This window comes from Thunnus maccoyii, chromosome 2 (assembly GCF_910596095.1).
Source record: "Thunnus maccoyii chromosome 2, fThuMac1.1, whole genome shotgun sequence".
NCBI lineage: Eukaryota > Metazoa > Chordata > Actinopteri > Scombriformes > Scombridae > Thunnus > Thunnus maccoyii.
In genome coordinates this window covers 8,406,735-8,477,788 of record NC_056534.1, presented here as the reverse complement: position 1 = coordinate 8,477,788, position 71,054 = coordinate 8,406,735, and the positions used below count along the sequence as shown (strand labels likewise).

At 38.0% G+C, this 71,054-nt stretch overlaps 2 protein-coding genes across 6 annotated transcripts; one reads left to right on the top strand and one right to left on the bottom strand.

Annotated features, from left to right (window-relative positions):
- Positions 1–7,067: 7,067 nt before the first annotated feature.
- On the bottom strand, positions 7,068–22,574 carry LOC121905557 (platelet-derived growth factor subunit A-like). 3 transcript variants are annotated; one of them, XM_042423886.1, is made up of 7 exons: positions 21,928–22,574; positions 21,565–21,757; positions 21,184–21,280; positions 16,247–16,354; positions 15,856–16,049; positions 11,134–11,260; positions 7,068–9,261 (listed from the first exon to the last, which is right to left on the bottom strand). In XM_042423886.1, the coding sequence occupies exons 2-7, from the start codon at positions 21,640–21,642 to the stop codon at positions 9,251–9,253; spliced, it is 615 nt and encodes a 204-aa protein (XP_042279820.1). In that variant the 5' UTR covers positions 21,643–21,757; positions 21,928–22,574; the 3' UTR covers positions 7,068–9,250. The 3 variants fall into 3 exon arrangements, with proteins under 3 accessions (XP_042279820.1, XP_042279812.1, XP_042279828.1); XM_042423878.1 differs by having other exon boundaries at positions 21,565–22,574; XM_042423894.1 differs by having other exon boundaries at positions 21,580–22,562.
- Positions 22,575–43,160: 20,586 nt separating this feature from the next.
- On the top strand, positions 43,161–62,452 carry LOC121910145 (carcinoembryonic antigen-related cell adhesion molecule 5-like). Of its 3 annotated transcripts, XM_042431200.1 has the most exons (10): positions 43,161–43,234; positions 43,314–43,390; positions 43,597–43,899; positions 43,979–44,212; positions 44,377–44,481; positions 45,040–45,252; positions 46,627–46,947; positions 48,191–48,530; positions 48,627–48,672; positions 50,429–51,393. In XM_042431200.1, the coding sequence occupies exons 2-10, from the start codon at positions 43,336–43,338 to the stop codon at positions 50,621–50,623; spliced, it is 1,812 nt and encodes a 603-aa protein (XP_042287134.1). In that variant the 5' UTR covers positions 43,161–43,234; positions 43,314–43,335; the 3' UTR covers positions 50,624–51,393. The 3 variants fall into 3 exon arrangements, with proteins under 3 accessions (XP_042287134.1, XP_042287141.1, XP_042287150.1); XM_042431207.1 differs by lacking the exons at positions 46,627–46,947; positions 48,191–48,530; positions 48,627–48,672; positions 50,429–51,393 and adding exons at positions 58,103–58,441; positions 59,452–59,785; positions 59,882–59,927; positions 61,670–62,452 and having other exon boundaries at positions 43,209–43,390; XM_042431216.1 differs by lacking the exons at positions 46,627–46,947; positions 48,191–48,530; positions 48,627–48,672; positions 50,429–51,393 and adding exons at positions 58,103–58,441; positions 59,452–59,837 and having other exon boundaries at positions 43,209–43,390.
- The last annotated feature ends 8,602 nt before the right edge of the window (positions 62,453–71,054 follow it).

Below are 71,054 nucleotides of genomic sequence, written 5' to 3'. Positions count from 1 at the left end.
AGGGACAGTGGAGACCTGGATTTTCCAAAACCTGACATACTGGACAGGTGCACAGTCGGTGCTAGTGCTGGAGTCAGCGTTGAACCAAATCCTGAATATTTCCACTAAAAAATAAATGAAGAAAATATGAGGGACCAGAGAGTAAAAGCATCTCAACTATGGAATGATATACCCGATGAACTTTGCAAAATCCTCTTTTAGATCACATTGGAAAAAGGCTTTTTTTTATACCTTGACTTAATCTGGGTGATATGTCAAGTATGTATGCATTTATGTGTGTATATGTGTATGTTGGTGTGTATAACATACAGTATATATTGTGAGTTTATGACCTGATTTATTTATTTTCTTTTACTTTTTGCAAAACACTTTGTAATATTTGGTTTCAATATGTGCTATATGAATAAACTTTATCATTATCATCATAAAAAGTAATGGTTAAAGATGAAAAGATGCACAAAGCAGGTTCTCCAGAACAACAGAGCACCACAGGTGATGTTGAACAGTTTCATTATTGTCAATCAATTTTTTTACTAACTTGTTGAGACTTGAAACAGATTTGGCTGCTTGGGTGCTGCATTATCAAGCTGTGGACACAACACTTTTAAGTTGATATGGTGAACTTGTTAGAAAACAGTTGCTTATTTTCAAATCCAGCAGACACAGAACAACGTTAACATTCATTTGTGTTTCTGGCCACCTGTAAGCCCGATATTCACTCTCCTTTTAGCTCTGTTTTGGTCTCCACTAACTTCTGGGAGAAATATAGCTACTCAGGGGTTAAATTTGTGTTGCAATGCAATGTTCATTAGCTAATGGCTAACTTTGTCTGTCTGTTGCCAAGGCTGATAATATACAGCTTTTGGAGCTTTTTGATGAAAACAGCTGCCTTCTGCAGCTGGTAACAGTGCTATAAGAGTGGTGAGACTGAACTAAAACAGTGAGCTGAAAGACAATGTAAAACTCCATAGAGCTGATGGGAGCTGCAGAGTCTGGTGATAATGGTGAGTTCATCACTACAAGTGAACCCTTTCACCTACAAATAGTAGGAGTGTGATTCATTGTTAACATAAAAATATTGATTATAGCCACTTGATTGATGGATCCACCACAGTGGTTGTTAAACATTTATTGCTTTGGAACTCATATTGTTATGTAATTGTTCAGCTCTTAGCTGACAGCCTTCGTCTGTGTCTCCACTTCATAAGCTGAGCTCAGAAACCATCTGTCTACATAATATTCTACCACATGTGAGCATGAAGGTGCATCAAATACAATTCACTTGTCATCACTGTCAGTCTTGCAGCATACAGTAACACTTGCCTGAAAATAATATAATCATGTTAAGGTATGCTAACCATTGTTGAAGTTAGGCTGACAACTACCTAGTAAATAATCATTTTTAAATGAAATTGTTGTATTTTTTTACTCAAATGCCTTTCTTTCTCCATCTCTTCATCAGTCTCTCTTTCCACGCCGGGCATTTTTAGAAGTTTGCCATTATGTGTACAAAGGAAAAAGAGCGTAAGCATCAAATTATTACTCTCTCGTAAACTTGAAGGTTTGTCATGCAGGTTTTGTATCCTGTGATTAATGATTTCCTCATCTCAATATTTGTGTTTATACATATCTGCATATCTGCCATCTTATAATTTCCTATTGATGCACAATATTGTGCAATAAGTGTACCGGTGGCCATTTTGTAAATTATTGCTCCGATGATACGATTTGAAGACTTATAGTAGCTTTGATGTCTGCTCTGTGGGTGTTGACTGACAGCTATGGTTGACAGTCTGCTCAACAGCTGCACTCACATTGAGTCAAACTGTTGTTGCAATATTTGGGTAAGTTTAATGTTACTTGATTACAATACCTGCACTCTTAGCACAATTTAGCTAAGGTAGCTAAAGTTTGCCGCTTAGTGTTCCCAGTAAGCTAGCCTTTGCCTCAGTTCAAGGTAGCGGGGCGCGAAAAGCAACACCCCCCCACTCCTTGTTTGGAAGGTCCCGTCTCCGAACAGAAAAGATTCACCAACCATAAGCACCAACTATGGGCTTTAAAATGGGTCCAATGCAAACCAATGGGTGACGTCACACCTCGCTGTGTCCATCTTTACCATATATGGTGTGCACTCATGTGTTTCTCTGTGCAAGTTTGTGTTTGTCATATGTTGTGGGTGTGTGTTTGTTTCTGAGAAGAGCCTGGCACTGATGGTAGCTTTACCTGAAGGCCCTGGGGGAGGAAAACAAGGACGAGGAAATAGACAAACAGAGGAAATGGTTTTGACCAACATGCAGGAATGGATTTGTTACACTGTGTTACAACAAGAGCATACTGCCATGTCTTGCCACATAAAATGACATAGAAAACAAGGACTTTGAACCTGGAGGGTAACTGAAAGCTGCTCTTCATTATAAACATGTGGGCAACAGCTATAGGGATATTTGAAATGTAGTATTATGGTATAGCAGGTAATAGCATGGAAGAGTTCAGGAATTGCTTTTTCAGCCCGTTACCTCCTGTTGCCTCTCTTGCTCCATCTAAAGTTTTTAATTTTGGGCAAGAAATGCATCACTATTCACTGGAAATAAATCTAACATCAACACAGGATCCAGCACCAAAATATCAGCCTCAACGGCACAGCAGCAAATCTTCATCCAACGATGCCAAACCTCACTGTTCCCCATCCCTGAATCTAGTGGTGGGAACAAGCTTGATGGTGGGAGGTAGACATGTTTATCTAGTCAGACGAGTCTTCATAAAGCGGCTTTGTGAGACAGTTGGAAAGAAAAGGAGATCAGGGAGGAGAGGAGATAGAAAAAGATCATTAACTTTCAGTCAAATGGGAGGACAAGAGGTATTGAGGGTGCTTTTCAATGAGGGAGTTGTTTTGTATATATATTGAGACGTCTGGAAGGGATCTTTAAAAGTAAAATATCAGTCAGTGAAAGTGTTGTCCATTACCAATTTGAAAATGGTTCATCTCTGGCTACAGCTACAGTAAGACCTCACAATGGTGAAACAATAACTCCACAGTTGAATAGGACACTATTGGTGGTTTGCACACATCACCAGAAGCTGACAATAACACAATGAGTCTATCAGCTCCTGATAGATTTTATAGTGTTGACTACTAGAAGCTGATATTGGTAATAACCTCCAAAAACCCACATTGCTTGAATCGTCTATATGTGTGTATATCTGTTTATAAGAGTTATTAAAAACAATATTGACTAAAGGTACAGGTATGGTAGACATCTTCGATGTGGAAACAGTATTCCTACATTTATCATATCTGAGTTTCAGATAATTTCGCAGTTTTTCAAATCTTTCTTAAAAGACTTGCATGCCCGTTGAATCTGCAGTCAATGTTCTGTGTAAAAAATAAAGTTAAAATGAGGCTTCAGCAGTCTGAGTTGGTCAAATCAAGTGGGTATTATTCAGAGGTACAGTCTATTTAATATGAACTTGTGTGCTAAAAAGACTTTGGAAGAAACCCACTTGTCTGACTCAGACTGCTGAACTGCAGCTTTGGCTGATGTTTAGAAACCATTTTTTGTATAGAACGAGCTGAGGACTGTGATTTTTTTTTCCCCATCAGTGGACATGGGAATCACAATTAGGATCTAAACAGGGAGAGCAGGGACAGTCAAATGTTACCAAAACAGTTTGGGCATGTGAGTATTGCTTTAAGACAGTCTTGAAATTTTTGAACTTGTCCTTTAAGCAGCTGTAATAAAGGTTATGGTTCAGCTTGTTGGCAAGGTTAAAAAAGAGCAAAGCGTTCAGAGCAAGTTGAAGCCTGGACTTTTGGCTTGCAGGGAGCATTTCTGCATACGTTAACCTAAGGTTTTGGAACTTTGACCACGTTTAACATAGATATCTGACATCATAACAGCATATAAATAACAGTAAATCACAAAGAGTTTAATATGTCCTCTTTAAGGTTTTTGCTGTTTTTTTTTTATAAGAAACTGGTGACAAATCAAAGAAAAAAACTGAATAAATGAGTGGATTAACATATCAAATACAGCTGCTATGATGCTATGGAAGGATCACTGAATGGTTTGATGAGTAGATCATATGTTATGACCTTCAGAGTCACCAGATCTCAATCCAATTGAACACTTATGGGAGAATACCGATGTATTAGACAGTGCTCTCCATCACCATTATCAAAATATCAAATTAAATGAATGATGTTAAATTTAACATGCAGCATTAGCGGAACTGAGAAAGTGAAAGGTGACTGGAGAATCTTCAGACAAGTAAGACTCCGTACTTTGAGCAAAAATAACAATATTGCATTGCATGTTTGTCATCATTATTTCCACATTCAGTCAACAGGGTTTGAAATAGAAATAGATTTCTGTCAGGAATGTTTTGTGTCCAGAGGAGGTGTTTCCAGAAATGTAGATAGATTCAGGTTGAAGAGTAAGATGGAAATTGTGGTTAATGATTTTTAAAAGAAAAGAAAAGACAATGTTTTGTGTCCAGAGGAGGTGTTTCCAAAAATGTAGATAGATTCAGGTTGAAGAGTAAGATGGAAATTGTGGTTAATGATTTTTATTCAAAATCTTTCAAGCTATTTGTTGTTTGGCAATAAATAGCTTAAAGAAAGTGTTCTAAATTAAAAGATGAGAAGAGTCTCACAGTGATGTGATCTAGAGGTGTTTATGCAGAAAAACCCGCTGACCCAGAATCAGATGTACTTTCAGCTTCTTAATGGCTGAGGTTACAAATACTGAGGTTAGGTAATCTGATCTGAGATATGTAGCCGAAGGGGGTGAGTTCAACTTCCATCTGCTTATATCAGGTTGTACTTGACCTGCAGAGCATTCAGCATTTTAGCTAGCATGTTGTTAATCTGCTTAACTGAGCTTTACAGAGATGGAGTTTCTCTCTCTATTTCAAACACACAAGCCCACTTTCATCCCATGTCACACACAAAGACACACTTTCACAGTCTCTCTGTTTCACATGCACACACACACACACTCACACACGTACAATGTCTGTTTTCCTCCCTCTCACCTTTCAGACTCTGTTAAACAGTCTTATCCCCATCTGTCTCTTCTCTCTCTTTGCCCCCTCTCTTACAAACAACTGGTTATATCCACATGATCCTTTTTCTTTTGTATGTTTACATGTTGGGTATTTAGCTGCATCCTGAGAACACAACGGATCAAAGTGCAACATGAGAGAGACTCGCTGCTGAACCAAAAGCTTTTTTTTTTTTTTTTTTAATTAAATCTTTAAACACAGTGTCGTCTTTGTGCAGCTCACATAGAACCACTCAATTATGAAATGTATGTATTTACACTAACTACCCACTTTGGTCACAGCATTGGCCAATGTCTACACATGGTTTACACCAGCTCCTCCAAGAACAATATGCCAGCAAAGTGAGTTACGCAAATCAACCTCAAACTTGCAAAGTCTTCCCTGTCTGCTCTTTCACCACTGCAACCAATAAACATTTGTTTTGTCCTCTGTTTGTTATAAATGCAGTCAGCTGTTTAAGCATGCCCTAATAAGTGTGAGACATCTGAAACATAAAGAGCTATTTGAGGCGTCTGCAAGCTGCAGGAACCGCAGTGTAATAGTCCAAACAGCAGGTCTGTGGGATGCCAGTGAGGGTTGGAATGGCCTCATGGGTACGATGTTCAGCTCCGTGGCTTTGGGTTTGGATGAGGAAAGGAAAAACATCACGTCTTCACCACCAAAAAAACAAACTCTACAGTGTACTCTCTATTTTTCTGTTTACTAATTGGCTGTTTCTCCCAAACCAGAGTAGTTGTTGCATAAAAAATGTTTTACTATTACAGAGTGAAACAAAGCAGTTATTGTTCTGGTGTAAACATTTTGGAACAGTGTTATTTATGTTGGAGTGTACTATATATTTGCATCTGAATGGTGATGACACCTGAGCAAGTTCAATTTGCTGAAGAGGGCTGTGGTGATATGGCCGTAAGCTTCTGAAAAAAGCATGGAAGTGAACCGTTTAAAACATTTCATCACAGGCATGTGTTTCATTGTCCTTCACAAGGAAATAGATAAAAGTTTCATGCATGCTCGCTTTGAGGATGTTTTTTTTTTCTTTCAGAACCTTCACTAAACTGCCAGGTTTGCAAACCAAATTTTAATGTGCATTTAAACAAGTCTAACTGGGAATTCACATCAAAAGTAAGATGTGAGAGGCACATAAGCACTATGGAAGCGTTCTGTCCAATCAACACCGACTCTGACCTCCATTCAGCGTCACTCTCCACAGAACCAACTTACTGTTGGCAGCAGCTTCTAGCGAGCTGGGAAGACAGCAGCCCAATAAACTGTCTGCACCAGGCTGACTGACAGCAGAAATTTCCAGAACAAAAACAGTTTTCATGTAGGCTCCATGGGATGTATTTATTGATTCACTGATATTATTTTCCCGCCCATCGTAGGGAGCGAAAGGAATCTGCCTGTAATGAACCCGGCAAACTCATAGCCATGCCGGGGGCTGTGATCAATATACTATTAATAAGAACAGAACATATAAAAACAGGAGATTCATGTGACTTTAATATAGACTGAACAGAAAGATGGACGTAGAGAGGTGTAATTAATATCACCCATTAGTTTCCATTGGAGCTGATTTGAGTTGCTGTTTACAGTCGGCACCATCTTTTCCATTTGGAGCCAGGACCTGCTACCTTGGACCCAAGCTAATGCTAACTTACCGGTAACACTGCACAGTGGAGACCTGTGCTAACAAACTAACATGGCAGGTATCGTTATCAAGTAATGTTAAACTTACCAAAATACTGTGACAATAATACGACTCAGTGAGTCCCAGAGCTGGGGGGAGCAGCAGGTAAGCCAACGCTGGTCATAACTGTCAATCAATGCCACACGGCACACATCAAGTCTACTATTCATCTTTATATCTTATTAAAGGAACAATAATTTCCAAAATGACCACCAGCACACTTATAAGAGGCCCAAATTTAGTGATTGAGACCATTATGACTTGTTGAAAAAACGTATTGACTCAGTATTTCATGACAGAAGTTGATACTTTTTGAATGGGAGTCTATTGGAGCCAGAGACTTTCTGGAGCCAGCACCAAGTGGCCGTCAGTGGTACTGCACTAAAAGATACTTCAAGCGGTGGTTTTTGCCGCTTGGATTTAAACAGCTGCTGTTGAGATTATGCTTCACTCAGAGCGTAAAAAAATGTCCCAGGTTGGTCAGTGTGTATCGATACATTTAATAGGAAAAAAAAAGTTTACAGCTATGCTAGTGGCTCAGTGAGGCTACTTGTTGGCACAGCAGTGGTTTGAGCTAAATGCTAATGTCAGCATGCTAATATGCTCACAATGACAATACTACCATGCTGATGTTAAGCAGGTATGGCGTTTACCAGGTTCACCATCTTGGTTTAGTGTGTTAACATGCATTTGCTAGGCCTATGTCATTAGTTTTGCAGGTATTTGTTTCATTCTTTCATAAACGAAAGAATTGGACATACAAAATTTGACCTGATGATGGCATTAGATGAAAAGTCAGGGAATCACCAAAGTTATTACAATTCATCCTGAGGAGGACATGAATCTATGTACCAAATTTCACAACAATCCATTCGATAGTTGTTGAGATTCACTCAGAACTACAAATACCAATCAGAGGGTGGCACTACAGGAAAAGTCAGAGTATCACTGCATCAACCAAAACTGACATTGCCATCCCCAGAGCAACACTGCTAGTGTGGCTAAAAAGTGTATTTAATTGTTGCTTTACATGTAATATTTGTCGTTCTTTAATCTTTGATTTCTTACGTCAATGATCTATGTGGGATTACAACTAACTTTTAGGGTTTTTTGTTCATTTCTACTTGCTTATCACTACAATTTGTTGTCACGATCACGTCAATCTGAGCCCCCCTCCTCCTATGAGAATATGACAGGAATTACAGCAATACTACTACAAGCCTATTGTGCATCATTGTGATTTTGTCAATTGTGGAGTCCATGTATGTTTTTGTTTTTTTTTTGTGAAAAAGTGAGGGAAAAACAGCAAGAGAGAAAGAGCCCCTCATAACTCTCACACACACACACTAATGAGAGCAGACACTGAACAAGCAGCTGAAGGATGTGTCGTGTTTTGATATGAGGTCAGCTTCTCCTCCACGTCGTCCAGCGTTTGCAAGTCATGGGATGAGGTCACTTCTGAAAATATTTACCTTCCTCTTTAGTCAGACAATTGTCATTTTCTCAATCTCAGTTTGGAATAACACTAGCAACTCTGTCACAACACTGAAAAAAAAATCCCCTGTTAGCTGTTAGTTATTCCACTGTGTTAACAGTGTAGTCATTTCTACCATTCTTCTCTTTGTTGGCAGGGTTTTATGTGTGTGTTATTCTCAGTTACAAATTCACAGGGGTTTTAGCTTCAGTATTATGATCCTCCAGATAATCTCTCTCTCACACACACCAGCCTTTCCGGCTCCTCTTTCTGTTTTAAATGAATTCAGTCGCTTTTTGTGACAAATCTGTTTTGATATAAATCTGTTTGCCATCACCACACTCACTTTGTTTACATATAAATAGTTTATTAGTATCGGTAACATGTCAGGGGGTTCTTTTCCCCTCCATTCTTTATGTGGATAACATACCAGAAATACAAACAGACAGCGATAGAAAATGAAAGGTTATAAAAATAAGAGGATATATGTGCATGTGTGCTTGTGTGTATGAGTGTGTTTTGCTGAGGAAGACTAAATCTTGGAATACAAAAACCTAATCCCAGTCACTGTTTCTAGAAAGGATTCCACCCAGTTTATAATCCGAGTCACTGAGCGGTTTATATTCTGGAGAGGAACAAGATTCAGACAATAAGTCCTCCAGCATCCCAGAATCCACCTCACTCCTGCCAGTGTTTTGTTTTTCTTCCTCTTATCGCTTCTTTTCTCCATCGAGGAATCAAGGCGAGCAAACTGTCAGCCTGTTTGTGGTTTGTTTCTGTGTCTGGAAGTTTGATGCACTTAGTTTTTGGCAGTTGAGATCCACATGAGTCAAGTATCCATTAAACCTCCCAAAAAGTAAAAGAAAGCAGACCATTTTATGCAACATAGCTCCATCAAACCTTCCATAGTAACTTGCTGGCAGGTGGTATGGTGAGGATGTTAGAGGCTAAAGGTGCTTGTCCTTGTTTTACTTCAGGCCGTCCTCTTCTTCCTCTCCTCCACTCCTCTGTCTGTCCACCACTCTTCACCTGATTCCTGATGGGAGGAATGTTGAGTGAATATGAGTCAAGAGAAACTCAGAACACTTTCACCACATGAGCAACTCTCAAGTGCTTTGTTGGAAGCAAGTTGAGTTTTATGCAAGTCATGCAATGATTGACATCTCAAAGTCATGTATTCTTCTCTTCTGTTTTTATATGCTAAGCCAAAAAATACAACTCATTGATGTATTTAACAGGTGAAATCAATTAGAAAGCTTGTAGATGGGCCATGTCAGTCTATTTGATGAGAAACTTCAAAACCTCAGGAAGAACTTTAAGGTTGAAAGGTGTCACATTTTATGAGCCCTTGCATGTGTTTTTGATGATACAGTAGGTTTACTGTCCTGTCACATCATGCCACGTCATGTATATGCAGGTTAGAGTAAAACCTTATTTCTGGACATCAAGAACACTTCATATCATTTATGGGCTGTTCACACATACGGACTCAAACACTGGGACAGCGACGGCTGCTATTCATTGTGAATGCGACCTGACTCTGCAGCCCAGTTCCCCCCCGCTGAGCTAGAGAGATTCAGAAAGTGCTGAGCGACACTACAGTGGAAAGTTGAGAAAATCTCAACTTTATGCAAATGTCCTCTGACGCAGAGCAAGCAACAACCAGTGAGAGTCAATCATACTCCTGTGGAAATTGAAGTACAGAGTTGTTTACTACTCCATTCCACTATGTGAAAAGCTGATCGTTGCGGTCTCGGGTTTTTCTGCAACGTGTATTTAACGAGTTACCGGGACTGTTAAAAGAAGGACGACATGGGGTGCCCTGGTAGTCGAATGGTTACAGTGCATGCCACATAACCGCACCGTCCCTAGTTCGACCCTTGTTGCATGTCATACCCCTCTCTCTCCCCTTGTTTCCTGTCTGCTTCTCCACTATCAGAAAATACAAATCGCCGACATTGCTGGTTCGTGGTGAGGCGGCTACATCAGAAAACAACTGTCCAGTCAGAGCTGTGTGTGTAAATTACATGCTAAACGCAGCACACACACAGAACTCCAGATTCATGAGAGGCCAGATACTATTTTGCATGCGTATACATTGGGGACCAATAACCATATTTACAAGTCACTAAGTCCAAAAGCCTTAAGTCAATCCTAAAATTACAGTGAGTAAAGTCAAGTTTGGAGATCCCAAACTCTAACTTCAACTCTTTTAAATGGTTATTATGCAAATGTACGAGTAAAAGAGAACCTACATATTTTATAAGAAACGGCATTTTAACACTCAGTCAGCAGGTGGCAGGAAGATTGACCCTATGACCTTCTGATTACAGGATGGTTTAACTGCAAACCCTCCAGTGCAAAATGAACTGGCTTACTCCCATTTATTATGTAATTTACAGTCAAATTTAGTGTAAAAATGATTATTATTACCATTAATTGATTTTACAGTTTTTTGCATTTTATTCACAGTGACTTCCAGTGAGTGGACAAGTTTGTTAGTTAATGCCACATACGTACGTCAAGTGGCAGACACATCTCTGGGTATAAAAAGATCATTAAGTTACTGGCCATGCTACACAGACTTTAACACACACACAACCAAACACACACGATACAATTACAAATCCATCTCCATTAGTTCAGGAGAGAGATTTGGAGAACGGGAAGTGGAGTCCTTGAAGAAAAGGAGAGTATGTGTTTGGGAGGGTGTGTATATATATTCTCTATATATATGAGTGTGTGTGTGAGCGAGTGCTGCCCTGAGGGGGGACTAATTCAAGCAGAGAGGAAGAGCACTGTAAATACCTTAGATCTGTTATCAGCTCTTTTTTGGTGCCAAGAGACACATTCAGACAACACATGCATACATGTGTACATATATAACCGCACACAGCAGTGAACTCACCGTTGTCTGTGTCTGAGCTTGGGCTGATGTGGCGTCTGCTGGTGCACATGCACTCCAGGTGATCCTCCAGCCTCACCTGCACCTCCCTCAGCTTGGGCCGCCTTCTCACGTACTCTACTTTCGCCACCTGGAGAGAGAAGTAGAAAGATGAGATGAGATAAAGGAGATAGAAGAAGAAGGAATTTCCTGTGTGGGGAAAGTGCTTGCTCAAATTTCATCTGTGGAGATTTGTCAGATTGTATTATTATCATTATCATCATCATTATTATCATTATCATTATTATTATTATTATTATTATTATCATTTAGTCAAAATACTTGCTCAGATTTTGTTTAAACTTTAAACTGCAAAGTAGGTGATACTGATTTAAAGGATGATATTTTAGATTTTTATTGTCAACAAATTCCATGAAAAGCCAAAACCAGCAATGAATTGATCCTGCTGTGTATCCAAAGCCTGATATATCTATCACATACACTGCAATGTTTTGCTGCCGTAGTAAGTACTTGAGCACAAAATGTGTATTAATCCGCAACTCAAATAGTCCCCAACAAATTCACTATTCACTCCTGTTTGACTAGTGTTTACTTAAAGCAACAGTGCCCAGTTTTTTTGGAAAACACCTACTATTTTCAAAAAACTGAAACAATATATTTGTGACCTGTTTTCGAAGAATTACCTCTTCAGTAGGCACAAATAGGTTTGGGGTTGAGTGCCTAAGACATGCTGAGACTAACATTGGTTTTCATCTTTTCATAGGATGTGTTGGCGATAACAAAAATATAGAATATTGCCATGCTTTAAAGATAGTGATAACTGGTATATCAGCACCTTTAAATTAACCTCTCTGTACACCGAAATTACGTATGTTCTGGGTCTGTATGTAAGACTTTTCAAAATTAAACCTGACACGTTTTGTGACCTTAAAGATCCCCTCCAGACATGTTTTAAGACATAATAACTTGTGTCTAATATGTACTGTATTTTTCCACAAAAAAGCTCAGCTACCTCGTTAAAATCTTTTAAATTGCTTCTACTCTTTCTTCCTCATTGAAAAATCCAGATGTCTCCTACTTCACTGAAAAGTCAATTCTCAGTGTATGTGCACTGGAGGCTTCAAGTTTCCACATCACACTTGTATAAGTTGAATATTGGACCACAATTGGCTCCAAACTAGTTGTGAAGTCACAAATCATGCTCGTAGATAAGCATCTTAAACTCAGATCTTAGAACTTTCCACTTTCATCAGATGGAGGGGGGGGGACTTTAAAACCTTTACTAGAGTTAAAAATTAATAAACAAAACTTTGTTGCACAACATGAGTGAGTTAAACCAAATTTATTGGTCCCTAAAAACTGCAATAAACTTCTAACGGAGCACCTAATTCAGAAGAGCATTTCAAGTAGAATGCTACTGTAAATTTGTAATACAAGTGCTACAGATAAAATGCCTTTCTTTAGCTAGTTATTTGCAAATGACAGCCATGTTTCTACCGTACCTGTGTAAACACACAGGTGTGTCTGCTCTTGTTTGGACAAATGAAAAGAGTATTAACTCTGCCAGGAATTCACTGACGCTAAGTGATGCATGTTCTGCTTTGTGTCAACACACGTCACTTGCTGCTACTGTAACGCTGAATGTCTGAGTCTGGTTACTGAAATGTCTTACTCTTAGTTTTACTCATACACACAGCCCACAGATATATATAAACACCCATAAGCATATGCACCTATATACATGGCAAACTATAAACATATAGAAAGAATTACACACACACATAGACATACTACATGTTCATGTTCACGTCCCGGACACGCAGCTGAGGCTGAGCAGCTCCAGGTCTGATTGCACAAGCATCTCTGCTTCAAGTCTGAACAGACTAAGACATCGCTGAGGTGAAACTTTAAACAACAGCAAACCCGGGAGGTTCAGCTGAGGTTAGGAGCAACGCTGCTCGAGCACCCATCAGGATTCTGCTGAAGGGGTGAGCTCCCTGACTCCCTAAGAAGAGCTGCTCATCTGAGATCTCATTCTCTCAAAACCTAAAATTCAACCCAGTCCAAACCCATGTTAATACACTGCTTTGCAAAGAGGACCCAACGTGTGCTGCCTGGATTATGTTCTCTAGCAGCATTTCTCCAACTCAGTAACTGTAACATCATTATGCTACTAAGAAGTCGTTGGGAGGAGGTTATGGTGGATGGTTATTCGTACAAAGTGCAGGACTTTGACACACGACCTTGTCCCACATCTGATTGGGTTTAGGCCACTAAAGCACTTAATAATGGGAAGATAGTGGTTTTGGTTAAATACTTGAAAAAGTCAGTGTATCCCATCTCATGCTTCAAGTCAGCATTGATTTTGTCAAGATTTAACCGAGACCGCAATGTTCCCTTCACTTTGCCAAAGTGATTCAAGTTGGCTAAACATAACAATAAAGTTGTCATGTTACATAATAACAATAAGTTAGCAGATACATTCAACAGACTAAATGTTATAAAAAAACAAAATTTTTTTGTATTGTATTGTTTTTTGTATTGTTGTATTTTTCAGGTGGATGAAAACTTGAAGGATCACCAAAGTGATCACAATTCATCTTGAAGGGGACATGAATGTCTGCACTAAATTTTGAGGGAATCCATCCAATAACTGTAAAAACATTTCACTCAGAATCACAACAGTAAACCTCATGGTGGTGCTAGAGGAAAAGCCAGAGGATCTGGACAATATGAATATCTGTGCAAAATTTTTGTGGCAATCCATTCAATAGCTATTGAGATATTACAGTCTGGGCCAATATGGTGGACCGCCCGACCCACACTGCCATCCCTCAAGCAACACCGCTAGCATGTCTGAAAATCATGACCATATGTGAGGATCGGAATGTACATCGACTGGTCGATCACGCTCACTTTTCACCACAATGATCAAGTACAACACCTGCATCACTGCCAGCACCCTCACACACCAACCTACCATCACCAGCTGGAGGTCGTGGTCTCTGTTTGTCTCACACATGGACACACCACCTAAACCTCAGCCCTGCCACATCCCCTCTGGCTGTGTGTGTGTGTGTGTGCATCTTGCACTCGTGACCGTTTACCCTCTGAACGCTGGATCTCAGCACATGTGAGTGACTTTATTTTTGATTTCCTCTGTAGGCAGACAAAGAGCGAGTCCTTTCATCTCATATTGAGTATCAGCAGGCCAAAGCACTCAGAATCAAACTCACCCTCTCCTCCTCCTCTTTCTCCTACTCCACCTCCTGATACACACACTTGTACCCGTCCTCATCTTTTCTCCATGTTTCACTCGTCTTATTTCCCAGTCACTCACTCTCAGTGCCTACTTTTTAAATCCTATTTGTTTTTTACATTTTCGTCTTTGCATGTAGGTCCAGTTTTTGTCTAATTTAACATCCGTAACACACATCAAAACTGCTTTTGGATTAGCAATAATTGGAAATATTGTAATTATTAATTATGAGTCCATACATCAACTTATACATTTAACATGCAACAAATGTTCATATTCACACCCTGAATATCAATATCAAGTATCAAGTCAATATTCTTATTCTTGCTATTTTTAAAGTGCATTTTTGATCCCTTTCCCATGCACACACACACACACACACACACACACACACACACACACACACACACACACACACACACACACACACACAAACACACATACACACACACATACACACACACACACACACACACACACATTCTTTGAGCTCCCAGTTGGTGTGACAGTGAACCTGTTGGGCTTTACTGAGTCTTATTTCCAGCTCTGGCAGAGATCAAAAGGAAGCTATTATGTTCATGAACAAACTCACTGCCAGACTCTCAATCACCGACACACACACACACACACACAAACACACACACACACACACAAACACACAAACACACACACTCACTCTCACTATGGGGAGCTGGAGAGAGTAATTGTTTTGGCAGGTGTATAGTGTATACCTCAAGTAAGTAAAGTGGTGGAGCATGTGTGTGTGTGTGTGTGTGTGTGTGTGTGTGTGTGTGTGTGAGTGTGTGTGTGTGTGTGTGTGTGTGTTTACATGCTTGGTGCCATCATTAATTTTGTGTGGTGCCACCAAAAGACAAAGACAGAAGCCTTTTACAAAATGTTTGTAGAGTGATTACTGGTGTTTACAGACTAGCCAACATGTTGGTATGATGAGAATGAAAGTTTGCTCGATGCAATCATTCTTCCTGTTGGGCCCCTGAATATCATTTTAGGACAGACTTGAAAAATTGTGAACCTATTCTTTAAGAAAGTGATTGTTTTGCCCTTTCTGCTGCCTTTTTGTGTATTTTTGTTTACTGCTTTTCTCATACTTTCACACAGTTTTATCATATTCTTCTCCTCCTTTTACCTAAAAGGCTTCTTTTAGACAGAATGATTATTATAAGCATGCATGATTTATGTAATGTAATATAGAGGCTTCAGTATTATGTTGATGATATGATGCAAAATGTTGTCTTTTTTTGTCTTTCCTTTTCCTCTGCTCTATGCTGTTGCTATTTGTAGTGACTCTCCTTCTCCACAAATATATTTAAGACTTCATCTAATCAAACCTTAAAGAGAAAATGTATTAAAAGGCTCTTTAAAGCACAGGAAAACTACTATTTTCCATATCTAAAGGCACATTTTCAGGTATCATATTCAGCACAATAGTGTTTTTTCTTGTGTACCTTGACGGTGCGGTGGTGCTTGCGGGCCGGCTGGCACATCATGTTGCTGGTGTTGCAGCAGCCGGTGCAGCGCTTCACCTCAACGCAGGGCGGCCAGATGATGAAGTTGGCTGAGGTGGGATCCACTTGGCTCCTGGGGATCTCATAGATCACTGTCCGCACCTTACACACTGCTGGCAAGGCCTCCTCCACCACTGTAGGGGGACAAAGAGGTCAAAGGTTACAGAAAACCTGCAGCAATAAGCACTTTTTTAGATATACAATTCTTGCATATTAACATTTTATAATATAGAAATAGTGCCGTGGTAAAATAAACAGTTTTATGCATATCCATATATCTAGCCTGAATACACACAGTGTGAGTGTATGTGTGTGTGTGTGTGTGTCTTACCAGTGCTCCTCCTGTGTCTGGTGTGTGTGTGTGCTTTCTTCAAGTCGGGGAAGCTGTGAGAGAAGTCCTTGTAGTAACTGTGTTTTGTCTCCTCGATCACCTCGTTCTCTGGACAGAGACAAAACAACACATGCACATTCAGATGTCACACACTCTCACTGTTACTCTTACTAATCATAAATATTCCCAGATTCTTGCATCAAACACAAACATACACACTATTTGAAGGATAAAACAGTCATGAAACAGAGTTTCATTTTCTGGGAAGCAGGAATGTTTGTAATACATGTCATGGCTTTTTACTCATTAGTAAGGTGGACAATAAAGTTGTTTTGATTTAATTTGATTTTTGATTAACTGGCTTTTCCTTGTGTGCAATATTAAAATTTGATCTGATGAAAAGTAATGGGGTCATGAGAAACATTCATATCCATGTGAAATTCATTCATTCTAAAGATTCATGAGAGGAAATCTCTATGTATCATCAACCAGGGACCATAAATCTAGTTCTCAAGATATCTTGATGATTGACCAACTGACCGAAAACAAACAAAAAAACGTGAAAGCAGTCAGATGTTTACATGCTGCAGTAAATTGTTTATTAAGGATATCATTACCGAGCCTGCCCTGATCAGAGCATGAGCTTAACGAGGTTATTCTAACTCAATTATGATGTTAATTTGTATCAACCGGTTATTGAGTTCTTCGCATGTAAATATGCCCTGAGAGAAACACTGCCGGTACATCAGATACATTCTTAATCCAATTCTCATACTGCACATACACGCACTGCATCATTCATTTTGAGGTCACTTGACTCAGCTCGACTGAGAAAATGCTGTTTTGTTGAAACCATAAAACAACATGCGAGGACGCTGATCTGAGGGCCATCAGATCACAAGCAAACTTTTGATTGCTGATAGAGAATTCGACTGAATTTTATGTGAGTTTGATGCATCTTCTTGCTTATCCACATGGTTGGATGTCGTCTGTCCATCTTTTTATGTCTAAATAACTTGACTGTATATCCATATTTTGATTATATATCAGATTACTATACAGCTACACCAGATAAATGTTGATCTGAGGCCATTTCACCTCTGAAGTGAGCTGGTCAGCAGACCTGAAACTGTTTTAATGAGTGAAGGATTGTGAGGCTGCTACTTACAACTTACAACTTACTTACACTTGTTCACAGTATGTGAGGGCAGACCGACAGAAAAGGGATAAAGTTTTTCTTCCTTGTAAGAATGAAATTCTAAGGGTAAAACTGCAGTCTTTAAATTTTGAATTTTGGCACAAAATATACTGGTGAATTTGGCCAACTGGAAGCCGTATCGGCATCAAAACTGATGCAGACCATTAAAGACTTTTTTTTTATAATCTAAGTATGTCAACTTCTGAATACCGAGGATAAAACTCCACTTATAAAACTATGTTAAAACATGTTCAGATAAAACACTCAGTTTGTGTCATTGTGTGGTACATTGTGTGGTACAAGGTTATTTTACTCACTGAGTTAAAAATTGACCCAGTGTGGGTCAATATAGCACTGATTTAACACTGGATTAACTTAACCCAGTACTCATGAGTAGCAAAACACCTAAGACGAGGGTTGTTTTGATCCAGTAACCCAGCAGTAACATAGAAAATAACACTAACACTGGCTCAAAACAACCCATTGGTACTGGCTGAAGTTAAGTCAGTATTGTGTGTAAGTGTATGTGTGATGACTTTTCAAATTCTGTACAAAGAAAACAGTTGTCACACAGTCACATTATGGGGACTCATCACTCGTATGGAGACAAAAACCTGATCCCCGAGGTTAACCATTTCATTCAAAGACGTAGTTTTAGGGTGATGGGTGGAATTACCCTCAGGTTAAATTTAGGGTCCTGTTTTGATGTTAGATGTGACAGATGTGTGAATGTACATTTCCAGGGAATGAAGACAATGTCTTCACAAGTGACGAGTAAGATGTGTGAGCAATCGTGCATAAATTTGATATAAGTCAACATCAAAACAACATCATAGCATCCTACAGTAATGACCCTCTTTGGACGGGTCTGCTTGGCCTCTGCCTTCAGAATTTGTGGGCAGAGTTGATGGTTGGCGAGGGAATTCAGCTCATCTGACTGACTGCTTGATAAGCTCATGTCTTCCTGGTTTCCGCCCCATTAGCTTGGTTGCCTTTGGATTTCTTTTAGCAGGTAAAATGAATCTGTTTTAAGATACGTTTCTTGTCCTACATTGAACCAGGCTGCAACAAAACATGCAGAGTGCAGCTAATGATTATCTTTTGAAGTTAGTGACAGTCAGTACACATACAAACGTATAAATCATGATAAGATGATGTATGATCGAAGTGGATGTTTATTTTTAGTTAACTGTTGATTTAAAAGCATGCAAACTAATGCAGGGGGGGTGACTGTACACTGACAAGCTGTTTTTTATACTGAGCTCTGCCTTTGTGTGTGTGTGTGTGTGTGTGTGTGTGTGTGTGGTGTGTGTGGATCATGAGATGCTGTGAAAATCAATCAAGTGTTTCTAAATAGTTCACAGTTTCATCTAACCATTTCGGCACTCAGCACTGCCAAACCACAGGATATCCACAGACTTGTTCGTAGACAATAAATTCTGAGTTAAGATTGTGTGTGTAGTGTGGATTTGTGTGTGTAACTGAGAGGGAAAGAAAGAAAGAAAGATTCCCAGAAATCAGTATAAATGATGTCTGGGCAGGACTGTTTTAATTTGATTCTGAATACCAAACCTCACACTTCTTTGTGTGTGTGTGTGTGTGTGTGTGTGTGAGAGAGAGAGAGAGAGAGAGAGAGCGCCCGTCACTCTTATTTTCTTGCAGAACTTGTGCAAGTAGTCACGCACGCACGCCTGCCTATATACACAATGTGCTTCTGAAACACAACAAAGTCCACCTCCGACATCTCCCTCCTTCTCTCTCTCTCTCTCTCTCTCTCTCGCCCTGACATGCAGGAATTTCAGCATGAATTATACATAGCAACACAGCAGCCTTCCAGCGGGCCCTGCTCTCAAACCAATAATGGGCAGCATGACAACAGCATAATGAAGTGAGCCACTTGACCCCCACCGAGCCGGGGAGCCGTCACACCCGACATTTGCATCTCAATGATGCCAGGATTAATGGTGGCACCGCTCGGTGCAACAGACATGAAAAATGAATTAACTGTTTTTTTTTTTTTTTCACAGAAGTTCAGAGCAGAGGAAAGTTTGTGTGGCAGGAATCTGGAGTCTGACTCGAGGCATAAATGCAATAAAGCCTGTTTTATGTCACAGTTATTTCCTCCTGTCTCTCCTCACTGATTCAGTCAGCTCTGATTTATTACCTGGATAATGAGAACTGGCATCAACTGTGTTTATTGAATGCGAACAGCGGTGTCATTTAGACTCGCAGACAGTTTACTTTTATGTAATGTTTACTTGTTTGTTGTTTTTTAAAAGCACAAAAATTAATTTATTTTTTCTTCAGCTGCAGCAGCTTGAATTGAATTGCTTTTCCAGCTAACAAATATGTAATAAAAAGGAAGACAAAGTTATGTTTTTCAGGTGAAAAAGGTTTTTAAAGGGATTATTTCCTGATGGAGAGACTTAGATTTCCTCCTCTGAGTTTCAAGTGATGTCTACACTCATATGGAAACTTTTTGATTGATGAAACACAAACTTTGACTCAATCAGATTACTGTTTCTTACATTTTAAGGGAAAGAATGGCAATAAATGGGTTCCTCTGTTTGAGAGAAATGAGCCAATTTCTCCAAATATTCTAAATCCTTAGAGACACCAGCAGGGAATTTGGAAACAGAAGGATAACCAAGTATTTCAGAGATTTAGTGTTTCACTTCTATGAAGTTGGAGGACTTGCGAGAGACAGATTTTTAAAAAAAAAAAAAATATTGGTCAAGATCAGCAGCAGAAGGTGAGATATCCCAACTTTAAGTCTATGGGGCGAGCTCCAAAAACACTGAATCCTACACTTCCCATGATGCAACTGAATAACATCTCTTAGATCTTCTGTGCCTGGTAAAGTTTATGTCTTTCCACACCCTCTGCAGTTTTGTAAGACCGGTTTCTCATCAAAATCTTTCAGTGTCCAAGCCCAAGACAAAATACCCATGCCCTCTGACATCACTGTGACATCATCAGGAGGGTTTTTTTTCAGACAAAGACAAAGACAAAGCTCTTCAGCCTTTTCACACAGGCTGACTTGTGCTCTTCGTGGCCAGTTAACTGATTTTAATGTATAAAATCAATTGAGGTGCCCCATTAAACAAACATTTTCTTTCCAAATCTACTTCTAGATCTCCTTCTCTTCTAAATCTCCTTCCTAGTTAACATTGGCAGTGAAAAGCACAACATTAAGTCTGTCTCAGAGTTCATGAAGGGTGTAAAGAGCAAGAAGGGGCCACTGGTCACCTAGCAACATCCGGTGTGGCATTCCAGTTTGAGATGAGAGGACAGCATCCTCTTCCTGTGCAATAAACCACATGCAATAATACCCCAATTCAGTCTTTCAAACACAGAGACTGGGAGGGAAGCAGCAGCCCAGACTGGCACATGCAAACCTGTTGGTGGCTGATGTTTGTCAGCCAGAAACTCTGAGTAAAGACACATTCAGGTGTTGATCTACCTTCATTATTTGTTGTTCTTTCAGGCTGCTGTTGATGAACTGAATTTGATACAACCACTGATTCTAATTTGAGAAGTTTACACACATTTTATCCATACAATAAGCTTTCACTACAGCTGAGTAGGTATTTGTGCATTATGGTGCTCATACCACGAGCGTCATATGAACTGCATTTTCTATTAGCGTGCTCACTGAATAACCTCATTTTGCAGTAAAGCTCAGTAATCCAGCTTGCAGGGGTGAGAGAGGCTATATTATTATAATAAAGCGCTTTACCTACGGAGTCTATCTCTAGCAGCCGCTGGAGGTCGCTGATGCTCCGGATCTCGCTGCGGGAGAGCCGCTCCAACAGCTCCCGGGGGAGAGGAGACTCCTGTGGGAAGAAGGTCAACAGAAAGCATGAGACGGAGCAGATTCAGGCAAGCGTCACTTTTCTGCAAACAGACTCAGTGCCAGATCATGAAAGCCAACTTGTGTTATTTATTTTAAAAACTGGCAGCCCTAATGCCAAACTGTGCCAAGGAAAGAGTAAACATTTGTGCGTAATTACGCAGACGTGTCAATTTAATCTATCGCATGTACCGCAGTTGTTTTGCTATGAGTTGCAACTTGCAATAAACTCACTACAGGCAACAGCCAACATTAACCACAACCTACTTCTGTGCGGTTTACCTCAGCTGCGGTGCGTAACAGGCAGAGGCAGCCGGCGAGGAGGTGGTAGACCGCGGCTCTCATCTCCTCTCAGGTCCGCTGTATAGGCACCAGGATGGGGCAAGGGTCCAGTGAAGGAGCCGGGATGTCGCTCCCTGGTCTCGGGAGCCCAGAACCATCCCTCGGGAGAACTGGCAACCTCCACGACCCCAATGAGAGAACGAGTTAGGAGTGTGTAAAACTTCAAAAGGTCTTTAAGCTCCTGAATCAAAGGCGGTTAAAGTAGAGAACCAAGTTCTGCTCCTGGATTCAGTGTAAGTCACTGTATGTGAGAGTGGGGTTGATTGCCAAAATAATATATAAACTGACCGTAAGAGTTGCGGGGTGAAATCACAGATGATCAGTCTTTTGTACAGTAGTTTGAAGCATTAAATAATCAAACCTAATTAAGGTCAAGTTGATGTTCAGCTGCTCTTTGTTTTGACATCCAAAGAACAGGTGTCCAATGCAAATGTAAAAACGTTTCTTTTACATTCACAGACACATCAACATCCATCATTTCATCCTCAGTATAATCCATCCAAAATCACAGACACATTTGTGCATCCTGCGGTGGTGGAGCATCTTGGCACTCGATGTGAGCAAATCTTTAAAAAAATTGGTTAAATCCTTTACACTTAAACTCCCAAAAATAATCAGTTTTGTCCCGTTTATGGAGACGAAGATGCGTAAACAAACGAAACAAGAAAAAACTCTCCGCTCTGCGCTCCAGCGGAGTTTGATGTCAGCTCCCAGCGGTCCTGTGATCTCCGGGGTGAATGAAGTAGGGATGCTTTCAGTCACAGGATAGGCTATAGCTGGGCATGCGCGTGCCCGGGGCACTAAACTGCGAACGCGCTTTTCGTAAGAGGCTGTGGGACATTACAGGAGCGCTGGATTTAACCCAGGCAGCAAACAGGAACGAAGAGGCGTTTATTCAAGAGCATCACTTTCTACCAAACTTACAACACCAGTCTTTCTAAATAATTTATTGGAAACAGGTGAAGCGATGTCTGTAGATTATAAGTGTATCAGAATGCTGATGTTATATATTATATTAAAATACATCTATATCATTTTAGTTCGTTTTTTGTTTTTCATAATGAATAAAGCAACAGATCAGATTTGGATGACTGTACTTTGTCATAACAAACTGATGGACACAAAGGCTGAGCCAGTCAGTGATAATTAACTGTCTTTATAGAGGCTAATTTATAACCTGACTAAAAACACTAGTGAATAAGTTGCTCTGAAAGTCGTTGTTCCACTTCTCCCTCCAATTATCTCTCTCTCTCTCTCTCTCTCTCTCTCTCTCTCTCTCTCTCTCTCTCTCTCCCTCTGTGTGTGTGTGTGTGTGTGTGTGTGTGTGTGTGTGTGTGGATAATGAGATGCTGTAAAAGTCAGTCAAGTGTTTAAAGTGTTAATGAGTGGGACAGACTGGTGACCGTGTGGGTGTTTAATTTCTGTGTAATAAAGCTCATTAATGAGTGTCCAGACCGGACACAAGGCCGACTGAGTGAGAGAGGAAATCCCACACTCCAACTACTTTTCATCAACTTTTCTTATCAAGTGAAATTTTGGCCCAATAGTGGAGGTCAAGGGTCACAAAAAAATTGGACTTCATCTCAAGAGGTGCGCTAACAGGACTCCCTGAGATACAAAAGAAAACAAACGATGAATGCAAGATAATCTTGATGCCCTCTCTTCCTTCTGGCAGCAGCCGTTCTTCCAAACTTTTGCCCTGATGGATCTTACTTGCTTTGCTTTGTCTTCTACTTGATTTGTCCTTCTTATGACTCTCAAATATCTGACGTCTCAGTGGCCTCAAGCGTAACATTGAGGAACATTTTAATAAAGGTCACGTCTTCGAACTGTTCTCATCTGAAAAATGAGTCGGCAAGTAAACTTAATACAACCTCTGATGATGATGTTTACTTGACGTGGACCTCTTTTGGCAGACAGTGCAGGTAATGAGTGTTCTGTATTGGAAGCAAGGGTAGAAACAGTAAAAAAAAAAAAAGTCATACAATTGAAAGACCTTTTAGGGAGATGTTTGGAGTGGATGCTGACAGCTGACTGCTGTTTGCATCCTGTCTTCTACCAACAATCATAGTTGGTTTCTTTAAGCAATGATTGCAATCTTTTCTCCACCTTAACCAACTAGTCCTAACCAAACCTTAAACCTGCATCAACTGATTCTTTTTTTTGCCACTTGGGGGCAGCAGAAACAAGCTGTGAGCACAACGTTGCAATATCATCACCTTTTAAGTTGATATGTTGAACTTAACAACATTATCATTCATTTGGAGTCATGTTTCTAATGTAAGTCTAATATTCACTCTCCTTTAGCTCGTTTATGAACTCTGCCGACTTCTGAGGTAAAATATTTGACTCTTTATCTGCTAAATGCACCACTATGTTCACCAGCTAGTCGCTAACTGTGTCTGTTTGCCATGTGGTGCTGAGCAGGTAGTGTACACAGGGTTTTGGCAGCTTTTTCTTTGAAAACAGCCGTCTGCTGCAGCTGAAAAATGACACTATGAGAGCAGTGAGAGTGAACTAAAACAGAAAAATTGCAGATAAACAATGAGCTGAATCTCACTTTGAAGCTCTGTAAAGCTGATGGGAGCTGCAGAGTCGCTGATAATTCTCTGTGGGTTCATCAATAAGAGCGATGCATCTGACATTACACATTTTCATTTGATACATTATTATAAAAATATTGATTATAGCCTCTTTAACCATAGATGTGGCAGATCAGAAAATGCTGTATGAATCATTTGTACCTGTTTTCAAAGGAACTGACAAAAAATGGTATCAGAAAATACTCCACTGGGTTGTTTTGAAAATGACGACCTGTTTTCTTGTTTAGGTCGGAGAACTTGTTGGCATCGGTGTGCCAATAACTGACTAAAAAAGCAACCAAAAGTTCAATATGATTGTCTCAAAGCAACTTTCAAGTGCACAAGAAGTATGCACTCTATATCATTTTAGTTCGTTTTTTGTTTTTCATAATGAATAAAGCAACAGATCAGATTTGGATGACTGTACTTTGTCACAACAAACTGATGGACACAAAGGCTGAGCCAGTCAGTGATAATTAACTGTCTTTATAGAGGCTAATTTATAACCTGACTAAAAACACTAGTGAATAAGTTGCTCTGAAAGTCGTTGTTCCACTTCTCCCCCCAATTATCATTTTCAAGTGTCTGTCCATCAATCTGTTATCTATACCACTTATCATGACCTATCACAGAAAATACACTTTCATAATATACCAAGAGTGGCTGTCTGAATGATAATCATTCATTCAAGAAAAGTTGTGGTATGCTTCTGTTGATTGTAGTTGGCAATGGTGATAATTATGTGTAATTTGTTATTAATTAGCGTAAATATGCAACGCCACCAGCATGTTCCTTTAATATATGTCTAACTAAGAGTCTGCCACATGAAAAGTATGCATTTATCCATTTCTTTGTGTCGGTGAGGTAAATTGTTGAGGGAATGTAAAAGACTTTCCGGAGCTAAAGCTTTAGAAAGCAGCGCTGGAATCTGGAAATCCAGCCTCAAGCATTCAAACATGCACGTACACATTTATTCTCCCTTTGTCTGTTTCACTTTCTAATGCACATAAAACACATGAACAGCCATTTACCCAATATCCTTCATCCCAGCACCACACACACACACACACACACACACACATACACGTTTAAAGTCACTTAATGTGACTCAATCTTATAGGTTCCTGTGAGGACAAAGAGAAGTGAGCTGGAAGAGTGTGAGGGTGAGAATGGCTGAGATAAGAGGCTTGTTGATACCAAGATGAAGCCTATTTGGATCAAAGAAGACGACAGTGGGGTGACTGAGCGTGTGTGTGTGTGTGTGTGTTTGTGTGTGTGTGTGTGTGTGTAGAAAATTCAGCCTGGTGTTTGACCAAACACTCCCCCAATTAAAGCCCATTTATCCTGACAGAGGCTAATACCATCACAACAGAAATCCACCTCTGTCTCTCTCACTCCATCTCCCCTGAAAGGCTTCAGTGTACCCAACACACACATGCACACACGCGCACACACACACACACACACACACACACACACACACACACACAAAGAACCGGAATGATGGAGGGGAAATGGGTCAGAACCGATTCGGGTCTTGAATGGCGACACTCATGCTGTGACGCTGTCACTTCCTCCTGGCAGCAACTTCTCCTCCACACTCTCTGATGCATCCCACTTGTTCTGCTGTCTTCTTCTTTCTTCTTTTTTTTTTCTTCTTCGCTTCCGCTGCCGTTGTCATTCTCTGGGCCAGACGACCTCCCCGCTGTCAAGGGCTCAAGTGTGACTGCCACAGACAGAGACGAGGAAGGAGAAATTTCAAGCTCAACTTTGAAAGCGCACTAACATTGTCTTGGAAAATCATAGTTTTTGCTTTGAATGTGTTGTGTCATCATTTTGACTTTTATTTCATTGTTGTTGGTTGTTTGTTGTTTAATCTTTAAAGGCCCTGAAAACATTTTCTCAATAAGCTGCTTACCATGAACCATGGGGGTCCAACATGAGCACAAATGTTTCCACTGAAGTTGGAAAAGTTTTCGTTGCTTCACAAGAGATTTCTGTATCTCTGCTTTTGTTCTTGCTTTTATCACAGATGAAGAGAAGTGGGCAGGACTCATGAATAAAGATGATGTCATGTATTTCTATTCATCCAATCAGAGCTTTGCAACACGGGACTCAACATAGTATGACAGTTGCGGGGTTGTTTGTTTGTTGCCGGCTCTTTCAATTACATCCGACCAAACCACACCCACACAGTCCTGATGGCACTGATTATATTAAGTTCAGCTCTTAATAAATAACTAAGATTGTTGTTTTCCAAACAATAATTTTGATTGTTGCTGAGTATTTAATCTTACAGAGAAATACTTGAGAACAAAATGTTTCAGGGGCTTTAAAAGTAACAATATGTAGAATTTTTTTTAACATGATTTTAGTGCCTCTCAAATTATTCTGATGGCATAAGTTTTTGGCTATTTCCAAATCATTCCCTCATTCACTCAACTACTGTCTACATAATAGACACTGAGCAGTTAACTCTATAGTGAACAGTAAATTTAGATTCCAGACTCTTGTTAATCATTATCATTTTGCGTCATCACTAAGTTTAAAGTCACAAATCTGTAATTTTCGCTCCTATTAAATGCAACACAATGCATTGTGGGATTGTTAGCAGAAAGTAGAGTACATGCCAATGCATACTACTTTTCTTGTTCCAATGTGGGACATTTTTAAGGTATTATATAACATTGGTAAATTGTATTTTCTTTTTCTTAAATTTTAACTTCTTACCAACAGACTTCTATTGGTTCATTTTTACAACCTTTTTTTTTCTGTATGAAACTTTTAAAACCAAATGTTGTACATGGTCATCAAGCTAAATATAGTTCTGTCATCTAGTTCTTGATGTTAAATAGTTTTGATCCAAAGGGGCAGACAGTTGAATTAACTTTATTTATATCACTGTCTCCTCTTTTTCTCCCGCATAACTTTCCAAGAGGAGTAGATATTTTATAGAGTTTATTTATAACAAGCCAGGGAAAAGTTTGGTGTATCACTTTTTTTTTTTCTTGTTTAACTTTTCCAGCTCCTTTTCCAGAGGCAGACTGACGCACAAATGCACCATATTGGGGTTTGGTGACCTTGCTGAAGAGCCCTTCAGCAGCCCCCAGCCCCTCCACCCAAACTGCTGTCCTGTGGGAAAGGAGAATGCCACCAATGGGATTAGAGTAATACGAAAATATAAGTCAGATTTTAGTAGGAGGGTGTCGCAGATATGAGCAGTAACAGAAAAAAAGAGACATAGAGGCAGTAAAAGTTAATCCAGTAGAGGATAAAAAACTTTTACAAGCTGGGTTGGGGTTAAGGGCTATCCCCGAATTTATTCACAAAACCAGGCACATGGTGGAAAAAACTCTTTATACACATTTTTTTCCCTCCTCTTTTCTCTTCAATCCAGCAAACATTAATTATTAAAACCTTTTCCAAAAAAAGTCAGAATGGATTTCACCATTAAACCCAGAGTAAGTCCATTATTGGACACCAGCCAAGACCTATTGTGCAAGGCATGAATGTTTGGTCAACGGCCAACTGCAGATTTATCCCGGATTACCATCTCAAATATGCTGGCATTTACCTATATGTAATGCTACGCCCAGTCCCACCAGTCTGTTCATCACAGGCGACAAGGCTCTGAGAGAATGCTTTATTTAGCCCTGTTTGGGAAAGAGAAAACACAGGGCCCGTTGTGCTGTGTGAACTCACAGTCATGAAAAAAAGGGAGCCAGCTTAACTGGAAGGGGCATACAGTAAGTGCTGGACCTCCCACCGATCTGATTCAGATTTACTCCACATTAAAGACTAAATTGAAAAGCACTCAGAGAGCGTATATGCCTACAAATGCTGCTCTTTTTTTACTTTCATAAAAGATAATTATTTGTAAATGTTTTATATTGAATATGAATCTTTATTGAAATAAACATAGTAATAGAGGATAATCGGATACACATAGAAATGTGCCCGTATCAAATGTTCATACACTACTAATAATGTGGCCAAAAATATCATGATAAACAGTGTTATCATGATAATTATCTTTGTAAATAATTAGAGTTTGAGTTATTAACATGTCTGAAATAGTGCTACTTCTGTAAACTTACTTCATACCACAAATTTAATCAAACCTAATAAACAGTGAACTATATATTGCTATTCCTGTAACTAAAAACATTACAAACACAAGGAGGAAGGTTGTTTTCATTTAAGAAAGTTACTACTGTAACTGGATTTTTTTTTAAATGCAGTTAAGTGTCTCCTTGTCTTAGATTCTGTGCATGTTCTGATTTGTTTTGAGTGTTAATAGTTGTGAAGGAGTTAAAAAAAATCCTGCACACTGCCTTAGGTGAGATTAATGAATTGATTTTAGTTTGTGGAATTTTTAGAGTTTATTGTCTCCAACCAATAACAAGTCAAGGCCACAGTAGCTGGAGCTAACCAGACAAGGAGCCTGGTTCTCGGGTTCTCTGGTCCTGCTGAGTCTCTGTATGACTGGTACAAAGGTGTTATTGTGCTTTATTAAAATAAAACTGCTAATTAAGACAGGAGCTGCATTCACATTGCCCACTGAAAGCAGTGATAATCACGGTAATGACAGTAATGGAGACAGTATTGTTAACATTACATGTTTCATCGGTAACGTGATGGTAAATGGTATACCAGCATATCTCTTGGCATATTTTTATGCAATTAAGTGCAGTAATTCATGAGAAAATACTGTAAAAGTACACAAATATAAAATCTCAAAAAAAAAAAAATCTTGCATCTGCCCTTGAATCAGGATCCTCACCAAAAAAAATAAAAAAATAAAAAAATAAAAAAATAAAAACATGTTTCTTATTGGCCAGTGTCCTAACATTTCACAAAATGTCATTAAAATATTCTAAAATATCCAAACACATCAACTCCTTAAGACAAAAATGCTGCTTTCATACTGTTCGTGTTTCATACTTCCATCTACATCTCAACTGATGGTACATGGACAGATAGAAAGGTAACAAGCAAGTGGTCGTCACCCCCCTGATTAGATGATTTGTGTAAATCTTACATTAAAACATACCGTAAAAATTCACAGTACCCCGCATACTTAGGTGGAGACAGTAAGACTACCCTCTAGGATGGAGAATCAGGCTTGTGACCATATGGTTGAGTCTCTCAGCGAGCTGGGAAACTGTGAAAGCGAACAATAAATCAGTCCTTCAACAACTACCACTGTGTTGCCCTTGAGCAAGGCGTTTACCTCCCCACAGCTGCAGTGGAGCCGTGGAGGTGTTTAGTGTCCAAAAATGAGACATTGTGGTTTTACAAGACAGGTGTGTGTGAATTTAAAGCAGGCTAGTGTGACGCTGATAAAGAGCACATGATACATTGAGCTCGACTGGAGAAAGTTATGATATGATAATAAAATAAATGTATTTTGACAGACTGATATGATTTTCTTCCGCATTATAGTACCACAAATCATCAAAAGAAAACAAACCATAAAAGGATGTGAAAAGTGAGAAGAGGAATGTTTCAAGTAAATTAAACAGACATGTCTCTACATTCTTATCAGAGCTTTGAGACAAAACATCAGTTCCTGCCTGAGTACTTCCTGTACTGTTGTTAACATCTGTAATCCTTGTGTGTGCTCTGATGGTAAAGACAAAGAGTTGTTCTCACATGTCTGCTGCAGCAAAACAAAGTAGTGAAAGCAACAAGGCAACAAACTCATGGCAATGACAGTAATGCTTCATTGCTATTTTACTTCACATTATACAACGTTTAAGCCGAGTGATATATTGAAAAGTAATCCATAACATTACATAATGACATTTATACTGTTTTCTGTTTTCCTACTGATACAAATCAGTTCAGCTTTATAGGTGACATAACAGAAAAGTGCCTTTACCTCAACTTTAGATTAGAGTCATGGTAAAACAGTGGAAAATAAAAATTATATAATAAACACTGGAAAACTTTTCCAGGACTCAAATCAAAGGTGAGGAACATTACTACTGACGGCAAAGGTGAAGCACATCTTCAGTTTTTGAGCCCAATGAGCTCAATTGCATTTGGCTTTGGTATTTGTTGATCCCAACAAGGCGTTGAGTGAAAAGATTCATTTAATGCAGCCATGACACTGGTTTGGAATAATGCAATGCAACAACAGCAATCATATAAGAAAAGAGCATCAATTACAGATATTTATACTCTGTAAATAGAAAATAAAAGGAGAGATGTTGCTTACTGTACAAAAGCCAGTGATACAATAGTTCTGAACACGGTGGAGTCTTAGGCATAGCTAGACAGGAGTATTAGTAGTATTGCAGTATTCATAGTACTTTTATCAGCAGTAGTAATCATATGAGCTCTAATGCTATGGTGACAACTGTCTCATGCTTCTTTCCTCCCTCCTTTACACCCTGTTCCTCCTGTTCCTCCAGGCAGAATGAAGAGCACTGGAAGATCCCCACTGATTGTGTTGTTTTATTATTAGTATTATTATTACTACCCTTTTGGGAATTCCTTGTGTGTCCATGGTGATTATCAGACAAACAAAACAAGGGCATTATAGTTACAGACAGAAATCAAACAGCATAGTGCTCAGTCCTCTGATCACCACTCTCTGTTTCTGAGATTGTCTATGTTACTGGGTGGAGTATCTTACCTGCCCGCTTGCACTTTCTTTGGATTTGACTGCCTGATTTTCCTGCCCGCCTGCTACCAGCTGTAAGTCTGTCTGAACTCTGACTGAAGCCTCATTTTAGCCCAAAACGAACGCCCTAGAGAGTTAATGTTACAGTCCAAACCACACACCTGTAAGAGCTTGTGGCAGCAATTACAGAAATAGAAACAGAGAAGTAAATGTGTACTCTCTTGAGTATTATTGCTAAAACGTTTTCCTGTTTGCCTGATGAGAACAAGCTGAATAAACCACCAAAAGTGCCGTTAACTCAATGTGATCCCGGGTAAGCCTTTGACCCGGAAGATTTTCTGTGACACTGAGAAGATTAGATAATAGATATTATGGCGCTCCTGTCTGAAATCTGAACCTCCTGATGTCAAGATTAGACACATGAAAACATTTGTTTGGCCCTGATTCCTCAAGATCAGAAACTCAAGACTGGTATGTCACCATATCTTTTTCTACCCAGCATATTCATGTCACGTACATTTTTTTAAAGGACCAGTGTGTAAGATTTAGTGGCATCTGGTGGAACAGACTTGGCAGAAATGAAATATTATATTCATAAGTATGTTTTTATCAATGTATAATCCCATGAAAATAAGAATCACTGTGTTTTCGTTACCTTAGAATGAGCCCTCTACATAGGGAGCGGATCCCCTTCCATGGAGGCCCGCCATGTTGCACCAAGTTTTGCTGCCACCGTAGCTTCTCCTACACACAGGAGGGTGAAAGGGTGGTGTATTCATTTGGTTGCAATCTGCAACATCACTGCTAGATGCCACTAAATCTTACAAACTGCTCCTTTAAAATACAATATCTACATAACTTTTTGTACACTGAAAAGAGAATCCAGACTTTCAAATTGTTATCTTTGTAATCTAAACCCATTTTTAGATTTTGTAAAGTGCCACAGCCCAGCTTTAAAACAGTGTGAAGTATATGTGGCCCTCAGAGACATTTACCTGCTCTGTCCGTGTAGACTCACTTCAACATCAGGTCAAAATGACAAGATCCACTGGATTCTTGTTGCAGTTTTGAGGATATTTTGTCCACTCAATCGAGAGGTCTCATCAGTTCATCATCATCACTGGCTGGAGGGAACTGACAAGGTGCCACATGACAAACAGGAGAAGAAAATGTTCGAATGGATTGAAACACAGTTAATTGCAGCAATAATGGCCTAATATTACAAAAAGATCCTGAGGCCAGCCAGAAATATTTGAGTGTGTGTTGACAGGTCAGCTCTTGCCCTTCTTTAATCACTAATGCTGAGGTGCCCTTGAGAAAAGCAGTTAATGCCCAGAAGGTTCAGTTGAGCTCATCAGTGGCCAACAGCTCAGATTTTGCTTCCAGGCAAGAATGTGTTTAGTTGCTCCTAACAAACAATTTGTGATACATAAAGATCATGATGTGTACAGCCCTGCATATTGCATATCTCCAGCTATAGTTAATCTTTTTTTCCTTCATTTTGTCAGTCCAGATTAAAGCTTTTCATGTTAATGTTCTTATCAACACTTATTTATAATCGACAGGCTCACACTGGTTGCTGAGATCTGTGACATTCTGAACAGTGAAAAGAACAATCAGTTGTATTATTACATGTGAGATCATGCAGCATCTTTACCACATTTTCAAATCAGTAGCAAACAACAATGTGCTTTTTTAAAAGCATGCGATGATGCGGATTGTTTATAAAAATTTGTCTCCCAACGTTTCCTGAGCCCGACCATCTCTCACTTCCAGCCAGCTGCAGCAGAAGGTTAACACCTCTTCCCTTTTCCTCTTCCTCCAATTCTATCATCTCACCCTCCGATGTTTGCCAATTGATTTATGTGATAAGGTGATGATCAACATAACCATGATCGACACAGCTGGGCTGAGTGACAAAAAAAACAAAAAGCGCTTCATTCGGATTGGAGGGGCCGGCCCAGCTGACAGCTGTTAGGGAACTATGACTGCCGAGTGTGAAAACAGGCGCTGCTGGGCGGTTTGACCAGTGGAACATTTGATTCAAATGTTCGTCTGTCCCCAATTGTTCTTCGTTTCAGTTGGGAGACTTTAATCTCCTCTGCGGAAATAATTGGGAGGCAGTGAGGGAGTTAATTGTGTTTTCCATTGATGAATCATCAGGAAGTGTTGGTGAACCCCACTGACCACACACACACGCGCATTTGTGCAGATGCATGCAGACACACACTCACTATACTTACATGCACACACATACTGTACTGACCACACACTCACACAGGCAAAAACCATTCACACCCACATTCTCAGACCACACACATACACACTCACAGAGGCCACATATGAACATGAATGCACCCTCATACACTATTACATGGACTTACACACACACACTCATAAGCACAGATTGATACAGAATATAATTCTATCTTTCTCTCTCTTTCCATATCACTCTCATTTCCAACCTCTCTCGCCCTCTCTGCTCCTTTTTTTTTTTTTTTTTGCTGCTGTTTCAAAAGATTAAGAGGCCAATTAGTAAAGCTCTCACGCCAGTTATTACCATGCTGGGAACTGGAGAGAGAAAAAATCCCCCTCTCTCCTCTTCCAAAAGAAGGATTTCTCCTTCATTGTCGCTGAGTTGAGAGCGAAGGATGTGTGGGGTGTATTTGGAGTGCCGATGTGGTAATTTTGGCTCAGAAACAATGCTACGCTGTCTGAGGAGAGGTAATGGAGGGAAGTTGCGGAGCTAGTGTTTACCCTGTGTGTGTGTTCACATGTGATACACACCCTGCAAACACACACACACACACACACACACAAACAGTTAGGTGACATATGGCATTACTCTGAAGGCCACGCTAGCTTCCAGATGAAGGAGGAAGCATCGTATTAACTCCAAATCAGGCCGCTGAAACAGACGCATTGTGTGATTGTAATGAGCACCAGAAAAGACAGAGTGGAACACAGAGTGAGGCTGTTCCTTTGTGAGTATGTTAAAGTCCGTGTAAAGCAACAATAAATATGTGTTCTGAGTTTGCCACACCACAGAAAAATGTGTTATTAACCACTCGGCCAAATTTTAATGATTAAAAAAGTCGCCAAGTATATAAAGTTAGGTTTCAAAATCGTGGAAAAATAAGCAGTATTCTTTGCTCTGAAACGCTGGGGGGCGTGTCCGCTGAAGGCGCTGACAGCACGACCCAACTGAACGGCCTCTGAGTTAACAATGCTCATACCAAACCCCCATATAAAAATACACAATTTAAAATAGGCCTTGTTTGTAGGTGTAAGGCAAACAACATGGATGATGTTTTAGACATTGAATAACGCTAGGAGTCAATGTTTAATTCAGCACATATTTTGTAAGTAAATGTGGACTTTGTTCAGTCTAAATGTAACTTAAATGACTAGTAATCAAGCGATCCATCACCAATCATCGTTATGGTAAATTGTCGTTTTTTTCAATGGAGCTCAGTGCACTTAACATTAGTCACTTCTCTGCTGAAACGTCCTCAGTGGCTTCATTGTGGCCGTCATTGTGACAAATTCTATCCCTCTGGCCCAGAATCTCCCAGCCACACAGCCGGTGCTAAAGCCGAAGCCATGGGCGGCGGCCGTTGTCGTGGGTGGGGGGTGGTGGGGGCAGGGTCATGCCAGTCCACCATTTCAGGCCCACTCAAAAAATCCTGAACACAGAAATGGTGAATAACAGTTTAATGCTCGAACTCCACATTTCAGTACTAAATAGTTGCTTTTATATTTAACCAGTCTGTAATATTTAGGGTTTTGTTTGTAATTGTGTTCCACTCAGTCTTAGTTTTCGACTCCCATTTGTGATTTTCCACATTTCTCATAATGCCTGTCGAAAGAAAAAACATGAATTTCTTGAATTCAGCAGCTGGTTTTAATACATATTTTGTTATATCATAATGATGCATGGTTATGAAGGACTAACAATAGAAAACACATTTAGCTGTCATTTTTGAGATTATGATATCAAATATGACCACTAGCCCTGATGACGGACTGCTTTGTGATTGTGTCACCAACCTCATCTACATATACTGTGCTGCTCACCTGCTAATGTGTGTGTTAGCACATGTCGAAACTGTTTTAGCCTTGTAGAGTACTACGAGTTCTCTCAAGAGATATACGCTACAGCTTTGTTCACTGCGATAAATCTACATCTTCAATACTCAATCATGTGAAAACACCATGTAAATGTATCATGTAAACCTTTGGAGCAGTTTTAAATCTGCATGTGGATCCAGATCTGCATCATAATACACACAAGTGATAGACAGTCATGTTGATTTTTTTAAAATACAAAATTAGGGCTTTGGACAAAGATTAACTGTGCAAAATTGTATTTATGGCAATTAAATTTATAATTTTGTTGTAGCTCCACCTATAGACCAAATGCCATCATATCATACACATCACTCTGTCAAGTGCTTCATAAATGGCCACATGATGGTGCTATCTGCACCAAAAACTAAACTTTTCTTCTGTGGTAAACGCAAGATTATGGGTGAAGTCAACGTGTCAAACTTTGACATCTTCACATTACAACTGGCAAGGGGTGTGACCAAGGTTCAGTGCTCAGGTCATGTTCCACTTGCTGAAGAAGGACATAGGATAAGGGTGAAACCTTTGGAAATAGTTAAGTAAGAGGACTTTGTGTTGAACTTTTCTTGGCCCACAGCCCATATCCTGCAAACAAGTAAACAGACAAATTGGGCAGAAAACAACCGTCTTTGTGATGGTAATTACAGTACAGTGCTGTGTAACTGGACTCCAACACCAAGAGACAGAGACATTCCCCATTTACTTCAGCAAGCAGGAAAACAGACACACTGCATGATGAAAATAGCTTGTCAGCAGAGAGAACCAGCTTGTCACAAAGGTATGTGAGTACACAATCAAAAAACCTTTGTCTTCTTAATAAAGCTTTAAGCTCACAGGTATTTCAAATAAAAAACTACATAACTGAAGCCAAATTTTACACTGGAATGTAGTGCCTCAGATTTTTTTTTTGGCAAAGTGAACAAAACTCCAGCATATTTGTGTGTGTTTATTTGTTAATTACACTGCATTATTATTATTTGCTTGCCAACTCGCCAGCAGGTGATGGCGGGAAGACAGAGATTCTCCCTTGTGTTGAGACACGAAGTAGCCTGACTCTGCTCTCCTTTTAATCAGCCCTCGTTATTATCCTCCACATCTCTGCGGAGAAGTCATTAAAAGTCCTGGATAAGACAGACAAGTGCTAAACAAGCCTGAGCTGGCGGGGCTGAACATCAGTGGGTGGAGGGTGAACCGCAGAGGGAAAACACGTAAAAGCTGATGAGGCTTTGCTCTGGTATTGAGAGGTACGATTTATTAGTTTGTTTTATTAATGTGTCTGGTTTGGCACTGAGAGCTATTTAGACTGTTATCTCAATTAAAAGCTTGATGATACCACTTGAATTATACACACTTAAGAAATATTAGTATTTAGTTAAAACATTTTTAAATGACTTAATCTTAATGTTAATTAACCCATAAAAGCAGATAGATATATTTCTCAATACCATACTGAGTTTCTAGTCATGAACCAATGACCCAGAGATTTAAAGCTGTTCAGTCTTTTTTTTAACAATTATCAATAGATGAAATGTGTATGTGAAAGGGGTCAGCATCTTTAAGCTTTCCAAGGTTCACAACACAATTGCATAATAACGGAAGTGTGTTATATTGTTCCAAAAAGCTCTTTTTGGAAAGGCTTTCCGAGATATTATTATAAGACATTATCAAAGAAGTTATCATTTGACCTTTTGATTAGAAACGTTCACCTTGAAATACTGATTAGACATGTGGACCTGATGACCTGTATAAACAGACGTAGGTATGCTATTTTATGTTTCATGTTCTTCAAAAATAAGAAATACAATCATTGAGGTCATAATGCAGGTGTGCATTTTGAGAGTTTTATGGAATAAATGTCTTCAAATTATCACTGACATGTTCATGAGCAAGGCACCACATCTCCAACATTTATGTTGTATGCAATTTACAGGATTCTGACTAAAACACAGACATGAAACTAACATCATAAAGTACTTTCGCCGCTGATATCGTATATATTATATAGACATTTTACAGGAAGAAAAAAACTTTTAAAATATTTGGGGGCAACAGGGTTAAACAATAAATATGAGCACCATGTTTTATCTCAAGTTAAATAAATAATTCATTTGTGATCTTGAGCTGTCTTGATATCTTGAATTACCAAGATCATTAAGTCGTAATCTCAAAATAACAGACCAATAAGAATATTTTATAGTTAACATAACCGCAGCTGCCATTGGCTTCTGTTGGCTGCATCTACCTTATAATCACATTAATAACCCCTTTCTGAACACTGACTACATCTCATATACTTTATTCCCACTAAAGCTGTTACTGAAAGACCAGCAGAACAGCAATGTGCCAGCACGGAAGAAAAAATTCCTTACTTTAATCCAAACAGTAAAATTAACCCAGATGCTGACAAAGTCAGTCAGTCAGTGAGTCTCACTGATAACTGGATGATGACTGAGTTTATAACAAGAAGAATGACTGTGAAAATAAAGTGTGACATGAATTTCCACTGGCCTGACCTCAGGTTCAGATGCAGTCAGCTTGAGTAGAATCAGTCGCCTCGTGCTGTCGGTCCCACATCAGTGTTGTTAAAGGTTGTCAAGCGTGCTAATGGATTTTACTAGACTAACCACAGCTAAAACACTTGAGTCATGTCAAAACAGTAGCAGGCTTACAGCAGGTCAAACGTGACGGTTCAACTATTTAGCTGCTAAGCTGCACTAAGAGCTGTGCTTTATTCTACTGAGGCTCATTGTTCTTTTAGTCATCTTCTGTCATTCTCAGCCACTTCCTCTGGTCTGTTTTCTACACCAACATGTCACTGTTGTGCCAGTGATTGTGTCTCTTTAAACACACTTACTTAAATTGCTTTGTCTTCATTATGACAAATCTGACTTTTGTTTTAAATAGTTCCATACAATATTCTAATTTTTATTGTTATTGTATTTATTATTATATATATATATATATATAATGCATTAAACAAAATACATCATCTTCACTATGACCCACCTGTCTTTTTCAGCAAAGACTCCACACCCACACACACACTCACACTATGGCCTTGTCTCACTCGCTGAGGCGTCCTCTCTCTTCACTATGTTATGGCTGGACACTGAGCTCATCTAGGCATCAACCATGGTCGGCTGTCATCTGTTAACACACACATAAATACATACTCACACAGACACACACACACACACTCTCACACACACACTGCACCTGTTATGGGTACCAAGCATTTTCTCACATTATCTGTTGAATTTTCTCCATTTGATAATCTGAGGGCAGAGGGATCAACTGGGCTCCACATGAGAGATCCCCGGTCTCAGCACACATTTCCCATGGACAAAGTCACATCAGCCAACCAGCAAACAGTGGAAAATATTACTGTGCACACACAAGCAGAAATGGTGTTGTGAAAAAGGTGGCCAAATGCCTCAGAGGCATAGAATTAGTCTCACTGACTGCACATATCCTCTGAGATTGTGTGCTGTAATGATGGCGCCATCTGCAGGATGGACTATGAACTGCTAAAGAGCTGAATGAGGAGTCAGGTGGTCCCGAGCACTTTGTAGCTGTCTGTACAACAGTATATGTGTGTTTGAGCTCCAGATGAGCAAAAGAGACAAATATTTTTAACTTTCATCTTAATAAATCATTAAGTCAAATGTGAATTGGTTTAGGCAGCACACAATAAGAGTGCATTCTGAAGATAAGAATAAAATCTAAATATAAAATATACTTCAGACAATTCATACACTTTATATAAATACTTATTGGTGAAATGCAGTTCATAGGTGGCAAGACAGGCAACATCTTGTCATCTTGTTGGGGCGACTGACATGTCATCCCTACCCCCCTACTGACATCAGTGTCCATGACAATTTCACATCTCTTCTGAGAGTCGGCCAGAGACTCAGTCAGGTTTCACACATTGTGTTCTTCCACATTATTATATCCTGAACATCAGCACTTTATTCTTAAATTGCACTTCTGGTCAGATGCCAACTGCATCTTGGTGTTAAGTACTTGTACTTGTTCAATGACAGTAAAGTTGAATCTAAATCTAATCTAAAAAAAAAAAAAAAAAAAAAAGTGGCTGTAACTGTAAAGATGTTTAAATTGCATTTAATGTGCTTTCAAAATTTCAAAATCACTAGACACTGGTTCAATTACTGTATTGAAATAGTAATGTGTAATTATTAGCTTTAGCAAAGTAGTTCATTGTTTACTCCTGATGGACAACATCTGCAGTGTATTTAAAGATTATTTAGTTTAAGCTTGGAGATTGTTCTTCATAGAAATTTGAATCGAAGGTTAAGGCAAAAAGATGAGTTTTAAGTTTAGATTTTAAGGGCTCAACAGAGTCAGACTGTCTGATATCAGCAGGGAGACATACTATTATTAAGTTCATCTAAAAATGAAAACTATTCTTTTCGTCCAGATTCTGTCACATCGACCTGCTTCACTGTGACCTACACTGTGCTTTGTTTCAGAGCAATGACATTCAATCTCCAATCGAATCACTTATTCATTCACTGTATATCATTCATTTATTTCACTAACCTGAAGAAAGAGGACTTCTACTCAGTTTCCTAGAACTGAAACATCAGACAACATTGAGCAGGTAAAGATTGGAATTAAAAAACTGTTACATTAAAAAGCATAGGAGGAGGAAAACCTTTAAGTGCAATGTACTGTAATATAAACAAATATTTTTTCTCTTGTCTCTTTATCAGCTAAACCCTGGTCCTGTGTATGATGATATATCAGCTCAACCAGCAGAGCAGGATGATCTTCACTATGAAAGAGTTCACTTCCTACAGAAAGACACAGATCCACTCTCCACCACCGTCCAGCCACATCAGCACCAAGAACAAGAGCATGTCACCTATGCTGTTGTCAACTTTAGATAAAACAGAATCCCTGAGTGAGCTCTGTTGTCATAAAAAATGATTCAAACTCTTTTTAATGACTTTGCTCGTCAAAAGGAAAAGAATATACTGTGTGTCATGGACTGATGGCTTTTGGACTCTTTGTGTTTTGTTCTCTTGGTTTCCTGTGTTAGACTTCTGTTGGTCATTTTGTTTTGCTTCTTTATATGATTTGGATTGTAAGATTAAAGGACTGTCTTGCATTATCGGTTTGCTTACAGTGTTGTGCACTTGGGTTTATATTCATGTTTATTCTTGGACAGTTTAATCTATGCTAGGTTGAATTAAGAGTATTGTGTTTTCTGGATTTTGGTTTCCCTCCTGTGTTCCTGCACTTCTCCCCAGTTCCTTTTTCCCTCCAAACCTGCCCTGCATCAAGTTCGTTAGCCCTGCCCTGTACACCCGCCTTGTATCAGTCTCGGCAGCCCTGCCTTGCTTCCTGTCTTTCCCTCAGCCTATCATCTCCCAGCCTGCCCTTGTGTCCGTAGTCACCTGTTCCCCATTTGCTCATTAGTTCAGTTTGTATTTTAGCCCTGGTTTTCTGTTCAGTTTTTGTTAGATCCTCTTTTCTGTTCTGCTCAGTTTGCACTGCTCTGTTCTGTTCAGTCGGTTCTGTTTCTTTGTGCTTGTCCTGTATTCGGTTTTTTGCTCAGCTCAGCCAGCTTTTTGTTTTTTGCCCACACATCTCAAGAATAAAGATGATTTTCCACCAGCCTCGCTCAGCCTGCAGCCTCTGCATAACATTACTCACAACACTGCGTTTAACAAAACTGTAATACACTCTTTCTCACATGCTGCACCTGTTATGTACTAGCAGATAATCTTACATTATTGTACATGTAATATATGCCTCTTGCATGTTACATTAAATACATTAGTTGTGCTTTAAATGATCACTAACGGCAAAATCTTTTAATATAGAATATAATTTTGTCAGTAATTTTACCTTTATTTAATAGTTGTAAGGTGTACATATTTGTGTTATTTTCATTATTTTACACTGTTATCTTATATTTAATATTTAATACTTGGCTACATAGTATCCAAGGTAACGATGCAGCTATAAAGCCCATCACTGGGGGAACAAGTCAGACCGGGCTTGTATCCCTCAGGTGAATGTGTGACTATTAAATGGAAACCTGTAAATAATAATGTATCGCTGACCTGAGATAGACTTTATTACTAATTATAATTATATTGTTATTCAGAGTGATTATCTATCTGAACTGATTCATTTGTATCAATAGTGTGTTTGTGTAATCAGTAATATAGTGAGTTTTTGATCCTGGTCAAGGTTAGACCGTTGGCCCTGTAATTTGTTATTTAACGGTTATTAAGCTTCGTCACAGAAATAATTTATTAGTGCTGTAAGTTTTTCCCAACACTGGACAATATTATTCACAACCTGAATGGGTGTTGAGAAAAGGTAACCAAATGCCTGAGCTCAAACTGCTCAGCTCATGTTTTGTACAGTAATGATGGCGCCATCAGCTGGACAAATGCAAAAGAGCAGAATGAGAAGTCAGAAATTTCTTTTGCATGTTACATGTTGCATGCATTTTATTTTGTTCTGTCTATATATATGCAGGTGTGTCACCTGATGTACTTAAGTGCTGATTTCACAGCTCACATCTGTTGAATGAATGGATAATGTCCAAAGATTTGTTGGTTGAAAGATTTAAAGATTTGTTGGTTTGAAGTTTACGCTGAGAGGCCAGGAAGTGTTGTACCTCAAGAGATTTTGGGAGATATTTTTAACGTTCATACTTAATAAGTAAAGTAGTTGAAGCAGAAATTGAAAATAGCAAATTTTAGAAAAATACAATGTAATAAAATTTAACAATCTGGTCAGACGATGAGTTTTTTAGTGGGAAAATCCAAATATCGATTAAATTTTGGTGTCTTTTTTTTACCCCTCCCAGTGAAAAAGAGACGTCATCTCCAGTATTCTAGACAGCAGGGGTATTTTGTGTTTAGAGAAAAGGAAGTCTGCACACTTCACTGAGCTTCACACTCACATTTGCATTCCTTAAATAAAACATTATTGACACAGCACATGACAGAAATAGAGACACATATAAAACAAATAATAAACAATACACGCATTCTCCAAGTTCTGTCCTTGTTTTAACATGAGGTAAATATATATATATATTATATAAAAAGTGGGGCACTCTATGGAGCCTGTCAATAAAATAAATGTTATAATCTAAAAAACTTTTCAATTAATTGAGTCCAGTTTGAATAGGCAGCAAGTCTTCAGCTGCCCCAACAAAACTTTGGAAAAAACTGAAAGCAAAATACATAAAAACTGTCCTCCATGAAATTAATAATCACTTTCTTCACCTCGATTCAATCTTCACTTTTGCATTCTGAGCAGCACACAAAAAACAGACCAACCACGGTGTTGGTCTGTTTTTTAACTTCAGATTTTTTATCAAATGATGCATCACATCATATCATATGCATATATGGATCATAATCACTTTAACAGTGTTATGAAGAACTTCTACATTTACACAGACTACCTATCTGTCAGAGGGGATGATTGGAACCCAAACATTTGTGCTTACATTATCAGTGTAATGTTGTTGAGTAATGTGTTTAGTTTGTGTAATAAAAAAAAAAGGAAATTCACTGTTTGCATCAAACCACGCTTTCTCTCTCTGTCTTCATTTCAATCTCACATGACATTTAAGTCCTGAAACAACTACTTGAGAATTGAGTCCAGTCGCTCAAATGTTTTGATAGTGTGACTCACTGCCTCCTAAACACCCACAGCAGTTTCACTTAATATCACAGCACTGTTCATTTTACACTGACCATATCAACAGCAGATCGTTCCCATGACTATGTTCTGTGGCATACTAAAATATCTTATCTGCGGATTTCCTCTTCGCTCAAGTTTTTTTTCATACACCAACCACAGATAACATTTTCTTCTGATTGCCTGATACCCACAGCTCTCACTCTAACGACATGTTGATGAACAGATAATGCAATTTATGTTTCGTGTTGCATGAGGGGCCAATACTCTAAGTAGGAATTTCACAAATAAACAATGATAACTTTGACAAAAACATATATGTGATGAAGTGTGCAGTCAAAAGTTAAAGTTTTTTCCTGATGCAAATACAACCTAACTCCTACAGGACATGGATGCTTTACTTGCGGTTTCCTTTTACTGAGAAAAATAACCACATAACGAGGGAGGGAGAATAATTTTTATGTCACACCTACATGCAACCACTCTAACACTGAAGAACAGTCAACTCCTCAATTTAAACTCTGCAAGGACACAGCTGTTGATACTGTATTGACCAGTTGGGTTACAATTTTAACTTTTTGGATAAAGTTTAATGAATGCAGCAAATACTTTTATGCAATCTCCTTTCTGTGTAGAAGATCAGAGACTACAACAGCCATGTTGTTGGCAGAAGCTGGATGTGTGTTCATGGGTATCATCCTGTACATCTCAGGTATGAATTTATCACAGTTAATACTAATGAACTGTCAATAGTACATGAAATGTTACACATTAAGTGTGTTTTACTGAGTGAATTCTGACTATTGGCTGAACTGATCAAAGAAAAAATGAATAATGACTTGCAAATTGATTTATAAAAAACAAAGGTTGTAATGCCTTCTAACTGTCAATGTTTGCTAATGAAAGCTTCTTTTAAAGGGGTTCAGGGACGAGCAAACAGCATCTGTGCCTTAAAAAAATCATCAGTGGATCTGCCCTGCTCAGCTCAACATCCCACTTCAAGCATGAAATGGTTCACTGTACACCGGAATGGCTCAGAGTATGTTCTGAATGAGCTCTCTACAGATGGAAATCGTGTAAAATACAACATGTCTGAAGAAAGTAACTACACTCTAACGATCAAAGATCTGAGAGAGAGTGATGCAAAGTCTTACTGCTGCAGCAACACTACAGAGACACCAGAACTCTGCTGGCACAACAGAACTAAGCTCCATGTTTCAGGTACGGTGGTTTTCACTAATGTATTACTTTAAGAATGAAATCAGAATATGAATTCTTACATTATTCACCATCATCTCAGACCTGCACGTGAAGGTGATTCCTGCCACAGAGGGACAGACAGTATCACTGATATGCAAAACCAGTTGTCCTCCGACTGAAAACCCTGCAGCCTACATCTGGTACAAGAACAGAGAGTTTCTCTATCAGGACTGGTCTCCCTGGTACCAACAGCTGGTCAGCAGTGAGGAAGCAGTCAGATACTCCTGTGCTATCAAAGACTACAAGCATCTCAGAGCTCCTGAAGTCTCAGTGGGTGAGTGACAACATTTGGCTCCTTTTCATGTTACAAAACTTCAAGTTAAACACTTTCAAGAATATTTTTATTACTTAAGCTTTGCCTTAAATTGTAAAGCCTATGAAATACTGTAACTAAGTGTTTACCATTTAAATTAAGAAAGGCCATTTGTTTTTGTTCAGATTCTGTCACATCGACCTGCTTTACTGTGACCTACGCTAAAGGAAGAATGTGTTCTAAAAAGCAGACATCAGTGAATGAGTCCTGCTCCATCACATATCCCAGAGGTTAACTTTCTCCAAACATCCACAAACATTTACACAAACACCACTCCCACCACCCACACCTAGAACACCTTTAAAACAATATTTTAAGAACAGACATCTAATTGTCATATATTTGCTTTCTTTCTTTTCTAATTTTACTATGTTACTGACATGCTTACTGCAGTTCTACACATTATTGTTTTTTGCACTAACCACACTTCAATAACTTTTTAATCAATATATAAATATATTAAATAATTTTTATTTAATTCACACATAAACTGTTGAAAAATGTATTTAAAATCCCCTAACAGAAGTAGGTCACCTTTAAAACAATATTTTAAGAACAGACATCTTATTGACCATGAATCATTTATTTTCATATCAATATTTTCATGTCATATCTTTGCCTTCTTTATTTTCTAATTTTTACTGTTACTAACATGTTTACTACAGTTCCACACATTCTTTTTTTCTGCACTAACCACACTTTAATAATTTTGAAATGACTATATTATTTTTATTTAATTCAACATGACACATAAACTGTTGAAAAATGTTTTTAACATCTCCTAACAGAAGTAGGTCTACAAAGGACTGCTGAGGTGAATCATACTAGACTGACCTGTAACACCAGCTGTCCACTGGCTGACAACCAAACTGCCTATAGATGGTACAATAACAGACTCTTAATGTCTGAGAAGACACAGCAGTTTTCAGTTCTCAACTCCTCTGCTGATATCTTCTCCTGTGCTGTCAAAGACCACGAGGATCTGCACTCTGCTGAAGTCTGTGAGTATAAACCAACTTACAGTCTGTTATTACTGTTATATTATAGGATGGTACATTTGTCTTTAGTTTGTATGCTTATTGGGCAACATGAAATATATTTCAGAGTTGTCGATTCAACCTCATTTTCATTTTCTTTGTAGTGTTATTAATCCATTATCTGACTTATGATTTAGTCAGTGATGGAGGTGATCTGCTGGTAACCAGTGTGTCTTATTATTAAGACAACATGAACTGCTGATTAGTGTTTGAGTTGATATGACTCGCTTGTGAAGCTGTAAATCACAGTCTGTATAATGAAAACACATAATAATTGCACAATAATTACACATTAGAAATTTAAAAATACTTAACCGTTTCATTTTAGAGACTGTGTCATGAACATATACACATTATTACACTAACCACAAATATCCTGACTTACTATTTAGCCTACAGTAGGCTTAGTATGTATGATGATTCACTTCCTGAAAAATCCCTAATCACTATGCTGATGAGGGTCTCTGGGTGTCACAAATAGGCGAATAAACCAAAAGTTGCTCTGGAAAGTAGGGTTGGTCACTCTACTCTGTGATGCAATAATGATCTTGCAGATATTAAAAAGTTGCTTTTATAACTTGTGGACACTGGATGTCCCTGTGCGACCATGTCTGATCAAAGAGTCAATGAGGGGAAACAGGAGCATTTTCTCATCATAAAGCTATTCATAAAACTACAAATCAGACTACAGCTATAAATTGATGAAACCATTTCTTTCTACAACACTCAACTGTAAAGAACAGAAAATTTAACTGAATTCACAAATTGCCTTAGACTGTTTGTGACTCTGAATGAACAAAGGCACCTGCGAGGAGTGTGCTCTTGTCAACAGTTACAACTTACTGCACATGCTCACAGCAGAAAAATGCACAAACCTTCAAAACTGAAATAGTATTATTTATTTAATATGTGACTTATTTTTTGATAGGGTTTGTGGTCCACCTCAAGATTTTATGTGTTGTTTATTTGCAAAAATAACAAGAATAAAAATAGATTGTGCTGGTGAGATTTTAAAAAAACCTCAAAAGACAACTCACCAAAATGAAAAAAACCTTAAAGAATAAAAAAAAAATACATACATACTATACTATATATACACGTGTTCAACATATACTGTACATTGAACACTGAAATACACTATTTTTCTATCTTGATGGAAAAACAAAAACTTGATCTGTTTTTTTCTTTTTACATTTTCCAAATTGGATAAAATAATTGATTGAAGATATTTAAAGACATTGCAAAAGAATGAAAATGGTGGAAACTGAATGAATAGTCATTCGGACATTTAACCTAAAAACTATTGTAAGTCTATTCAGTCTGTTCTGTCTATTTCAGGTGTTGAGGATAAGAACTGCTCAAGTGTGAATTATGTCAGGAGGAGGATCTGTGCTCTGGAAGGCTCTTCAGTGGACATTTCAAGTAATTACTCGTATCCTAAAAACCAGAGGCCCAAGTCTAAATTATGGTATAAAATAACGGCAGGTGGTGAGGAGGAAGTTAAACAGGTGATTGAGCTTGCAGGTCGTGTAGAGTATCATGACAGTGTCCTGAGAATCAAACAGCTGAAGAAGAACGACTCTGCAAAATACACATTCAGATTGGAACGACATCATGGAGGACGGAAACATTTTCCTGGAGTGACTTTGGTTGTCACAGGTAATTCTTAAATTTAAATGCTTTAAATGATGCAGATTGCAGAGTGGGTTTGTCTAAAAAATAGAAATAAGAATGATTGATTGACTACAGTGCTTTTTTGTTTATTTTTCCTTACTGGAAAAATAAACAAATCTTTTGTTTATTAGAAAAATAAACAAAAGCTTCAGCTGAAATATTAATTTGTCTAGTTAGGTGATTAAGGTAATTAAATACCAGAGACACAGTATTTTTCTTGCAGTCCAACTGCCTTTAATAAATCAGTAAAGTGTTTGCATACGAGCTCCCTGAGCTGTGCAGCAAGAGGAACACCTTGAACAGCTCACACAAACACTTTATACTTTCAGCCTCCACCCAACACAACTGTTAACACACACACTTTGTGCGTAGTCATACTCCTCTGTCTGCAGACACCTGTTTCCTGTAAGATAATCAATAATAATTCCATATGTTGTGTCATGCCTGTCTTGTACAATTTCCAGTTTGCATTTAGTTCCCTTTTCTAACTATCACTTCTTATAATCGGAGTCGACGTGTATCATTCACTTCAGATAACCTTTTCTATTTCTTCTTTCCTAACAAACTAGACATTAATTTGCCTACATTAACAAGGTTCAAAGCATCTTTAAAGACAAAATCGATCAGTTGATCACACTTCTACACTGGATTAACGATCATCAAAATATTAATACGATAATATAGTAATTTCTCCAACAGTACACTTCTAATATCATTATTTCCTCCACACTGTCTCTCTAGTTTGGTCTTAATACTTTTTGTATTTCTCCTAACAATAGTCCCAAAATGCATCATTCCTACAGGTGTCAATCTGTGGTGCACTTTTTGTTTTGCTTGTGTCTTGTGAATAATGGCAACTGTTCTCTCTCATTAGCATAAAGGTGGAACAAAAGTAGCAAAACTGCAGAAAGTCTTATTGTAGGGTGGATGGTTGGTCATACAAAGCAGGTTACTGGCAACAAAAATCAGTGCTTGTGTCCCAATCAGCATTAAATTCTTTTAAGGAGATCTTTCCTCCAACAAAGTAGCCTTGGTTGCCTACATTTAATCAGACCTTGAACCTCAGGGTGGCAGAACAGAAAACGCTCATACGAGTCACTTATGGAACACATGTTACAGGTTTGACAAGTCAGGAATTTGGTCATTTAGGAATAAGGACTTATTATTTAAGTTTGATGACTTATGGATGTCTTTTTTACATTTACTGACCAATCTAACCATTTTTCAGGCCTGAGAGTGAAGTTGCACCGTGATGTGGTGGGAGAGGGCCAAAGAGTCACACTGACCTGCATGACCAGTTGTCCTCTGACTGACAACACAACCTACATTTGGTATTTGAACGAACAACCTGTGAACCTGTCACACAGCCAAAGCAAACAACTGGTACTAGACTCAGTCAGCAGTCATCATGCAGGAAACTACTCCTGTGCAGTGACATCTCATACGAACTTCAACTCCAGTGAAGGGACTCTTACTGTTAAAAGTAAATGCACATCAGCTGCAGCTGCAGGAGCTGTTGTTGCTCTCCTAGTTATAACACCTCTTTTTGTCTTCTTGTGGATTAGGAGGTAAGCAAAACCCTGCTCTGTTGCAAGAAATTACATTTAATTTCTAACCTGAAATCACTTATTCATGTATATATATTCATTTGTTTCACTATCTAGGAAAAGAAGGACTTCAGGTACCGAAGCAACAGTCAACATGGAGCAGGTAAAAAACAGAAATTTCAAAAACATTTTGCACAACGTTTAATTTTTAAAGTCGAAATTACATTAAAATTAATTTTCACTGAGAACTCTGTATATATGTCCTTGGTATTTGTTTTGACTTATATACTTGTGTACTGTAAATACCAAAAAGAAGAAATTCAATTCAATTGTGCCTTAATAGCTCCCCCCACATTAGTGTTCTTCAGCTGACAATGATGGTTTGGTAATTTTATTGGTGCGACATCTGTGTGAGCAGGCACTAAAAATGGTTCATGCATTGTTAGTCCTTGCTAGTCATTGTTAGCTGTTACTTGGTCCCATCTGTGATTTGAACACTGATTACAGTACGTTACTCAGTGTCCTGATTAAATTCATGGGGAGCTGCTGACATTAAAGGACCCATTGCTGTTAGTTTCAACTTATGGTTTTGACAGTCTGGTCATTTCCCATCACCATACTGTATATGGACCTGTGAAAGAGAGACATCTAACGCTAACTAGACCTCCTCCTTTTAATAATGTGGGACAAACACAGCACTGAGTCTGCAGAATGACTCAGCAGGAGTTGAAATAATGTGAACAAAAGTGACGTCTTGTGGGAATCAGTGCTAACATTAACAAGCTAGTTTACATAGCTCTCACTTTCTGAGTGGAAGCTAGTTAGTCCAGCTTTCTAGTTTCCAGTTTCTGAGTGAAATACAAACTTCACAGCATGATGGGTCCTCCCAAATACTGAATATTGTAAATAGACAGATGTCTTTAATCACTAAGAGGACTTAACCAACACTATGTGAACTTGTTGATAAGGGGAAAAAACATTCTGATACAAGATGTCCTGATACAAGATGTTTTTTCCCTTTATCAGCAACATCAGAGGCTATACAGAGTATGACGTGCTCTATTCAGTTGAGCAGCAGCGAGCTGACAGCATGTCTCCTTACAACGACAGCATTCAAATGTCAGTCAATTGCTACAAAGGGAAACACCCACCCACAGGCCTGAAGCTAGGACACTGTTTCCACAAATATATCAAAAAATGGTTTGATCTTCTTTTGAAACATTGAGAATTGTGCACAATATCTGCAATTTCATGATTGTTTATATTTCCTTTCACAAAATGTGGAGAGAATTCAAATTTCAGTTTGGCTTTAATGACAGGTCACTAAGATCTTAAACTCACATTGTGGGTCAATTTTACTTAATTAATTAAAAACACTTTGGGCCTTCATAGACTTTCAAGTAAGAAAGTAGGATTTTTTACCTGAGTGTGCAGGATTTGCGGTTCCTTCTCAAAGAACAGAACATTTTAAATTCTGCTGCATTGGAAAAACATCACCTTCATCTGTCCTGTTTCTCCTCAGATGAGATGATCCTTCAAGTTACACAAAACAACACAGAACTACATTGTACAGTACCATTAGTTTTATGGGTCCAAATTTTGCAACGTAGATGTGCTGTAGAGCTAAAATTTCTTCTACTGCAGTCCACATTACACAGCTACATTAGTTTTCCAACACAAATCAGCCATTTGTAAATCATTGGATATGGATTAATCATTCATTCATTCATTCATTAATCATTTATCATTGATATCATGAAGATTCCTCTGACCTAAAATCTATCTGTAAAAGAAAATAAACATATTTTGGACAAACTAAGTATACCTCTAAGGCTGTAAGGTCAACAGTTACTTATTATTATTAGAGGTTTAGTGCCCCACAATGTAAACTAATATTATTTGTCTTGTCTTCTCATCAGTTAAACCCTGGTCCTGTGAATGAAAACATCTCAGCCCAACCAACACAGCAGGATGATCTTCACTATAGCAGAGTCTACTTCTCTAAGACCCAGACACATCCTCTCTACTCCAATGTCCAGCCACACCAGCCTAAAGACCAGGACGACGTTGCTTATGCTGTTGTCAACTTTAGACCCAACAGGACCCCAAAGTGATCAATGATTACAACTGATTCAAGATCCACTTAGTGACCTTGCTCATCTTGAACAGTACTATTTTCAACAACCCTTCAATACACATATAGTATTGGGGTGTATCTGACACACCACAGGTCTGATGTTAATAAATCTTGGTGAGATGTTTCACAGTAGGAAACCTTTCTGCCTGATATATGCCAGACTTCAATGTCACATTTCAAGGTTTCTAATCTCTGGCACCATTACACTCCACTCCATGTTTACCAGCAGTTACCCAAAAGTACTGAACACTTTGAGACAGCAGATCGAGTGTATCTGAAAACTTTTTCACATTTGCTAGAAATAAGACAAAACTTGTAATATAGAGAATAATTATTGTGATACATATGTGTTTTGGCTTTTGTCCCTCATCAGTGGAACACAAAGAACATTTAAATGAGATGAAGTATGATGTATATATTTGGACCACATTTTCACATGCTGTCTTGCTTTGTGCAGATTTTTAGATTTGTTGTGGATTGTTGACGGACATATTGCATCATTGAGAACAGGATACTTATAGTAGATTAACCAATGGCATTGCCAGACCACAATGCAATGCCATGTAAGCTTATTGAAGCATTTTGTGTTTTTTTCTGATGTGCTTCATGTTGTATTACTTTGCTTTCTGTTTGATTTGCAGCTATAATTGTAAAAAAAGCTTTTGTAAAACTTATTTTGCTCTCAGAAACATGTTCTACTCTGCATGTTCTGCAGTGTATGATATGATCATAAAAACTATGTCTGCAGTGTTTTTTTTTTCACCATGAAACAAACACAGACAGCCTCACACCTCTCTGACCAACGCTAACAACTTTGACACCTTTTTCTGATGAAAATTTGATGCTATTGAAGTACAATAAAGTAAATATAAATGTTTTCCATGTCAAAATATGACATCAAATAACTAAACAACTGCTGCACTACATAGATTGTTTATCTGTGGTTTTACTAAGAATTGTAATGAGGAAGGAGGTTTATTTTTGGTATCAGAGCTACATGCAGCATGTCTGCCAGCCGCCCTCACACTGAACAACAGTCCATTCTGGCTTCAGTCATTTCTCTATAAACCTGCTCTTAATTTAGACTCTTCAGTAAGGTCAGCAGTTATGATGTAGCAGATACAAACATTGTTATACAATCAACTTATAGACCCAGTATTGGTGGCAACATTAATGTTATTATTTACACCTGTACTTTTTCTGCTTTGTCAATCAAAGTGTTTGCTGTGAAAAAGGTCCACTGATTAGAAGCGAGGGACTAAAACAACCATGTTGTTGGCAGAAGTTGGATGTGTGTTTACTGGTTTCAGCCCCAACATCTCAGGTATAAATGTTTATCCTTTCTGATGTAATGATCATTTACAGTAAACTGTACAAATTGTAGAAAATTGCAGATTAATTTACAGAAAACAGAAAGGAAGAATAAAAAAACAAAAATGCTCTCAAGCTTTCTTCAGATGTCCCTCATGTAAAACATATTATACTATTATTAGTCCTATTCTGCATGCTCTGCAGTGTTTTAAGTTACCATAAACTTCTGCAGTTTCCACCACAGAAACCACCATCACCGTCCATAGACAGCTTTACATCTCTCTTTTCTCACTTCAGCAGTTTTTACAACTTTTCAATGAAAATATAATGCAGTTTAACACTAAAATATCTGGCATGAAGAACCAATACACCATAAAAACTGAAAATAACAATAATAATTGTGATGAGATACAGAGTAAGAATACAATGACATCTATAGATTAAAGTCAAAGTTTTCCTTCTCAAATTATGACATCAAATAAATACTGAACTATGTAAGGTAGATTCTCTAATAGAGGTTTGACTAAGAATAACAATGAGGAAGGAAGTGAATTTTAGGTGTCAGAGCTTCATGCTGTACATCTGCCCGCAACTCTCACAATGACCAACAGTCCATTCTGTCCTCTAAAGTCTTTACTCTGTAAGAGGACTGCTGTTGATTTTGACAATTTATTTATAGATTTGATGTTTTATGAGCTTTCATAAACACAGAAGGTGTGGTAAGGCCATTAAAAAAATAATATAATCAACTTTGTGTTTAGAAGCAGAGGGACTACAACAGCCATGTTGTTGGCAGAAGCTGGCTGTGTGTTTATGGCTTTCATTCTGTGCATCTCAGGTATGAATAATTGTTTATCTATTCTTATAAATGACCATAAATATGATATATACAATATGAGATTATTAACTGTAATCTGTAGAAAAGATAATGTTTTACTTGATTATAGGAGTTAAAGTGTGCACAACTTGAAGAAAACTGCAGATTATACATCAAATGTCCTTCATTTACAATATTTCATACTATCAATATTTAGTGATTAGTGCTAGAAGAATGTTATAATTATGAATCAATTCTTCTGTTAAAGGGGTTCAGGGACAAGCCAAAAGCATCTGTGCCTTAAAAGGTTCATCAGTGGATCTGCCCTGCTCAGCTCAACATCCCACTTCAAGAGTGAAATGGTTCACTGTACACCGGAGTGGCTTCACAAGACTTTGAACTTTCAAAGTTATCAGATTGTTTAGTGATATCTTTTGTAGTTTTCAGCAATTTAAGCCCAAAGTCAGGGGTGTTTCAGACTTTTGCAGGTCTCACCAGTGTGTCATCTGATCAGGCACAGTGGAGAGCACAGATAATTTTAGACCAGAAATGTTTTTTCTAAACTGCTGTCACTCCCACAATTTTATCTCCTCACGCTCATATCTTGCCTCAGTATGTTGCCACAAGCCTCCTCTCTCTCAAAATGTAAATACATTTCACATAGGACTTATAGTTTTTGAGATCTGAACCTTAATTGATAGAGAGTCCCTGTCATGTTCTCATTGACTGCAATACAGTCTGCAGGATGTGTGTCTCCTCTCACTGCAGTTTCTTAAACTTACAGATTCTCTCTTACTTCAAACACTTTTTACACATATCATTCATTCTAATGTTAAACCAGTCTTGCTTTCACTAATGATGTACAAATCTCTGGGCTTCAAGCTCTAGTTTGAGACAAATACATTTTCATTATCAGAATGGAGATTTTTTCCTCTCATTACTGGGAATGTCTGTTGGCTCAGTGGTTTAGAATACTGTTCTTTGATCAGCTTCACCTTAGATGACAAGGTTGTGTGTTTGATACCTGCTCACTGCAGTGCTCCTCATAATATTGCTCTCATGTACAAAGTTGCTTTACATCTCTATCATGTATCATAAGTCAATTCCATTTTAGCTTACTTTTAAAAAAAAAATAAAAAAATTGGAGATCCCTCATCTTAACACATATTTCCCAACACTGGACAATATTATTCACAACCTGAATGGGTGTTGAGAAAAGGTAACCAAATGCCTCAGCTCAAACTGCTCAGCTCATATTTTGTACAGTAATGATGGCGCCATCAGCTGGACAACTGCAAAAGAGCAGAATGAGAAGCCAGAAATTTCTTTTGCATGTTACATGTTGCATGCATTTTCTTTTGTTCTGTCTATATATATGCAGGTGTGTCACCTGATGTACTTAAGTGCTGATTTCGCAGCTCACATCTGTTGAATGAATGGATAATGTCCAAAGATTTGTTGGTTTAAAGACTTAAAGATATGTTGGTTTGAAGTTTACGCTGAGAGTTCAGGAAGTGTTGTACCTCAAGTGATTTTGGGAGATATTTTTAACTTTAATACTTAATAAGTAAAGTAGTTGAAGCAGAATTGAAAAGAGTACATTGTAGAAAAATACAATGTAATAAAATATAACATTTAATCTGGTCAGACGATGAGGTTTTTAGTGGGAAAATCCAAATATCGATTTAATTTTGGTGTCTTTTTTTACCCCTCCCAGTGAAAAAGAGATGTCATCTCCAGTATTCTAGACAGCAGGGGTATTTTATGTTTAGAGAAAAGGAAGTCTGCACACTTCACTGAACTTCACACTCACATTTTCATCCCTTAAATAAAATATTATTGACACAGCACATGACAGAAATACAGACACATATAAAACAAATAATAAACAATACACGCATTCTCCAAGTTCTGTCCTTGTTTTAACATGAGGTAAATATATATATATATTATATAAAGAGTGGGGCACTCTATGGAGCCTGTCAATAAAATAAATGTTATAATCTAAAAAACTAAGTTTGAATAGACAGCAAGCCTTCAGCTGCACCAACAAAACTTTGGAAAAAACTGGAAGGAAAATACATAAAGACAAAATTAATAATCACTTTCTTCATCTTGATTCAATCTTCACTTTTGCATTCTGAGCAGCACACAAAAAACAGACCAACCACGGTCTTGGTCTGTTTTTTAACTTTGGATTTTTTATCAAATGATGCATCACATCATATCATATGCATATATGGATCATAATCACTTTAACAGTGGTATGAAGAACTTCTACATTTACACAGACTACCTATCTGTCAGAGGGGATGATTGGAACCCAAACATTTGTGCTTACATTATCAGTGTAATGTTGTTGAGTAATGTGTTTAGTTTGTGTAAAAAAAAAAGAAAATTCACTGTTTGCATCAAACCACGCTTTCTCTCTCTGTCTTCATTTCAATCTCACATGACATTTAAGTCCTGAAACAACTACTTGAGAATTGAGTCCAGTCGCTCAAATGTTTTGATAGTGTGACTCACTGCCTCCTAAACACCTACACCTTAAAAACCAGGCAGTGTACATATTACTATAAACCTATACACCTTTTCTTAAATCAAATGTATTCAGAAAATAACGTCAGTGGATAGATTAGTAGGAATTTGATGTTTCCAGAGAAATGAGAAATCAATGACTTTCCAGCAAGTGATCTGTCTATTTAATCAAGTAAAGGGAGGTTTTAAAATGACATAAAGCAAGAAATATCAATAATTTATCCTACAGTCTACTGGAAATTATGTATGAAATATTTGTATTTTTTTGTTAAGCAGTTTCACTTAATATCACAGCACTGTTCATTTTACACTGACCATATCAACAGCAGATCGTCCCCATGAATATGTTCTGTGGCATACTAAAATATCTTATCTGCGGATTTCCTCTTCGCTCAAGTTTTTTTCATGAACCAACCACAGATAACATTTTCTTCTGATTGCCTGATACCCACAGCTCTCACTCTAACGACATGTTGATGAACAGATAATGCAATTTATGTTTCGTGTTGCATGAGGGGCCAATACTCTAAGTAGGAATTTCACAAATAAACAATGATAACTATGACAAAAACATATATGTGATGAAGTGTGCAGTTAAAAGTTAAAGTTTTTTCCTGATGCAAATACAACCTAACTCCTACAGGACATGGATGCTTTACTTGCGGTTTCCTTTTACTGGGAAAAATAACCACATAACGAGGGAGGGAGAATAATTTTTATGTCACACCTACATGCAACCACTCTAACACTGAAGAACAGTCAACTCCTCAATTTAAACTCTGCAAGGACACAGCTGTTGATACTGTATTGACCAGTTGGGTTACAATTTTAACTTTTTGGATAAAGTTTAATGAATGCAGCAAATACTTTTATGCAATCTCCTTTCTGTGTAGAAGATCAGAGACTACAACAGCCATGTTGTTGGCAGAAGCTGGATGTGTGTTCATGGGTATCATCCTGTACATCTCAGGTATGAATTTATCACAGTTAATACTAATTAACTGTCAATAGTACATGAAATGTTACACATTAAGTGTGTTTTACTGAGTGAATTCTGACTATTGGCTGAACTGATCAAAGAAAAAATGAATAATGACTTGCAAATTGATTTATAAAAAACAAAGGATGTAATGCACTCCAACTGTCAATGTTTGCTAATGAAAGCTTCTTTTAAAGGGGTTCAGGGACGAGCAAACAGCATCTGTGCCTTAAAAGGTTCATCAGTGGATCTGTCCTGCTCAGCTCAACATCCCACTTCAAGCATGAAATGGTTCACTGTACACCGGAATGGCTCAGAGTATGTTCTGAATGAGCTCTCTACAGATGGAAAACGTATAACGTACAACATGTCTGAAGAAAGTAACTACACTCTAATGATCAAAGATCTGAGAGAGAGTGATGCAAAGTCTTACTGCTGCAGGAAGACGACAGAGACACCAGAACTCTGCTGGCACAATAGAACTGAGCTCCGTGTTGCAGGTACAGTGGTTTTCACTAATGTATTACTTTAAGAATGAAATCAGAATGTGAATTCTTACATTATTCACCATCATCTCAGACCTGCAAGTGAAGGTGATTCCTGCCACAGAGGGACCGAGAGTATCACTGATATGCAAAACCAGTTGTCCTTTGACTGAAAACCCTGCAGCCTACATCTGGTACAAGAACAGAAAGTGTTCTGTATTATGACAACACATAATAATTACACAATAATTACACATTAGAAATTTAAAAATACTTAACCGTTTCATTTTAGAGATTGTGGTATGAACATATACACATTATTACACTAACCACAAATATCCTGACTTACTATTTAGCCTACAGTAGGCTCAGTATGTATGATGATTCACTTCCTGAAAAATCCCCAATCACTATGCTGATGAGGGTCTCTGGGTGTCACAAATAGGCAAATAAACCAAAAGTTGCTCTGGAAAGTAGGGTTGGTCACTCTACTCTGTGATGCAATAATGATCTTGCAGATATTAAAAAGTTGCTTTCACAACTTGTGGACACTAGATGTCCCTGTGCGACCATGTCTGATCAAAGAGTCAATGAGGGGAAACAGGAGCATTTTCTCATCATAAAGCTATTCATAAAACTACAAATTGGACTACAGCTATAAATTGATGAAACCATTTCTTTCTACAACACTCAACTGTAAAGAATAGAAAATTTAACTGAATTTACAAATTGCCTTAGACTGTTTGTGACTCTGAATGAACAAAGGTGCCTGTGAGGAGTGTGCTCTTGTCAACTTACTGCACATGCTCACAGAGGAAAAATGCACAAACCTTCTAAACTGAAATAAGATTTATTTTATAATATATGACTTATTTTTTGGTGGGGTTTGTGGTCCACCTAAAGATTTTGTGTGTAGTTTATTTGCAAAAATAACAAGAATGAAAAAAACATAATGCATTAAAGGAGTAAAAATAGATTCTGCTGGTGAGATTTTAAAAAACCTCAAAAGGGCCCATAAAGGCAACTCACCAAAAATGAAAAAAAAGAATTAAAAAAAAATACATACATACTATACTATATATACACGTGTTCAACATATACTGTACATTGAACACTGAAATACACTATTTTTCTATTCTTGATGGAAAAACAAAAACTTGATCTGTTTTTTTCTTTTTGCATTTTCCAAATTGGATAAAATAATTGATTGAAGATATTTAAAGACATTGCAAAAGAATAACAATGGTGGAAACTGAATGAATAGTCATTCGGACATTTAACCTAAAAACTATTGTAAGTCTATTCAGTCTGTTCTGTCTATTTCAGGTGTTGAGGATAAGAACTGCTGGAGTGTGAATTATGTCAGGAGGACGATCTGTGCTCTGGAAGGCTCTTCAGTGAACATTTCAAGTAATTACTCGTATCCTAACAACCAGAGGCCCAAGTCTAAATTATGGTATAAAATAACAGCAGGTGGTGAGGAGGAAGTTGAAAAGGTGATTGAGCTTGCAGGTCGTGTAGAGTATCATGACAGTGTGAATAACCAACACGTCCTGAGAATCAAACATCTGAAGAAGAACGACTCTGCAGAATACACATTCAGATTGGAACATCATGGAGGACGGAAACAGTCGGATTTTCCTGGAGTGACTTTGGTTGTCACAGGTAATTCTTAAATTTAAATGCTTTGTAATGATGCAGATTGCAGAGTGGGTTTGTCTAAAAAATAGAAACAAGAATGATTGATTGATCACAGTGCTGAAATATCAATTTGTCTAGTTAGGTGATTAAGGTAATTAAATACCAGAGACACAGTATTTTTCTTGCAGTCCAACCGCCTTTAATAAATCAGTAAAGCGTTTGCATACGAGCTCCCTGAGCTGTGCAGCAAGAGGAACACCTTGAACAGCTCACACAAACACTTTATACTTTCAGCCTCCACCCAACACAACTGTTAACACACACATTTTGTGCGTAGTCATACTCTTCTGTCTGCAGACACCTGTTTCCTGTAAGATAATCAATAATAATTCCATATGTTGTCTCATGCCTGTCATGTACAATTTCCAGTTTGCATTTAGTTCCCTTTTCTAACTATCACTTCTTAGAATCGGGGTCAACGTGTATCATTCACTTCAGATAACCTTTTCTATTTCTTCTTTCCTAAGTAACTAGACATTAATTTGCCTACATTAACAAAGTGCGAAGCATCTTTAAAGACAAAATCAATCAGTTGATCACACTTCTACACTGGATTAACGATCATCAAAATATTAATACAATAATATAGTAATTTCTTTCAATTGTTCTCTCTCATTAGCATAAAGGTAGAACAAAAGTAGCAAAACTGCAGAAAGTCTTATTGTAGGGTGGATGGTTGGTCATACAAAGCAGGTGACTGACAACAAAAATCAGTGTTTGTGTCCCAATCAGCATTAGATTCTTTTAAGGAGATCTTTCCTCCAACAAAGTAGCCTTAGTTGCCTACATATAATCAGACCTTGAACCTCAGGGTGGTAGAACAGAAAACGCTCATACGAGTCACTTATGGAACACATGTTACAGGTTTGACAAGTCAGGAATTTGGTCATTTAAGAATAAGGACTTATTATTTAGGTTTGATGACTTATGGATGTCTTTTTTTACATTTACTGACCAATCTAACCATTTTTCAGGCCTGAGAGTGAAGTTGCCTCCTGCTTCGGTGGCAGAGGGCCAAAGAGTCACACTGACCTGCATGACCAGTTGTCCTCTGACTGACAACACAACCTACATTTGGTATTTGAACAAACAACATGTGAACCTGCCACACAACAAAAGTAAACAACTGGTACTAGACCCAGTCAGAAGTCATCATGCAGGAAACTACTCCTGTGCTGTGACATCTCACAAGAACTTCAACTCCAGTGAAGGGACTCTTACTGTTGAAAGTAAATGCACATTTGCTGCAGGAGCTGTTGTTGCTCTCCTAGTTATAACACCTCTTTTTGTCTTCTTGTGGATTAGGAGGTAAGCAAAACCCTGCTCTGTTGCAAGAAATTACATTTAATTTCTAACCTGAAATCACTTATTCATGTATATATATTCATTTGTTTCACTATCTAGGAAAAGAAGGACTTAAGGTACCGAAGCAACAGTCAACATGGAGCAGGTAAAGAACAGAAATTTCAAAAACATTTTGCACAACATTTAATTTTTAAAGTCGAAATTACGTTAAAATTAATTTTCACTGAGAACTCTGTATATAGGTCCTTGGTATTTGTTTTGACTTATATACTTGTGTACTGTAAATACCAAAAAGAAGAAATTCAATTCAATTGTGCCTCAATAGCTCCCCCCACATTAGTGTTCTCCAGCTGACAACGATGGTTTGGTAATTTGATTGGTGCAACATCAGTGTGAGCAGCCACTAAAAATGGTTCATACATTGTTAGTCCTTGCTAGTCATTGTTAGCTGTTACTTGGTCCCATTTGTGATTTGAACACTGCTTACAGTACGTTACTCACTGATTAAATTCATGGGGAGCTGCTGACATTAAAGGACCCATTGCTGTTAGTTTCAACTTATACTTTTGACAGTCTGGTCATTTTCCATCACCATACTGTATATGGACCTGTGAAAAAGAGACATCTAACGCTAACTAGACCTCCTCCTTTTAATAATGTGGGACAAACACAGCACTGAGTGTGCAGAATGACTTAGCAGGAGTTGAATAACGTGAACAAAAATGACGTTTTGTGGGAATCAGTGCTAACATTAACAAGCTAGTTTACATAGCTCTCACTTTCTGAGTGGAAGCTAGTTAGTCCAGCTTTCTAGTTTCCAGTTTCTGAGTGAAATACAGACTTCACAGCATGATGGGTCCTCCCAAATACTGAATATTGTAAATGGACAGATGTCTTTAATCAGTAAGAGGACATAACCAACACTATGTGAACTTGTTGATAAGGGGAAAAAACATCCTGATACAAGATGTTTTTTTCCCTTTATCAGCAACATTTAAGGCTATACAGAGTATGACGTGCTCTAGTCAGTTGAGCAGCAGCAAGCTGACAGCGTGTCTCCTTACAACGACAGCATTCAAATGCCTGTCAATCGCTACAAAGGGAAACACCCACCCACAGGCCTGAAGCTAAGACATTGTTTCCACAAATATGTCCAAAAATTATTTGATCTTCTTTTGAAACACTGAGAATTGTGCACAATATCTGCAGTTTCATGATTGTTTATATTTCCTTTCACAAAATTTGGAGACAATTCAAATTTCAGTTTGGCTTTAATGACAGGTCACTAAGATTTAAAACTCACATTGTAGGTCAATTTTACTTAATTAATTAAAAACACTTTAGACCTTCGTAGACTTTCAAGTAAGAAAGTAGGATTTTTTACCTGAGTGTGCAGGATTTGCAGTTCCTTCTCAAAGAACAGAATATTTTAAATTCTGCTGCATTGGAAAAACATCACCTTCATCTGTCCTGTTTCCCCTCAGATGGGATGATCCTTCAAGTGACACAAAACAACACAGAACTACATTGTACAGTACCATTAGTTTTATGGGTCCAAATTTTGCAGCGTAGATGTGCTGTAGAGCTAAAATTTCTTCTACTGCAGTCCACATTACACAGCTACATTAGTCTTCCAACACAAATCAGCCATTTGTAAATCATTGGATATGGATAAGGATCAATCATTCATTCATTCATTCATTAATCATTTATCATTGATATCATGAAGATCACTCTGACCTAAAAACTATCTGTAAAAGAGAATAAACATATTTTGGACAAACTAATTATCCTTCTAAGGCTGTGAGGTCAGCAGTTACTCCTTATTATTAGAGGTTTAGTGCCCCACAATGTAAACTAATATTATTTGTCTTGTCTTCTCATCAGTTAAACCCTGGTCCTGTGAATGAAAACATCTCAGCCCAACCAACACAGCAGGATGATCTTCACTATAGCAGAGTCTACTTCTCTAAGACCCAGACACATCCTCTGTACGCCAACGTCCAGCCACACCAGTCTAAAGAACAGGACGATTTTGCTTGTGCTGTTGTCAACTTTAGACCCAACAGGACCCCAAAGTGATCAATGATTACAACTGATTCAAGATCCACTTAGTGACCTTGCTCATCTTGAACAGTACTATTTTCAACAACCCTTCAATACACATATAGTGTTGGGGTGTATCTGACACACCACAGGTCTGATGTTAATAAATCTTGGTGAGATGTTTCACAGTGGGAAACCTTTCTGCCTGATATATGCCAGATTTCAATGTCACATTTCATGGTTTCTAATCTCTGGCACCATTACACTCCACTCCATGTTTAACAGCAGTTACCCAAAAGTACTGAACACTTTGAGACAGCAGATCGAGTGTATCTGAAGACTTTTTCACATTTGCTAGAAAGAAGACAACACTTGCAATATAGAGAACAATTATTGTGATACATATGTGTTTTGGCTTGTGTCCCTCATCAGTGGAACACACAGAGAACATTTAAATGAGATGAAGTATGATGTATATATTTGGACCACATTTTCACATGCTGTCTTGCTTTGTGCAGATTTTTAGATTTGTTGTGGATTGTTGATGGACATGTTTCATCATTGAGAACAGAATACTTATAGTAGTGTGCTATGTTGTGTTTCATGTTGTATTACTGTGCTTTCTGTTTGATTTGTAGCTATAACTGTAAAAATGCTTTTGTAAAACTTATTTTGCTCTCGGAAACATGTTCTACTCTGCATGTTCTGTAGTGTATGATGTGAACATAAAAATCATGTCTGCAGCTTCCTCTTCACAAGTGTTTTTTTTCACCATGAAACAAACACAGACAGCCTCACACCTCTCTGACCAACGTGACAACTTTGACACCTTTTATGATAACTTGATGCAGCTTTACACTGCTGCACGTTGCATGATGAGCCGATACATTACTTAAAAATGAGAAACAATGACACCTTAAAGTAAATATGAAGGTTCTCCATGTTAAAATATGACATCAAAAACTAAACTACTGCTGCACTACATAAATTGTTTATCTGTGGCTCTGCAAAGAATTATAATGAGGGAGGAGGTTTATTTTTGGTATCAGAGCTACATGCAGCATGTCTGCCAGCTGCCCTCACACTGACCAACAGTCCATTCTGGCTTCAGTCATTTGTCTATAAACCTGCTCTTAATTTAGACTCTTCAGTAAGGTCAGCAGTTATGATGTAGCAGATACAAACACTGTTATACAATCAACTTATAGACCCAGTATGGGTGCCAACATTAATGTTATTATTTACACCTGTACTTTTCCTGCTTGAACAAGTCAAAGTGTTTGCTGTGAAAAAGGTCCACTGATTAGAAGCGAGGGACTAAAAAAACCATGTTGTTGGCAGAAGTTGGATGTGTGTTTACTGGTTTCACCCCGTACATCTTACATATAAATGTTTATCCTCTCTGATGTAATGATCATTTACTGTTAACTGTAAGAAATACACATAACATTTTTAATGGAGTTTAGGAGTTATGGTGTGAACAATTTGTAGAAAATTGCGGATTGATTGACAGAAAACAAAAAGGAAGTTTAAAAAAAAATGCTCTCAAGCTTTCTTCAGATGTCCTTCATGTACAACATATTATACTATTATTTGTCATATTCTGCATGCTCAGCAGTGTTTTAAGTTACCATAAACTTCTGCAGTTTCCACCACAGATACCACCATCACCGTCAATAGACAGCTTCACATCTCTCTGTTCTCACTTCAGTAGTTTTTACAACTTTTCAATGAAAATATAATGCAGTTTAACACTGAAATATCTGGCATGAAGAACCAATTCACTATAAAAACAGAAAATAAGAGTAATAATTGTGATGAGATACAGAGTAAGAAAAATAATGGCACCCCCAAGTTAAAGTCAACATTTTCCTTCTCAGAATATGACATCAAATAAATACTGAACTATGTGAGGTAGATTCTGTACTAGAGGAAGAAGCAAGAAGGAAGTGAATTTCAGGTGTCAGAGTTTCATGCTGTACATCTGCCCGCAACTCTCACAATGACCAACAGTCCATTCTGTCCTCTTAAGTCTTTACTCTGTAAGAGGACTGCTGTTGATTTTGACCATTTATTTAGTTTTGATGTTTTATGAGCTTTCATAAACACAGCAGGTGTAGTAAGGCCATTAAAAAATGAATATAATCAACTTTGTGTTTAGAAGCGGAGGGACTACAACAGCCATGTTGTTGGCAGAAGCTGGCTGTGTGTTTATGGCTTTCATTTTGTGCATCTCAGGTATGAATAATTGTTTATCTCTTCTTATATAATGACTGTAAACATGATATATACAATATGAGATTATTAACTGTAATCTGTAAAAAAAAAAAATGTTTTACTTGATTATAGGAGTTAAAGTGCAAGAACTTGAAGAAAATTGCAGATTATACGAATAATGTCCTTCATTTACAATATTTCATACTATCAATTTTTAGTGATTAGTACTAGAAGAACGTTATAATTATGAATCAATGCTTCTGTTAAAGGGGTTCAGGGACAAGCCAAAAGTATCTGTGCCTTAAAGGGTTCATCAGTGGATCTGCCCTGCTCAGCTCAACATCCCAATTCAAGCATGAAATGGTTCACTGTACACTGGGATGGCTCCAAGTTTGTTCTCAATGAGCTGTTTTAAGATGGAAATCGTGTTACGTACAGCATGTCTGAAGAGAGTCATCCAACTCTAACAACAAATGATCTAAGAGAGAGTGATGCAAAGTCTTACCGCTGCAGCCAAACTACAGAGACACCAACACTCTGCTGGCTCAATAGAACTAAGCTCCGTGTTGCAAGTGTTTGACAAGAAATTTTGATCAAAACCTGAAAAACCAGCACTTTGACATCAAAATTATTTCATTTACAGATTCTGGATTCTCTACTACTGAACAACAGTCAACTCCTCAAATTAAAGTCTTCACGGAGACAGCTGTTGATAGTGTATTGACCAGTTGGGTTACAATTTTAATTCTTTGAATGAGGTAGAAGATCAGAGACTACAACAGCCATGTTGTTGGCAGAAGCTGGATGTGTGTTCATGGGTTTCATCCTGTACATCTCAGGTATGAATTTATCACAGTTAATAGCAATTAACTGTCAATGGAAATGTCACACATTAAGTGTGTTTTACTGAGTAAATTCTAACTGTTGGCTGAAATAGTCAAAGAAAAAATGGATAATGACTTGCAAATTGATTTATACAAAAGATAAAAAACAAAAAAAGGATGTAATGCCTTCGTCAGGTCCAAATGTTTCCTAATGAAAGCTTATTTTAAAGGGGTTCAGATGAAGCAAACAGCATCTGTGCCTTAAAAGGTTCATCAGTGGATCTGCCCTGCTCACCTGAACATCCCACTTCAATCATAAAATGATTCCCTGGTCACGGATGGAAATCATGTAACATACAACATGTCTGAAGAAAGTGACTACACCCTAACAATCAAAGATCTGAGAAAGGATTAGGAGGTGAGCAACACTGTGCTCTGTTGCAAGAAATAACATTTCATTTCTAATCTGAAATCACTTATTCATGTATATATATTCATTCATTTCACTATCTAGAAAAACAAGGACTTCAGAATCAAGATTTTGCACAACATTTAATTTTTAAAGTCAAATTACATTAAAATTCATTTTCGCAGAGAACTCTGTACATATGTCATTGGTATTTGTTTAGACTTATGTACTTGTGTACTGTAAATACTGAAAAGAAGAAATTTAGGGGGTTTGTTTTCTGCCTTAATAGCTCCCCCCACATTAGTGTTCTCCAGCTGACAATGATGGTTTGGTAATTTTATTGGTGCAACATCTGTGTGAGCAAGCACTAAAAATGGTTCATACATTGTTAGTCCTTGCTAGTCATTGTTAGCTGTAACTTGGTCCCGTCTGTGATTTGAACACTGCTTACAGTACGTTACTCGGTGTCCTGATTAAATTCATGGGGGGCTGCTGACATTAAAGGACCTATTGCTGTTAGTTTCAACTTATACTTTTGACAGTCTGGTCATTTTCCATCACCATACTGTATATGGACCTGTGAAAGAGAGACATCTAACGCTAACTAGACCTCCTCCTTTTGATAATGTGGGACAAACACAGCACTGAGTGTGCAGAATGACTTAGCAGGAGTTCAATAACATGAACAAAAATGACATCTTGTGGGAATAAGTGCTAACATTAACAAGCTAGTTTACATAGCTCTCACTTTCTGAGTGGAAGCTAGTTAGTCCAGCTTTCTAGTTTCCAGTTTCTGAGTGAAATACAAACTTCACAGCATGATGGGTCCTCCCAAATACTGAATATTGTAAATGGACAGATGTCTTTAATCAACAAGAGGACATAACCAACACTATGTGAACTTGTTGATAAGGGGAAAAACGTCCTTATAGGGATGTTTTTTCCCTTTATCAGCAACATCAGAGGCTATACAGAGTATGATGTGCTCTAGTCAGTTGAGCAGCAGCGAGCTGACAGCATGTCTACTTGCAATGACAGCATTCAAATGTCAGTCAATCACTACAAAGGGAAACACCCACCCACAGGCCTGAAGCTAAGACACTGTTTCCACAAATATGTCCAAAAATGGTTTGATCTTCTTTTGAAACACTGAGAATTATGCACAATATCTGCAGTTTCATGATTGTTTATATTTCCTTTCACAAAATATGGAGAGAATTCAAATTTCAGTTTGGCTTTAATGACAGGTCACTAAGATTTAAAACTCACATTGTGGGTCAATTTTACTTAATTAATTTAAAACACTTCAGGCCTTCATAGACGTTCAAGTAAGAAAGTAGGATTTTTTACCTGAGTGTGCAGGATTTGCAGTTCCTTCTCAAAGAACAGAATATTTTAAATTCTGCTGCATTGGAAAAACATCACCTTCGTATGTCCTGCTTCCCCTCAGATTGGATGATCCTTCAAGTTACACAAAACAACACAGAACTACATTGTACAGTATCATTAGTTTTATGGGTCCAAATTTTGCAGCGTAGATGTGCTGTACATCTAAAATGTCTTCTACTGCAGTCCACATTACACAGCTACATTAGTCTTCCAACACAAATCAGCCATTTGTAAATCATTGGATATGGATTAATCATTCATTTATTCATTCATTAATCATTTATCATTGATATCATGAAGATCACTCTGACCTAAAAACTATCTGTAAAAGAAAATAAACATATTTTAGACAAACTAATTATCCCTCTAAGGCTGTGAGGTCAGCAGTTACTCCTTATTATTAGAGGTTTAGTGCCCCACAATGTAAACTAATATTATTTGTCTTGTCTTCTCATCAGCTAAACCCTGGTCCTGTGAATGAAAACATCTCAGCCCAACCAACACAGCAGGATGATCTTCACTGTAGCAGAGTCTGCTTCTCTGAGACCCAGACACATCCTCTCTAGTCCAACGTCCAGCCACACAAACACTTTGAAACAGCAGATCGAGTGTATCTGAAGACTTTTTCACATTTGCTAGAAAAAAGACAACACTTGTAATATAGAGAACAATTATTGTGATACATATGTGTTTTGGCTTGTGTCCCTCATCAGTGGAACACACAGAGAACATTTAAATGAGATGAAGTATGATGTATATATTTGGACCACATTTTCACATGCTGTCTTGCTTTGTGCGGATTTTTAGATTTGTTGTGGATTGTTGACGGACATGTTGTATCATTGAGAACAGAATACTTATAGAAGTGTGCTATGGTGTGCTTCATGTTGTATTACTGTGCTTTTTTGTTTGATTTTCAGCTATAACTGTAAAAATGCTTTTGTAAAACTCATTTTGCTCTCGGAAACATGTTCTACTCTGCATATTCTGTAGTGTATGATGTGATCATAAAAACTATGTCTGCAGCTTCCTCTTCACAAGTGTTTTTTTTCCACCATGAAACAAACACAGACAGTCTCACACCTCTCTGACCAACGCTGACAACTTTGACACCTTTTATGATAACTTGATGCAGCTTTACACTGCTGCATGTTGCATGATGAGCCGATACATTAATTAAAAATGAGAAACAATGACACCTTAAAGTAAATATGAAGGTTCTCCATGTTAAAATATGACATCAAAAAACTAAACAACAGCTGCACTACATAGATTGTTTATCTGTGGTTTTACTAAGAATTATAATGAGGAAGGAGGTTTCATTTTGGTATCAGAGCTACATGCAGCATGTCTGCTAGCCGCCCTCACACTGACCAACAGTCCATTCTGGCTTCAGTCGTTTCTCTATAAACCTGCTCTTAATTTAGACTCTTCAGTAAGGTCAGCAGTTATGATGTAGCAGATACAAACACGGTTATACAATCAACTTATAGACGCAGTATTGGTGCCAACATTAATGTTATTATTTACACCTGTAATTTTTCTGCTTGAAAAAGTCAAAGTGTTTGCTGTGAAAAAGGTCCACTGATTAGAAGCGAGGGACTAAAACAACCATGTTGTTGGCAGAAGTTGGATGTGTGTTAACTGGTTTCAGCCCCAACATCTCAGGTATAAATGTTTATCCTCTCTGATGTAATGAACATTTACTGTTAACTGTAAGACATACACATAACATGTTTAATGGAGTTTAGGAGTTATAGTGTGAACAATTTGTAGAAAATTGCAGATTGATTTACAGAAAACAGAAAAGAAGAATAAAAAAACAAAAATGCTCTCAAGCTTTCTTCAGATGTCCTTCATGTACAACATATTATACTATTATTTGTCATATTCTGCATGCTCAGCAGTGTTTTAAGTTACCATAAACTTCTGCAGTTTCTAACACAGAAACCACAATCACCGTCCATAGACAGCTTCACATCTCTCTGTTCTCACTTCAGTAGTTTTTACAACTTTTCAATGAAAATATAATGCAGTTTAACACTAAAATATCTGGCATGAAGAACCAATACACTATAAAAACAGAAAATAACAATAATAATTGTGATGAGATACAGAGTAAGAAAAATAATGGCACCCCCAAGTTAAAGTCAGAGTTTTTCTTGTCAGAATATGACATCAAATAAATACTGAACTATGTGAGGAAGATTCTGTACTAGAGGAAGAAGCAGGAAGGAAGTGAATTTTAGGTGTCAGAGCTTCATGCTGTACATCTGCCCGCAACTCTCACAATGACCAACAGTCCATTCTGTCCTCTTAAGTCTTTACTCTGTAAGAGGACGGCTGTTGATTTTGACCATTTCTTTATATATTTGATGTTTTATGAGCTTTCATAAACACAGAAGGTGTGGTAAGGCCATTAAAAAATAAATATGATCAACTTTGTGTTTAGAAGCGGAGGGACTACAACAGCCATGTTGTTGGCAGAAGCTGGCTGTGTGTTTATGGCTTTCATTCTGTGCATCTCAGGTATGAATTATTGTTTATCTCTTCTTATATAATGACTGTAAACATGATATATACAATATGAGATTATTAACTGTAATCTGTAAAAGAAATAATGTTTTACTTGATTATAGGAGTTAAAGTGTGCACAACTTGAAGAAAATTGCAGATTATACATCAAATGTCCTTCATTTACAATATTTCATACTGTCAATATTTAGTGATTAGTACGAGAAGAATGTTATAATTATGAATCAATGCTTCTGTTAAAGGGGTTCAGGGACAAGCCAAAAGCATCTGTGCCTTAAAAGGTTCATCAGTGGATCTGCCCTGCTCAGCTCAACATCCCACTTCAAGCATGAAATGGTTCACTGTACACTACACTGGCTCCAAGCTTGTTTACAATGAGCTGCCTGCAGATGGAAATCGTGTAACGTACAACATGTCTGAAGAGAGTCATGCAACTCTAAGAATAAATAATCTAAGAGAGAGTGATACAAAGTCTTATTGCTGTAGAGAGAGTGCAAAAAACCAACAAGACTGCTTGGTAACTGTAATCGTCCTCCGTGTTACAGGTACGGTGGTTTTCACTAATGTATTACTTTAAGAATGAAATCAGAATATGAATTCTTACATTAGTCACCATCATCTCAGACCTGCAGGTGAAGGTGATTCCTGCCACAGAGGGACAGACAGTATCACTGATATGCAACACCAGTTGTCCTCCGTCTGGAAACCTTACAACCTACATCTGGTACAAGAACAGAGAGTTTCTCTATGAGGACTGGTCTCCCTGGTACCAACAGCTGGTCAGCAGTGAGGAAGCAGTCAGATACTCCTGTGCTATCAAAGACTACGAGCATCTCAGAGCTCCTGAAGTCTCAGTGGGTGAGTGACAACATTTGGCTCCTTTTCATGTTACAAAACCTCAAGTTAAACACTTTCAAGAATATTTTTACTATTTAAGCTTTGCCTTAAATTATAAAGCCTATGAAATACTGTAACTAAGTGTTTACCATTTAAATTAAGAAAGGCCATTTGCTTTTGTTCAGATTCTGTAACATTGACCTGCTTTACTGTGACCTACGCTGAAGGAAGAATGTGTTCTGAAAAGCAGACATCAGTGGATGAGTCCTGCTCCATCACATATCCCAGAGGTTAACTTTCTCCAAACATCCAAAAACATTTACACAAACACCACTCCCACCACCCACACCTAGAACACCTTTAAAACAATATTTTAAGAACAGACATCTAATTGACCATGAATCATTTATTTTCATATCAGCATTTTCATGTCATATCTTTGCCTTCTTTCTTTTCTATTTTTTACTGTTACTGACATGTTTACTACAGTTCTACACATTCTTCTTTTCTGCACTAACCACACTTCAATAACTTTTGTAATCAATATATTATTTTTATTTAATTCAACATGACACACATAAACTGTTGAAAAAAATGTTTTTAACATCTCCTAACAGAAGTAGGTCTACATGTTCAAAGGACTCCTGCAGATGTGTACCATGTTAGACTGACCTGTAACACCAGCTGTCCACTGACTGACAACCAAACTGCCTATAGATGGTACAAGGACAGACTCTTAATGTCTGAGAAGAAACAGCAGCTTTCAGTTCCCAGCTCCTCTCCTGATATCTTCTCCTGTGCTGTCAAAGACCACGAGGATCTGCAGTCTGCTGAAGTCTGTGAGTATAAACCAACTTACAGTCTGTTATTACTGTTATATTATAGGAAGGCACATTTGTCTTTAGTTTGCATGCTTATTGGGCAACATGAAATATATTTCAGAGGTGTTGATTCAACATGATTTTCATTTTCTTTGTAGTGTTATTAATCCATTATCTGACTTATGATTTAGTCA

Excerpts from the sequence above, each read along its gene's own strand:
- LOC121905557 (XM_042423878.1), bottom strand. The coding sequence starts at position 21,642 with ATGAGAGCCGCGGTCTACCACCTCCTCGCCGGCTGCCTCTGCCTGTTA. Across the intron at positions 16,355-21,183 it reads GCTAGAGATAGACTCCGTAG|AGAACGAGGTGATCGAGGAG; the intron begins GTAAAGCGCTTT and ends GTCTCTGTCCAG. Across the intron at positions 11,261-15,855 it reads AGCACCACCGCACCGTCAAG|GTGGCGAAAGTAGAGTACGT; the intron begins GTACACAAGAAA and ends TTCTCTCTCCAG.
- LOC121910145 (XM_042431200.1), top strand. The coding sequence starts at position 43,336 with ATGTTGTTGGCAGAAGCTGGATGTGTGTTCATGGGTATCATCCTGTAC. Across the intron at positions 43,391-43,596 it reads TATCATCCTGTACATCTCAG|GGGTTCAGGGACGAGCAAAC; the intron begins GTATGAATTTAT and ends CTTCTTTTAAAG. Across the intron at positions 44,213-44,376 it reads AGCTCCTGAAGTCTCAGTGG|ATTCTGTCACATCGACCTGC; the intron begins GTGAGTGACAAC and ends GTTTTTGTTCAG.